The sequence below is a fragment of the Larimichthys crocea genome, chromosome X (assembly GCF_000972845.2).
Source record: "Larimichthys crocea isolate SSNF chromosome X, L_crocea_2.0, whole genome shotgun sequence".
Taxonomy (NCBI): Eukaryota; Metazoa; Chordata; class Actinopteri; family Sciaenidae; genus Larimichthys; species Larimichthys crocea.
Window position 1 is genome coordinate 37,081,521 of NC_040020.1, and position 64,923 is coordinate 37,146,443.

General features: G+C 40.8%; 3 protein-coding genes across 5 annotated transcripts; all 3 read left to right on the plus strand.

The window, feature by feature from the left end:
• The first annotated feature begins 18,747 nt into the window (after window positions 1–18,747).
• LOC113744038 (multidrug and toxin extrusion protein 1-like) lies at window positions 18,748–23,375 on the plus strand. Its single transcript, XM_027283001.1, has 11 exons — window positions 18,748–18,801; window positions 20,169–20,213; window positions 20,307–20,404; window positions 20,535–20,632; window positions 20,872–21,053; window positions 21,414–21,534; window positions 21,886–22,199; window positions 22,288–22,420; window positions 22,521–22,615; window positions 22,697–22,760; window positions 22,867–23,375. Exons 1-11 carry the CDS (start codon window positions 18,748–18,750, stop codon window positions 23,112–23,114), a joined length of 1,452 nt encoding a protein of 483 aa, XP_027138802.1. The 3' UTR covers window positions 23,115–23,375.
• Window positions 23,376–27,409: 4,034 nt separating this feature from the next.
• LOC104939424 (multidrug and toxin extrusion protein 1) lies at window positions 27,410–36,124 on the plus strand. The gene is given in 18 exon segments (XM_027282464.1): window positions 27,410–27,428; window positions 27,528–27,764; window positions 28,497–28,598; window positions 28,700–28,768; window positions 28,983–29,131; window positions 30,000–30,042; window positions 30,205–30,249; window positions 30,339–30,436; window positions 30,853–30,950; window positions 31,421–31,602; window positions 31,707–31,815; window positions 32,821–32,840; window positions 32,842–32,894; window positions 34,056–34,125; window positions 34,220–34,352; window positions 34,474–34,568; window positions 34,680–34,743; window positions 34,825–36,124. Coding segments are annotated over 17 exon segments (1,755 nt in total). The 5' UTR covers window positions 27,410–27,428; window positions 27,528–27,581; the 3' UTR covers window positions 35,067–36,124.
• Window positions 36,125–37,673: 1,549 nt separating this feature from the next.
• Window positions 37,674–44,888, plus strand: LOC104922795 (high-affinity choline transporter 1). Of its 3 annotated transcripts, none has more exons than XM_027282327.1 (9): window positions 37,674–37,800; window positions 38,593–38,844; window positions 39,886–39,999; window positions 40,233–40,388; window positions 40,480–40,628; window positions 40,798–40,941; window positions 42,398–42,551; window positions 43,856–44,073; window positions 44,212–44,888. In XM_027282327.1, the coding sequence occupies exons 2-9, from the start codon at window positions 38,661–38,663 to the stop codon at window positions 44,770–44,772; spliced, it is 1,680 nt and encodes a 559-aa protein (XP_027138128.1). In that variant the 5' UTR covers window positions 37,674–37,800; window positions 38,593–38,660; the 3' UTR covers window positions 44,773–44,888. The 3 variants fall into 3 exon arrangements, with proteins under 3 accessions (XP_027138128.1, XP_027138127.1, XP_027138126.1); XM_027282326.1 differs by having other exon boundaries at window positions 37,680–37,800; window positions 38,543–38,844; XM_027282325.1 differs by lacking the exon at window positions 37,674–37,800 and having other exon boundaries at window positions 38,381–38,844.
• The last annotated feature ends 20,035 nt before the right edge of the window (window positions 44,889–64,923 follow it).

Here is a 64,923-nt window from a genome sequence, read left to right on the forward strand (position 1 = left end):
GAGGAAGTCAGCTATTATTGTACGTTGATGATATTTTGCTAGCCTTAGAAAATGAACAGGACTGCAAAACTGACACTGTTGCTCTATTAAAATACTTAGCAGAACAGGGCCATAAAGTAAGCAAAAATAAATTGCAATTATGGAAAGAAGTGGTGAAATATCTAGGTTTCAATATCTCTCTTGAAGGTAAACACCTAGATGAAACTAGAAAAACTGCAATATTACATGCACCCAAACCACAGACAAAAAAACAAATGATGTCTTTTTTGGGAATGACTAACTTCTGTAGAGCATGGATTGCAAATTATGCTGAAGTAACACATCCACTTCAAATGCTTATCTATGATCAACCTATGGCAGCTAATGATGTGATCACATGGACTCCAGAGGGATAACATGCGTTTGTACAAGTAAAACAATTACTAGTGAGTTCAGGAGTTTTAGCACTCCCAGATTATAAAAAACCATTTATACAAATGTGTGATGCTAGAAGTGGATTTATGACCAGTGTGCTAACCCAACCTTTTGGAGGGTTAGCACACTATTCGTCTAAATTAGACCCAATAGCCAGAGCAATGCCGCAGTGTTTGCAAGCTGTACAGGCCACAGCCTTAGCAGTACAGAGTTCAGCTACAGTTGTCCTGTTTCATCCATTAACACTGAAGGTGTCACATGCTGTAGACTCTCTACTGACACAGTCAAAAATAGTCTTCATGTCTCCAGCTAGACATCTTAATTGTATGACTATCCTACTCTCTCAGCCTCATCTAACTATTGAAAGGTGTACAATTTTAAATCCAGCAACGATACTACCAAATGAAGCAGAAGGCGTTAAACATGATTGTGTAGCTGAAACCACAGAAAAAGTGTTGCCAAGAGCAGATTTAACTGACGTGGCATTACAAAATCCGGATGTAGTGATGTTTGTAGACGGATCGTGTAAAAAGAACCCAGATGGGACTAACAGTAGTGGATATGCAGTGGTAACTATAAACAAAGTGTTAAAATCTAGAGCACTCGCACCCCACCTCTCAGCCCAAGCAGCAGAACTGATTGCACTAACTGAAGCATGCAAATTAGGAGCAGGAAAGAGAATAACTGTCTATACTGATAGTGCATATGCTTTTAATACCTTACATGTTTTTGCACAACAGTGGAAAAATAGAGGTATGATCACATCCACAGGTAAACCGATTTTGCATACAAATCTGATTTTGGCCTTATTAAAAGCCGTGCAACTACCACTTCAGATAGCAGTTTGTAAGTGTGCAGCCCATACAACAGGGACAGACTCAGTTTCACAAGGAAATCGTAAAGCAGATGAGGAAGCCAAGAAAGCTGCTGCTAGACAAGAATACCAAGACATATACACGGCTGAAGAGATCACACACATTGACCATGACATCTTAAAAGATATGCAACAGAGCTCACCTGAATCAGAAAAACAATCTTGGGCGAACAGGGGGGCGACATTATCTGATAATGAGTTATGGAAATGACCAGAGGGCAAGTACATACTTCCAAAAAATTTATTTCGATTTGCAGCAGTATTGACGCATGGATTAACACATGCGTCAACAGGGGGGATGCATGAGCTAATAAATAAAATATATACAGCATATGGATTCCAAAATTATGCAAAAAATGTTGTGCATCATGTCTAGTGTGTGGAAAACAGAATGCCCAAGGCAGATTCAGACCAAGACCAGGTAAAATGCCTAATGCTCGTATCCATTTCATATGATATGCATGGATTTCATTGAATTAAATAAATGTGAAAACAAAAAGTATTGTCTAGTGATCATAGACTTATACTCAAAATGGATTTAAGTTATTCCAACCACACGAAATGATGCAATAACAGTAGCTAAAGCTTTAGCAACACATATTGCACCAAGATTTGGATTTCCAGAAATCATATATAGTGATAATGGACCACATTTCAGAAATGATGTAATTGATAAATTGAGTGAACTGTTTTCCATTAAAATGAAATATCATTGTTCTTATCATCCACAATCAGCAGGACTAGTGGAAAGAGCGAATGGTACAATCAAGGCTAAACTTAGGAAAGCCATGGACGAGACAGGAAAAGGATGGGTAACCTGTTTGCCAGCAGTAATGCTGAGTCTTCACATACAACCTAATAATACAGGACTGTCACCTTTTGAAATTTTGTATGGAAGACCTTACAGAGTACCTTTGATTAACTTCAAAGGAGATGACACAGAATGGACAGAAACAATTGTAGATTACATGAGCAAAATGTTGAAAAACAAAGAAACTATGTCTACAGTTCTCTCACCCACAGAGCCGGTCCTCGACCAAGAGACACCTGTGAAACCTGGAGATTGGGTATTTACCAAAACACTTAAACGGAAGAACTGGAGTTCTCCGAGGTGGGAGGGTCCATTCCAAGTGCTGCTCTCAACACCCACAGCAGTGCGCATAGCTGAGAGAACAACGTGGATACACCTGACACATTGCAAACGGGCACCGATACCTACAGATAAGTAATAACATTTTAGGTACGATGGCAGAGCGCCCATGGCACCCATTCAGAAGAATGGGATGCGGAATGAGGGGGTCCATAAGCATTTTTATAATACTCTCGACAGTTATATCAATACCAATCATCCGACTCTCTGAGCAGAATAACTATAAAGAAACGACTAATGTGACTCAGACCGAAAAAGACGACTCATCCCCACTCTTCAGAGCAAAACGAGGTATTGTAACCCCCAAGGTGACTATCTACTGCAAGCACGGAGAATCTCCCTGTGTGGCTAAAATTGACTTTTGTGATGTAGCACCCTGCGGACGGACAAACCAGAAAGCCTTAGCTGGAGCAGACAAGTACCTATGTGTAACTAGACACCTGAATGCAAAAGGGGGGTTTGGAGCATGGTGTGAAGAATGGGGTTTGGTGGGGTGGAACACAGGGAAGCAGAAGTGGGGGTACAAGCCATGGATAGCAAAGACAGAGACTTGTGGAGGGAGTCGCCCATCACTGTTAGAAAGACTCTCCATATTTAAACCTACACACCAACCAGATTGTGGAGTGGGGGAGTGTAATCCCCTGATAATAACAATAAAAGATCCTTGTCCTGATGACTCTATGACTTTTGTGCTTGCAGCATACGTTAAAGGCACGGACCCAAAGGGGCACATACGGTTAGAGGTTTCTGACTCAACTCCTCCCCCACCATCTACAAGACCAGACGACCGTTCCCATGCTATGACTCCATCATCACCTACTCCAGCCGATGGAAGCAACCCAGTGCACTATATAAAGCTTGACAGCTTACAGGAGGTACTCGAACTAGAGACAGGGTATAAAGACAATAATTTATGGTTACAGTGGATTTCTTTCACTACTAAGAGTTCTGGGCTGGCGACTGATTGCATAGCTTGTGCAGCAGCAAGACCATCACTAGGAACGGTTCCTTTTCCACTTAATCCTTACAATGATCTTAAAGGATTTAAATGTTTACTTGAGCTGTACAAAACTGATTCTCCAAAGAATAACTGCATCACTCTCAAGTATCTCTTTCCAGCTGTTTCCACTAAGATTGTTCCGCCAAGGTACACACCATACAAGGGGAATTACACCTGCCTGTCTAGGAAACAGGGTACAGCCGGCGGACAAGATACAGGAGTCCTGACAGAATGTGGCACCATCATTACGGTTGGAAGAAATCCCTATGGAATCACAGATGAGCTGATGATCGCCCACGACTACGCACGATCAGATATATGGTGGTATTGTGGAGGACAGAAGTTAAGACCTAAGCTGCCTAAACTCTGGTATGGTACCTGTGCTCTGATTCACTTAATGATGCCTACATACCTGCTTCCCATGAGTCCACAGTTTCCCACACTGACTACAGAAGAAGTGCACAGAGTTAAACGTGATAAGATAATACCCACTTCATTTGATTCTAGAGTCTATTTGGATTCAATTGGCGTTCCCAGAGGGGTCCCAGATTAGTTTAAAGCTAGAAACCAGGTTGCAGCAGGTTTTGAATCATTCTTTACCTGGTGGGTTGCAATAAATAAAAATGTGGATTGGATAAATTACATCTATTACAACCAACAACGCTTCATTAATTACACTCGTGATGGATTCAGAGGCATCCACGAACAATTGGATAAAACTAGTCTGATGGCCTGGCAGAACAGATTAGCCTTAGACATGCTGCTAGCTGAAAAAGGAGGTGTGTGTAAGCTTTTTGGAAATCTATGTTGTACCTTTATCCCAAATAACACAGCACCTGATGGCAGCATCACAAAGGCACTGGAAGGACTGACCTCACTGTCAGAGGAGCTGGCAGGTATAACAGATCCAATCACAGAATGGATGGAAGATATGTTTGGGAGATGGGGAAATATCCTGAAGGTACTGATAATGTCTGTAGGAATTGCAATTGCTGTCTTAGTCACCTGTGGATGCTGTTGTATTCCATGTATGAGAGAATTGATACAAAGATTGATTACCACTGCTCTAACTAAACAACAATTGTTCTATCAACCTGCCTCCACAGCTGATGAGGTCGAGAGGCGTGAGATGACTGACGGACGGGGTGTGGCTAGAGTCGGGAGTGACGACACATATGAAGAATGTATCCGGCTCGAGCAAGTAGGAGAGCCAATCTACATGAACGACATGCTTGTCTAGACTCTATTCCACAGCATAATGAAGAACCTATAGAAAATCTGAAAGGAAGTTATAGTGTTCTGATGTAATGTATGCTTAAGAGAAAGAGAATGATGGCAATTGTATATACATTTAAAGGTTTTTTTTCTTTTCCTCGCTTTAGGGACAGCACCCGTAGGCAGGGAAAGGGTCCGATGAGTCGATCAGCCAGTTTATTTTTCTTTATTAGATTCATAAATGTATCTATACATTTGCTGTTATCAGAATTAATATTCCTTACATTTATACTTTTACCTTTTATAAGTAATTAAGCATACTTATTGATTGATTGTAACCATTACTAACACAATGTATTGGCCGCCGGGGCAGCGGGGCCGTGTGGAGAATTTTCCTGTCTAGAAAGTAACAGTATGAAACAATAAGAATGTTAAAGAACTGCCAGACAGGTTTTTCGCTCCCACATCATTCATGATTATTTGAATCAACTACTAACACTGATTAATTTTTATTCTTGTAAATTAACAGTCGTAATTATCCGCAGCAAAGGAGCAAATTTGAGACGTGAGAGTAATAATCAACTATAAAATGACAAAAATATATCAATATGTGTTAAAGACATTAGGTTATAGATGTGAATGTAGAATATATATATAATATATATAATATATATATATATAGATTATATATATATGTAGGGTGGCATGGTGGTACAGTGGCACTATTCAAATGTGGACCAATGCATCATCATCAACATCAGTGTAAATGAACAGATCAGTTTTTTTTTTATGATTTATTTTTTTTTAAAGATCTGCAGGTATTTCAGATGATTTGTAAAAAGCAGAATGGTGGTCAATCCAGTTTGGGCTAAAAATGTACAAAGGTAAGAAGAATGTTTCATTTAATTACCTTCATGTCTCCAAGTGACCTCTGTGTCACTTATGCTGTTACACAATACCATCGGCTCAGGGGAAGTGAAGGAGGGAAAGTGGGCTAATGTAACGCATCCCATGTCATCTGCTGCTAACTTCTTCCAGGCCATGTACTTTCAATAATCCCCAGACCAACAATCCTTGAGCTGTACACCAAACTCGCTGACTTCTTCTCCTTTCTCACTCCTATTTCCAGCCACTCCTTACTGCCTTCTCACCTGACACCCCCTCTTCCACCCACCTACGCATGCCTCTTCTGACTTTTCTCATCAGCCCTGCAGCACTTGGTACAAATCTGAGGCACCATGCCGACTTTGAGTGTCATTTCATTGTACTTATTCTACTAGAAGGTAATTATGACTGCAGTCCTATAGAGTCATTGTGTAACTGTCTAGAGCAAGTCAAAAATTGGATGAACCAAAATTTTCTTCAGTAAATCAAGAAAAATTGAGGTCATTGTTTTTGGTAATAAGAGAAGAGGTGCTGTCAGTAAACCCTTGAGTTAACTGTCTCTAGAAACTAAGACCAAGTCCGAAAACCTTGGCGTGTTGATAGACTCAGATCTGACCTTCAACAGTCACATAAAATCAGTCACCAAAACACTTCCTACCAACTTAAGAAACATATCCAGTTAAGGCTTTATGTCCCAAACAGATCAGGAGAAGCTGATCCATGCTTTCATCTCCAGTAGACTTGACTACTGTAATGGTCTTTTGACTGACTCCCCAAAAAGTATCAAACAGCTGCAGCCATCCAGAACGCAGCAGCTCAAGTTTGACCAGAACAAAGAGATCAGAACACGTCACCCCGTTCTTAAGTCTTTACACGGGCTCCCAGTTAGCCACAGATAAGATTTTAAAGTCTGCTACTAGTTTACAATACTGAATGGTTTAGGCCCACAATACATAAACGAAATGTTAGTAGAATATAGACCCAGTAGGGCTCTGAGATCTACTGACTCAGGTCAGATAGTGGAACACAGAGTTCAAACACAGACACGGTAAAGCAGCATTAGCAGTTATGCTGCTCACAACTGGAACAAACTACCAGCAGGACTGAAATCAGCCCAACTCTTAGCACTTTTAAATCCAGGTTTAAAAACGTTTCTATATATAATTACCATCTCTCTCTCGATGATCTCGCTATATTTCTCTTATCTCACTCTCTCTATATAGTATATCTATACTCTATATCTCCTCCATCTCTCCAATCTCTCCATCTGTGCATGTCTCATTAATGCTGTTAGCAACCAAACTTCCCGGAGTTTCTGTGCTCTGTCGTCCAGCAGGTTCTGCGGATCGTGGCGCGCTGCTGTGATCCTGCATTACGCCCCTACATATATTATTACTGTCATTATTACTACCATATCATTATGTAATCATTTTATCATTCATTATAATTCATTGTCATTTTATCAGTCATTGTAACAAATGTTTGTGTGTGATTTGTTCCGGTACACGTGACATCCATTGCACGTCTGTCCGTCCTGGGAGAGGGATCCCTCCTCTGTGGCGCTTCACTGAGGTTCTTCCACATTTTTTCCCTGTTAAAAGGGTTTTTGTGGGGCAAGTTTTTCCTCACTCGAACCGAGGGTCTAAGCACAGAGGGTGTCATCCCGGTACAGATTGTAAAGCCCTCTGAGGCAAATGTACTTTGTGACTTTGGGCTATACAAAAAAATTGATTTGATTATTGATATTTTCCACGTGCTTATGGCTGAGCTCTTTAAAGAACTTTTAAAGAATTTGTAATCATAACCAGTGATCGTTTAATGTTTTATACTTTCATTTTTCGTTTTAATGATTTTAAATGACATTCTGATATTTTTAATTGATTTTCTTCTCTTTTTCATTTTTTATTTCTATTGCTTGCTTGTCTTAATGTCAAATGTTTTTCCTGCCTCTGTAAAGCACTGTGAATTGCCTTGTGTATGAATGGTGCTAACAAATAAACTTGCCTTGCCCTGCCTTGCCTAGGAGGTTGGAATTTTTTAGTTCAGACTTTACTGAACTTGCTTTAGTAGTTTCTTTCTTTATGGGCTTTTGATTTTTGTATCTGTCTGCTGCGTAAGATTTGTCTGTTCACCATTGCAATGACCCCTGAACTGCTGATGTTGTGCATTGTCCGCAATTGGTGTCTTCCCTGCGGCCTCACACCACCTGGACATTTACATACTCCATTTATTAATATCAACGCAAAATTAACTGAAAGATGTTTTAGGACCTTTCAACCGAAAGTCCAAACCAAGGCTTGTTGTTTTGTTGCAACGATATAATTGATCTACATAGAGTTTTATATTGCAGTTCTACAAACAACAAAAGAACTCATGTCCTGTCGTCATAACATGTGAACTATACTTCCTTTTCCTGTTTCTGGCGATAGCCTGCCACAAGTACCAAATGATCGAAGCATCCAAAAACACACAGGGAAAAACCCAAAACTATTATGCAACTTGATCAGGGTCGAGACCACATCTTTTCCTCCTGTTTTGGTATGGACCATGGTCTGGGAAGGTTTCAACACTGTGATTTTGGTTCAGATCAAACTGAAAAGTCTGAGAGTCGGTAGGTCGAGGTAGTGTAAAGAGACTGGTCGTGAGGAAAAAGGGCACCAAACTACTGGCAGAGCAGGCATGAAGATTTCACATACAGCTGGGTGAGCTTATGCAGAAGAACAACAAAACAACGTGTATGTGAAAAACATGTCAAATTGAATACTGTATATTGTGTATATGTAATGTATGAAGCTATTGGTTCAGTATCACTACAAGTGTGCAACATTGACAACCACAAAATTTGTGTGTGCGCTGTTTCTGATCTACTTCTAACAACCACCTTTACACAAACATACTTCACCATTGGTCTAACCTGGCGACCTCTGCGCTCTGTCTGAGAGCGAGTAAGAGAGGTTCAGTGTTAATGAGGACGGCCCAGCAGGGGAAACAGGCCAACAGCAGAATCAGAATCCCCCTTTGGAGAATGACGCCCCACAGCTTCAAGTTACCGCTCCCATAGGTCTGCATGAAACAGGCAGATAAATAAGTGGAGTTAGAACACAACGATAGCATTACTAAGCAAAGGTGTTGATAGGTCATGATAACAAACTTGACACCAGAGCTCATGTTTATCTGTTTATAAGGGGAAAGAACAACCTCTGGTGAGGACACTACCTGAGATATGAGGGTATCACAAGTTGCTGAATTGATAAACCAATGCCAATGGAAATCCAGTAATGGTAACCACCTGCGATTGACAAAACATTACCAAACAATACAAATCTAAAAGCAAGCTTAGAGAAGCAATGGCAGCAAACAGGCAGTATAAACTAAACAAAGATATGCCTCACCGCAGCTGCTAAGGATACTCCTGCTAGTTCTGTTTTCCCCTGGTGACCACAGAACATCATGCTGACCAATGCTGATAATTAAACACCATCAACTGGGAGATGACCTGGAAAATATTATATTAAAAAAATGCATGTTTTGCTGAAAGAAATGAAGAACACAAGTCATAAATCACACTGTGGTTTGTGTTTACGATTAATCATAATATGGAAGTTTCCACGCTACTTCATCAGAAAGATGAATGAAACAAAAAGGCAAATACTGGCTCCCTGACCACAATGCTACAGCCAATATGTTCTGTCCAAAACATCTTTGTGGTTTTTCCTGTGTGATCCCGCTACCCACCCATGAAGACATTCCAGGTTGTCAGATATGAAAGATTTGGCACAAACGCAGCGTGCACCGCAAGTGAAGATGATCAAAAGTGAATGTTAGATTCGCCCAACCATGACCGTATATGATGACAACTATTAACTATAGCCGAAAAACTGAGTTGAGTCTCACACAGGTGCGCCTAGTTAAGAAGTTGTAACTATCTCATTCCAGTGGTCTAACGGCACACAGCCTCGGATACGCTGCAGGCAAGAGCCGAGTCGGAGCTCTGAACAAGGCAGCCGCTTCAGCTCCTGTCAAGCTCCGTTCACTCCCTCTGTGTACCTAGCAACGTCCATACCTGCGGCTTTAACAACAGCTATCCTCTCTCTCTCTATATATTATAGTATATATATCTATATATATCTCATTATATCGGTTTCAACGAGGTGAAGTTGGTTCGTTGTTCGATATTCGCTTGACATTCGGCTGGGACCGTCTGCAAATTAACATGTTGTGTGAATTAGTCATGAAAAAGTTCACTTAAAATCAAAAAATGAACTTTTTATCTTTTCTTTTGCTGTAGTAGATCACACTTGTAATGCCCTAACTACTACAGGTGAGATTATTGTGAAAAAACACTTTATATGGACATAGTGTCATAGTGAGGTCAAGCTGGGTTTTTGTTATGTCTTGTCATTTCCTGTTTTATTTTGAAAGATAACTCTCCTCTCGTTTCAGGTCCACTTGCCCTTCCTGTGTCTCACCGGTCTGATTGTCTTCCTGACCTGATTGTTTCCACCTGTTCCCCATTACCTTGTGTATATATTGTTCTGCGTCTCCCTTGTTCCCGTGCCGAAGTGTTTCGTCTTTCGTAGCGTGCACCAAAGCCCTTTTTCCATAGCCCACGTCACAGCACTTAGCGCTAGTGTTCTTTTGTTTTTCTACCTTGTATGAGTGATTTTTTTGTTGTACTTCCTAGTCTAGCCTTTTTGTTTCTTTGTATTTAGCCTAGTGTGTTTTCAGCCTCGTTTGAGCGCCTTTAGTTAATGTTTCATAGCCTTTTTGTTTTTCCTCGTTGAGAGTGATTTTGATTTTGTTAATCTTTAATAAGAGAAGTTTAGAGTTTTTCCTCCATTGGAGTGATTTTTTTGTTTTCTTTAGTTTAGGCCTTTTTTCATAGCCTCACTCAAACGAGGATATTGTTGTCCTGAATAAAACAGCTCTCTGCCTCACTCTGCTGCTGAGTCCTCATTGAGTCCCGGCCTGACAGTACACTTCGGCCAGTATGGACTCAGCAGAGGCTGGCCAGTGGGCGGCTACGCTACGGGCTCAGGAAGCCCGCATCGGCGGCGCATTTTGGGGAGCTCTCATCCCAGGTGAGAGAGCTGGTGCACCACCTTCGGCAGACCACCAGCCACCTGCGGCGCCGGAGTCTCCCAGCAGCTTGCAGCATGCCCTCTGCTCTGGGGAGCCAGGACAATGCAAGGCCTTCCTCATTGATTGCTCCATCCACTTTGAGCAGCTCCCTCATGCTTTTGTCACGGACGGACAGATCCAAGATAGCGTTCATGGTTTCTCACCTGACAGGTAGAGCCAGAGCTTGGGCCACCGGAGGCATCGGGAGTTAAGTGTCCTTAGGGACTTTTTAGACATTCCGTGTATTTTCCTGTACGTACATCCTATGCTACTCTCCTGGACCTAGACTGCCAATGGCCCACGTGGCAAAAGTTCTCAGGAGACTCTTAGACCACAAGCTGGTTTGTCAGGAGGAAGAGTGAGTTTTCATTGCAGCCCCTGGACAGGGTGCAGATGATCCGGCTAAAGTTGAGTGGCTTTGGGCAAATGGCCACAACCTGATAGCCGCAAAAAAGTCCAGTGTTCCTTGGTTTTGTTAACTTTTATAGGCGGTTTACAGAAACTTCTGCCACACAGCAAGCTCGGCGCTCATGCACTCACCTCCACCAAGGTGCAATCGTCCACTGGACTAACAGAGGCAGAAGTCCGCCTTCCAGAACCTCAAGCCGCCGCTTCACGCCACGGCTCCCCCATCTCACCTGCCCGATTCTCAGCGCGCATGTTGTGGTGGAGGTGGAGGCTCCATGAGGAATCGGAGGAGCTGTGCTGTCCAGAGATCCGAGGGGGATGTAAGAATGCATCCCGTGCCTTCTGTCTCGACGGTTGTCCAGGCAGAGAGGAACTTGATGTGTCAGCGGACCGAGAGCTGGCGTGGATGCGGTGAAGGGGCTCGGAGGAGTGGCGGCCACGGTTTGGAGGGGCCCGATCAGACGTTTATTGTCCTGGACCGAACCACAGAACTGAGAGTATATGAAAAAAAGGACTAAATTCTCGCCAGGCAGTGGGCACTTTTTCTTTACTAGATTCCTCTTTTCCCTCTGCCTACAGCCAGGTTTTTCCCAGGTAATGTCAGGCCTGACGCCCTGTCTCTGACTCTTCGACCCCGAGCCTGTGCCAAGGAGCCTGACCATTCTTCACTGTCCTGTGTGGTTGGAGCGGTTTCCTGCAAAATAGAAAAGGAGGTTTAAGCAGGCTTAATGGTGAGTCTCGGCCACCTGAGTGGGTGCCCAGGAAAATTGGGTTGTTTTTGTCCCATTGAGTGTGCGGCCCACCGGTGATCCACTGGTCCCACACTCCGCTTGCTTCCTGGCCATCCGGAGTTCGCGGGCCATGTTCGACATCCCTCCGGAGGTTGCTGTGGCCGGTCCATGGAAGAGGTCAGGAGTACGTGGAGGCTTGCTCGGCGCGCCCGCCAATAAGACTCCATCGGTTACAGCATGCCTCCAGCAACCCCCCGCCCCCCCCCCCCCCCCCCCCCCGTGGGCAGAAATCTCTTTTGGACCTTCGTCACGGGGCTTCCCGACATCACAAGGTAAACACTACTGTCCTCACGTGGTGGACAGATTCACAGATGCGAGTGTTATTGCTCTTGCTAAACTGACCCTCGGCGCAAGGAAACTAACAGAGATCATGACTACCACGTCTCAGAATACGGGCTTTCCAAAGAAATTGTATCGGACCGGGGGCCCCTTGTGTCCCGGTTTGGGAGGGGAATTCTGCCCAGCTCATGCGGGGCCAAAGCCACCTGACTCAGGATATCAACCCTGGACGGCAACAAGGCCAGACCGAGCGCCTCAACCAGCAAAGCTGGAACCGGCCACGGTTGTCGAGTGTCACAGAACCCAGCCAATGGAGCAAGCACCTGGCGGGGTAGAGTAGCGCACACTCCTGCCCACCTCAGCACCCTCAGGGGGGGGGTCCAGTCATAAGTCAAAAGTTACTGGCTGTGCGCAGCCGGGCATTCCTGGTGACTGGGGAGGGGTACGGCCCGAGGGAGCGACAATGGGTTCCTTCGCTCACATCATCGCCACCACAAGCCTGATAGATGACTGTTTATAGAGATCACCCTGACCAGCCTGGGCCGTCAGGAAGTCGGCGCTAGAGGGAGGGGTACTGTCTGACCGCGGTGAGGTCAAGCTGGGGGTTTTGTTAATGTGCTTTGTCATTTCCTGTTTTATTTTGAAAGAGGACTCGCTCGTTTTCAGGTCACTTGCCTTCTCGTGTCACCGGTCCTGATTCGTTCCCTGGCCTGATTGGTTTCCCTGTTCCCCATACCTTGTGTGTATATATTGTCCTGCGTCTCCCTTTGTCCCGTGCCGAAGTTGTTCGTCCTTTCGTAGCGTGCACCAAAGCCCTTTTTTTCCATAGCCACAGCCACAGCATCTTGGCTCTGTGTTTGTTTTTCTACCTTGTATGAGTGATTTTTTTTTGTTTTTTTCTTCCTAATCTAGCCTTTTTGTTCTTTGTATTAAGCCTAGTGTGTTTTCAGCCTCGTTTTTGAGCCCTTAGTATATGTTCTCAAGCCTTTTGGTTTTTCCGGTTGAGAGTGATTTTTGATCTGTTATTCTTTAATAAGAAGATTTAGAGTTTTTCCTCCATTGGAGTGATTTTATTTTTGTTCTTTTAGTTTTTAGGCTTTTTTTCAATAGCCTCACTCAACGAGGCCTATTGTTTCTGAATTAAAACAGCTCTCTGCCTCACTCTGTACTGAGTCCTCATTGAGTCCCGGCTGACACATTGTATGTATTTTATAAGTACACAATGTCATCCAACAATAAATGACTTTTTCCCTTCTGTTTGTGTAGTAGATCATACTGTAGATGCCCTTAATACTACAGGTGAGACTTTATCGCAGAAAACAAACATCTATCATGGTATCAGGACGCATTATATTCACACGCAGCAGCACATGTCACACCACCAATTCTTCATTTTCAGCTGAAATTCCTGTCGGAGGTCAACCCAAGCAAGGTGCATTGAAACATCTCTGGCACTTATCACATTGCAATCTGTAACAATAGACAATATTCACAAGAGATACACCACTTAGTTTGAAGTTTAATGAATTACTAACTTCTCCACATTTATGACACTTACCCAGTATTTTCTTGTGTAGTGGTGGTGTTTTTTTTTGCAGTGACAGAAGGCACTTTACTTAGGCACACATACGAGCAAAATCCTCCTTTGAATGGAAATGACACAACAAAAGGAACTACCAACTGATTGTGCAGAAAAGAATTTGAAAATCACTTGTTAATGTGAATGTGGTGAAAATCCTAACACTGGCTCTCCTTCAAATGCCTTGGAAACACGTAATGACTACAAGTTTACAATAAAATACGCTTATAACAGGGGGGGGGGGGGAACACTGTAAACTCTCTAGACACAATTTGTCGATTGCCTGTATAACAGAAATGTTATCTTAAAGAAATGTTTTAGAAATATTTATTTAGTGATCCATACTATCCTAAACGTAACCTGAGTGCAAGAAGGATGTCCTCATCCATCTGTCTTCTCTGCTGTGCAATGTCTTTGCGAGATGGATATTTAATGTGAATTCCTCCGGGATTGCGGGAATGTCCTCAATAGTTTGTTCTCGCCATCTGAGTGGAAAAAAAAGCACAACTTCAGAACTTAGTTTTTTTTCTCATACTCTTACAATTGATTTTAAAACTGACAGGCGTTGATAACGCTCCGTCATGGTTCGTACGAGATTTGTAAGACATATCATCCCAAGGCCACAATGGTTAGGACATATCAAGCTTTATAAAACAAATGTGTTCTCACCTGCCTGACAAACACGCCACAGCTGGTCCATCCCTTTGTTGTTGCACAATCGATCGGGCAGGCCATTCCAGGTATGTTTGTTTTTAACCAATCCCTTCTTCCCATTTTCTGATTGAATCGTTGGTTGAACCTATTTTTTACTGTCACCAAAATATGTGCACTGTTATTGTTCGTTAATAATGTCAATATTTATTCCTCAAGGTTATTATTATAAATAATTATTCGTTTTTAAAGTGTTTGTCAGAGTCTGCATCAGGGGGGCACTGCTAGAAGAACTTTGGCTCCTGTGAAAAAAAATCATTTAATATTAAATATGTCTCGCTGGAAACACTTGGCTGCCTCTCTTGAGTCCTCAAGGTTCATGTCTTGCATTAGCTGGATCAACCACAAATATCTGGCTGGATGGTGCATTTGCAATAGTCTGTTCCATTAGGAAAGTGGTTAGGCACACCATCAAAATATAAATATTAATTTCTTTCCAATATCTTAGTGTTCTAGGTGTATTACTCCCGAAAACGTCCAGTGCTGCGGGCACATTTCACACATCCGGCAATTGCCATCATATGGTCAAAAGTTCACCTAAAATATTTAGATATAAAGGCATTAAGTTTTGCAGTTTACATTATCGGTTCCGTTTTTCATACAAATTTACCAGTGGGGCTGATACAGCCATTATTTTATGAGTTTTAATGCTAATTACATTCTAAAACTTGCTGTGTTTCTTCCAACAACGAAAACACCCCTAACAAGTTTCGGTCTAGTAGGTGTTACAGTCGTTTTGAACCCATCTTTCTTCAGAATGGTGTGATGAAGAAAAATATGACTGAAAGAGAAAGAAAACCCCAATTGCAAAAAAAAAAACAAAAAAAATTGGTTATATTGTGAGAAGTTTCACTTTAATATGTAATGGGACATGTAATGAATTAATATTCTTTTACCTCGCCATCAAGGAGATTGGAGGCTCTAGTGACAGGAATCTTTGTGTCTAGACCGATGGACAAATTTGTCAGATGATTAAATTGGCTGCAACGAACAATCTTGTTTCTCTCCTTTTTCCACAGTGGTTGTTTTACCTTACCGTCGTTTATAAAAGAAAATCATCTTACATCTATTTTTTTATATGCACCAAATAACCTTAGGGTGGAGCAGAGATCAAAACAATACATTGGCCCATTAGCTGTCTACTTCGCTCGGAATGTTTTGAATGTAAGTCATAGTGATTTTCCATACCTAGAAACATGGGTTATTCGCACTTGTCTGAAGTGTGGTGGCATCTCCTTCTGCAGCCTTTTCCAGGGTTTCCATCAGGAATGAGAGAGATGACTTCAAGGGACATTGCTCAGCAGGCCCGATTTCACTTTGTGAAACATTTCCTTGTATGAGACCTTCTTTTTCTTCGATTTTATCTTCTCAGTGTTTAGCCTTAGCCGCTGGCTTTCTGTTGCCTTTTCTTGCGTCCTGTCAGGGATGGAGGAAGGGTCTCTAAGGCCCTCATCACTTTGACATTGCCTTTCCTTTCTTCTTTGTAACCTCTTCTGTTTAGGTACTGACATTTTGTTCTGGAGCAGTGTGTAGTTATTTGGACTGCCCAACTTTCTCTTCGGTGATCCTTTTTGGCCCATGTTCTCCTCTGATCAAACTTTATATCCATGAATGTTGAGGCTTTGTAATGTAATGAGATGATCTGGCAAGTTGTGGTTCATTATAGGCTCAATATCTCTATCCTGTAGGGATCGTACATGGTTCGGCTATGAAGGTTCCCCAGGTCGCAATTGTTTTTTTTTCCTTAAGATTTGATGGTTTTACTATTCCAAAACCATTGTTCGACATGACAATTTTGTCTCCTTGTTTTTCAGTCCTGTCTTCTCAGCACCTCTTATCTTCCTCTTCGATTTCACTACACTACCACCTCATCACTGCATGTCCTTGTGTTGGTCTTGTCTCCTGGTCTGTCTTACAGTCCACTCCAAAGCAGGTTGCGTCAGATTCTCCCAGCATGATTCCACTCCACAATGGGTAGGCACTCTGTTGGTCCATTTGACACCATCTCTGCCACTGGTAGTGGTGGTGTTCCTCTGCCCTGTCCAGCCAATTACAAGGGGCCATATTAAAGATTCCTTATTATTTTAGGGATCTTGGACACAATGCTTCCAGTTGCATCCTAGATAAAAGATGAAACTTTTTTCTTTTGTCAAAGATGTGCCAACAAATGCCAATTCCTTTTTATGTGTACATATGTACACAGAAAGGGTTTCCAACTGAAGAACTCGGGATTGTAACCGGGCAGGTGGGATGCAACATGTGTGTGCATTCTTTTATGATTTTGCTGGGTCATGTGAAACCTCCAATTAAACATTATGATGGAATGTGTTGCCTTCCTGACCTCATATCCACAATTGTTTTGAGAAATAATCTCTGTTTAGGGCCTGGGTTAGATTTCCAGCAGCACTTGCTTCTTTTTGTGTTTATCCTATTTAAGTCATTAATATGTTTGAACTTACTCCTTGGGATATCTTTTTGCAATTTTCCCCCTTTTATGTTGGATGCTGGCCTCATTCCTTTGTATGCCTTCTTAAGATGATACGCTTGTCTCATGTCTACAACACTTTCAGTGAAATTTTTTTCTGACCCTTTGGGGCTTTTTCGCTAACCAAAAATGTGTAATAGGCCTTTCCATGTTGGTACAAAGTACAGCCAGCTTTCGGTGGCATATATGGACAGAGTTCTTTCCTGCTGTCAGCTGACTTCACATTTTGATATTTGAAGGGCCCAAACCACAGTCAGGATTCTTCTTGCTGAATTCATTATTAAATTTTGTGAGTCCAAGACGGCTTTTTAATTTCTTGGTTCCTCAAACTGGCCTGATTGATTGCCATGGTTTTTTTTTTTATCAATTGTATTTTAAAGGTTTTTTGGAAAGGTGTGCCTAATTTCCTTCTTTATTTATTTTTTCTTGATTTCTTATTGCTGTTGGTTTGCCTGTCTGTTGGGTATGTTGTGTTTCAGCTTGTATCATCTTCTACTGCATACTCTGCAATCAACAAATTGGCTCCATCATTGTTTGCATCTATACTGGGATGATGGCTTTTGATGCTAACAAGGGTTTTTGCCTTCATCCTCTTCGCTATAGTGAGCCAACAGCCGGATCAGAATCCCCCTTTGGAGAATGACACCCACACGCTTCAAGTTACCGCTCCCATAGGTCTGCATGAAACAGGCCCACAGATAAAGAAGCAGGAGAAAACATTTATCACACCACTAACCAAGCCATGACTGGTAAAAGAAAACTAACTTGATACAAAAAGCTCATTGTTTAGTTGCTCTAAGACCCCAGGACAACCTGAGAACACAGCAGCAATGACTGTGTTTCTCTTGGTTAAATAATAACGTGAAAAACCTCTGGTGAGGACGCTACCTGAGATATGAGGGTATCCACAAGTTAACGGACAACCAGTGCCAATGGAAATACCGGTCACATTAACCACCTGCAATAAAAGAAAAAATATATATATATTAAAAGAAAATTCAAACACCCGGTACCAACAGGCTGGGATACCAGTCCAAGCACAGAGAGCAGTCTACTCACTGCAATTGATAATGACACTCCAGCAAGTTCAGTTTTTCCCAGGTGTCCACAGAAACAGTGCTGATGAAACTGATCATGAAGATCATCAACTGAGAAATGACCTGGAGTGTAAAAAAAACAAACACAATACCATTATTACTCATTTTTTGTTTACCAAATGCCAGAAAAATACATACAAAATAAATATAAACATGAGGGAAGTTTTCAAAAAACACTGAGTAAACACACATGATTAGTTTACTGTATAAAAATATAACAAATATACAAGGCAACGTGTGTTGTGCTTCTCTGTGTCTTTATTTTTATCTTTATTTTAATGAGATGTGCAGCAATTTAATACATATTCCAAATAGCCTGCTACATATCAATGGAAAATGTGGAAATGCAGATGCAATATATATCAATATATATATATATATATATATATAGACACAACAAGTCCAGCACATTCTTGCCTCAGTAATTCAATAAGTAAACATACAGTACAAGTTATATGTAAGTGCAGGATGATCAAAGGTTATGAGGTTTATGTGTTGACTGTGGTGACCGCAGACCCTGAAGGGGTCCTATTTATTAGCACTAAAACCAAGTGAAATGAAACGGACCTAAGGTGAAGCTTTCCTTATCACGGAGTGGGAGAAAGATGCATAATTCAAACAATTCAACATTCAAGTCAGAAATGACATACAGTGTGCAGGAGACAGGAGGGGGCTGCTGTCTTCACTGGTCCAGCTAGTTTGAAAACTTGTACGAGCTCTCTCCGGTACTCCAGCGGGATGAAGCCCACCATCCTCTTCAGACAAGAGCCGCAGCCTCCACCGGAGCTCCGAGTAGAAGAAGCCGCTTCACCTGCTTTTACATCTTTCACTCCCTCCGTGTATTTAGCCTTACCAGGACCGTCCATGACTTAAACATAGGGGCTCAACAGACAGGACGGACTTGTGCCACTGCTTCCACCTGACAGTGAAGAGGTGAGAGAAGAGGTGAGTCCAATATGTAAAGCACGCGGGAATTTCGAGGAGGAGTTAGACACGTGCTGCTTCGCAGGCGCCCACCTCGCGCGCAGTTTTTGGGGCGTCTCTGTCATTGAATAGATTAATGATGCACTCAAGCGCAAGATGCAACACATCCAGCTATATGTCATAACCCCTCTGTGTCGTCACTCGTGTGTAAGACGTACAGCCAGTGGTGGAATGTAACTAAGTACATTTACTCAAGTATTTCCATTTGATTCTACTCTTATACTTCTACTCTACTAGTCATTTAGTTAGCTCCATCTCTACCAGCTGTACCATTAAAGTGATGTACACATACTGTATCCTAATTATAGAATAATTACTATAGTAAACTAATAATGGTAGTGTAAATATATTATAATATATAGTAATACATATAATTCTGAAATGAGCCATTCTGAATGTTATCTATTTAATATTTTGGTGTGAATACTAGTGAGTATTCACAGTTAAATCTGCTGAAGGAAAAGGATTCAGGAACTGAGTATTTTCACAAAGTAGTATTTTTACTTTTAATAAAGTAACAGAGCTGAACACTTTCATTCTATATAAGTCTATTCAAATATGCCTGTGTGTCTGCCTGTCATGTACTATTAGATATGAACAGTATTAAACATGAATGACATTTGGAAATTGTTTTTTTTTTTCAGTGAAGTGTGTCATGAGAATTTTTTAAGAAGAACCTTTGAATAAGGAGGACTGGATTCAAAGTATCAAAGTTTAAGTTGAATTTAATATTCTTGTACAAGAAGGAGCATTTAACAGTGCAACACACAAGAGGGTTACAGAGAAAAAGGCTCCCTGTGGAGCTCTGTCAGTAGTTTTTATACAATGCATTCAAAAATGGGCTGTCTTCGAACATCTCCCACTAACGATTTCCTTTTTTGGTTTTCCCCTTAGTAATGAACATTATGTTTCTTGTCCAAAATGACACTTCCTTTAGTCTGTTTCTCATGTCCTTGAACATTTTTAATTTCCTTTCCCAGGCAGCTTCAACATACACCTGCTAGATAGGGGAATACACAAATAAACAAAAAGACAAAACCACATACACTCCCTCTAAGAGTTAAAACATCTGCAGCCCAGTACATCCTAATTTTTATAAACATTTCCCCTGTTTGTGCTATTTAAAAAAAGGGTACAAAATATAATGATGACCTGTGTCTGTCTTCCTTCTACAGGCAGCTTTTATGTACATGTTACAAGGGAAGTATCTTCAAAATCAGGTACACTGCTGCTGATGCGAAATGAAGACTGGCTATAGCACAGTTATTATAATCAACATTAAGAGTAACATTAGGTTGTGCTGTGGTTTTCAGGGAATTATGTGGCCTCAGGCCATAACAGGAGGGGTCGGAAATGCCCTCAATGCAGTCATCAACTACATCTTTCTTTATCCTCTGAAGCTGGGGGTCGCGTGAGTTTTTTTCAGCATCTTGATTATGTGTTAGAAATGAATTGTTGATCATTTCTCAACATGTTACTTATTTGTACTTGTTTTTTGCTCTTTCTCTATAACCTGCTGGTTCTCCATGATACTTCTCAAGTGGATCTGCTGCAGCCAATGCTATCTCACAGTATTTCCTGGCTTTGTTCCTCTACTTTTACATCCGCTGGAGGGGTCTGCACAAAGCCACCTGGGGAGGTCAGTTTGGAGAGATGTGTAGAGATGAGACCACCACATCATGAGTGTAATGTTAAAAATGCTTTCTGTTGTCTTCACTCTACACTCTGTTGCAATGACTCTTATTCTGTCTAATACTTTCATCTTGTTTCATCATTCATGTCTCTTGCAGCGTCTGTGGTTTTGATGTACGATTATGATTATGTTTTATGAACATTCCAGTGTGTTCTTCTCTATAACTGCACACCTCTGACCTGCAGGTTGGTCACTCGACTGTCTGCAGGAGTGGGGTCCTTTCATCAAACTGGCCATTCCCAGTATGCTCATGATTTGTCTGCCATGGTGGATATTAGAAATAGGAGTGTTCCTGGCCGGAGCGATAAGTGAGGTTGAGCTGGATGCTCAGTCCATAGTATACCAGCTGTGTGTTGTGGCTTTCATGGTAATTCCCTTCTCACATGAAATAACCAAAACTGTTATTTTTATCTGTTATTAAAAATGAGATACAGCATGTTAGCTAACATACCCGACTAGCTGTTTCCCTGTGTTTCCAGTCTTTATGCTAAGCTAAGGCTTAGGCTGTATATTATTTCCCAAAATATTCCTTCAAGGTAGGTATTTGTGAGGGGGGGCTCTGGTGAATCAACTGGTAGAGTGTGCACCCCATGTACTAAGACCAACCTTGGTCTTTCTCTCGCTTAATTTCCTGTAAAAAAAAATTCCTGAACGTAGGGATTTAAATAAATTATTATAAATGCATTTCTAGTAATAATCTATGTCATTAAGTAATTTTCTTTCACAGTTCGCACAAGGATTCTCTGCTGCTGCCTGTGTTCGGGTTGGGAGTGCTCTCGGTGCAGGAAACATAGAGCAAGCCAAGCTGTCTTCCAAAGTCTCCATCATTTGTACATGTAAGGACCAATGCATACAGTACATGTTGCTGCATTAGAGCTAGAGAAAGTCATTAAAGTAATGACAACACATATTTCACTTTGGTATATAGATATATATATATATATATATTATATATATTATATATATATATATATATATAATATATATATATATTATATATATATAGTGTGTGTGTGTGTGTGTGTGTGTGTGTGTGTGTGTATGTGTTGTCTTTTGTTCTGACACAGTCACTTGCCTGTTTTGTTGGAGGCAGTCTGACCATCGCCAGGAATGTCATTGGATACATTTTACCCTCAGAGCAGTGAGTAAAGTTCTGAGTCAGTTCATGTTGTCTTTCAAGTTCTTATTGTGATGCTAAGCGATCAACAAGTTGTGTCTTTTTGACCAATGCGGATCAAACAAAAAGATAATGGGGATGACGTCTAATGGAGATATAATTTTACAAGTTTCTGCAATCTCTTGCATTCTCTGCATCATATTCATCGGTTGGCTAGGGGTCATTTTTATTACAAAATCCTCTCCTGTCTTTTACTCTCACATTTCAGCTGTAATTGTCAGTATATATTTTTTCTATCTAACACTAATCTCTTTATTTTTTTTTAGTGACATTATTCAAAGATTTTTCAAAGTTATGGTCATATTCGTTTTTTTCATTGTTGCTGATGCCACTGCGGTGAGAAACACTGTCCAGTTAACCATTTCATACATGTAAATCGTAAAGCATTTTATACATATTGACCTACGATGTGATTTATCGTTAGGGCGTGGCTGCGAGTGTTCTCAGAGGAGCAGGGAAACAGTTGATTGGTGCTCTGTGGAATCTGGTGGCCGTCTACTTCATTGGCTTTCCCATCGGTGTGTCTCTCATGTTTGCAGCAAACATGGGGATTGTAGGTAAGACCAAACTGCTATTATGAAATTACCATGTCTTGCATGTCATAGATGTGAACTAACACTCATGCAAGCCATTAAAACACTCTGTGTTTCTGTGCAGGACTGTGGACAGGACTGACCATCTGTGGGACACTACAGGCAATTGTTTTTATCACAGTTTTGTGGAAACTTGATTGGATAAAGGCTGCTGAGGAGGTAGGTAGCTACATAACTTTGTCTTAATGTTTTCAAAGTTAAGGAACACTGCCAGCAACTGTTCTTAATGTTCCTGAACAGGCTTTTGTGAGAGCAGGAGTCCGGATCACAGTAGAAAAAGAGATGGATGAGGTTGAGCACTCAGGTGAGTTTAGGCACAGTCTTCACCTCCTTCTTTCTCTGATGTAAAACATTGCTGCTTTGAGTCTTGTGTGACCGTTTTAAGACCAAACTCTCCCTCAAACCTGTAGACTCAAATCACAGCCAGGCCAAGGTCAGTGCTACTCTACCCAAGACTGTGAGTGCTGAGGAGGATGACGCTGATCTGGAAGCTCATGATCCAAGCCACAGTCTACAACAGTTCAGCACAACTACAGTGGGAGATGTTCTGTCAGTAAAGCAGCTGATTTTACGGCGTGGCCTGACATTGCTAGTCATGATTTTCATTCTCATTGCTGGAATTGTAGCCAGGTTAAACTGTTCAAATGACTCATCCTAAAAGCTCAGAAATATTTGTTGTTGAGGTGTCAACATCAACATCACATTGATTGCATTGAGAATCACTCTGTGCCGTTTCCAGTAACAGGTCTATCCTCGATGTTCCTGCTTTCTGCTACAGTGCAAACAGTGTTGCAGTGGATGATAGAAGTTATGATAAGTTTGTGTAGTGCAGTCACTGCTTGTTACTAATACTGTTCAATGCTATTTTATTTTTCAGGTATTGTCCTGTTTGCATTAAAAATGTCCATTGATTTACACTCTGATAACATTGTCTGACTGTCTGTCTGATGGTGACTTTAGAAATTAAAATTGATGCAGCTTTTTAATTCCACACATTCTTATTTCTTGTCAAATCCAGGGTGGTGACTACATTATCAACAATTTAAGTCAACTACTAACATTTTGTTCAGAGGTTCAGGTGTGCTACGCTAGTATCAGCTACTGTTGAGGTCTGGTAAATATGGTCAGCTCATTTATTTCTAACTCAGCACCATGCCTTTTTTCATTTCATTCAAATGTGTAGTCTTCACACAACCAATAAGGTCTCGGTCACTTAAGGGAGTTTTCACACAGCTCCGTCTGGCGCCACATAAGGTTTTATAGACCTACACATAGTGTATGCAGTAGTTCTCCTCAGAGAATTTGATGTATGAAGTTCCACTATTAAATATTACAACACTATACTTTATGTTTCAAGCATTCATAATAAGTTGCTGTAGATTTGTATGCATTGGTTGAACCTACCAGAGATGAGAATCACAGGTATTAGACATAAAGAAAACAATGTTATAATGTCAGTTCAAAGATGTTTAAATTTTAGGATTCATATTTTTTAGATGTTTTCGATGTTAAGCTGCTCAGTGAACATGGTGTGAAGATTCACCTTGTAATTCAAGTCAGCACAAATTAGACTGAAATGTGAGGAGTTCCCCAGGGTTTAATCCTTGAACCACTTTTATTCACTCTGTACATGTTCCTCTTTACTCTTTATGTCTAATTTCTATGCATGCATGAAGCAAAGAATCAATTGATTCTGAAATGGCTCATTTGTGGTTATACTTGTGTGAACAAGCCATTTCAACTGGGACACCTTCAACTCAACACCTTCTTTGCCAAAACAGGTTTGGCTAAAATAGTAGTAATAAATAGTTAAACGGTGTTTAAGAAAGCAGCTTAAGGTTAGAAGCAGGTTAAGCAGGTTTAAATAGTTATTCATCTGAAGTAAATTAAAGTGATCAAACATTGAATGCAGATCTTATAAATTCACAATAATGTGAAGTGAACACAGCAACATTCCAAAGACAAAACCACTGCAACAAAGCCAAAACTTTGACAGATTGTTGACTGTTCAGATGATGACACAAAGTTAACAATTTAACTCTCCTCTTTCTCTGCCTTTGTTGTGCGTCACGTTTCAAGTGACTGTTGATAATTAATCTACATGTACAAGATGCACATGACCCTGACACATCTGAGGTGTCACGTATGAACGGCCCAAAAGGTTATGTATTCTAATTTGCATTTTCACGCAATAAAGGCCTGTCATGTTGGATTTTGCTCCTTGGTCTGTACATGTGACATAACAATCTATACTGTGGATATTGTTTAAATACACTCAAATTGTTGAGTGTGCACTCTACATTTTCATTAGGACATAGCTGTGTGTGTGTGTGTGTGTGTGTGTGTGTGTGTGTGTGTATTCAGATCGTTTACTACATTAAAAATAACAAAAGTACTGCTGGGTAGCTTAATCAGTCATAATATGTCAGAATTTAATTATTGATATATATTTTGTTCTAATGATTTAAACCTGAAAAGACACTAGAGCTACAGCTATAAGGCACAGTTACAGTCACAATAACTTTATATATTAGAAAAACTGGAAATCCTCTATTTATACATTAACCTAAACTTTATCTTACCCTGCCAGTCTCAGCCAAACATTAATAAAGGGAAATGTCCTCAAGACATGTAATAAATGGGAACACACACACACACACACACACACACACATAATTTGGTTTAGAACATCTGAATAGCAGTGTAACCCTAATTTTTATAACACATACAGTTTGTTTTAGTCTTGATATCTGGTGAAAAGCACTTTGAATTATCCAGTTACAAGTTCTTTATATTTTTTTTTACATTACAAAAAGTCAGCAATCACATACAAATGTATACATAATACCTCTACTCTACTGTCTGCTGTCTAATCAAGACATTATGTAAATCCTATTCTCTCCTATAAACCCACTCTCCAGCTCATCAGCTATCCCTCAAAAGTCTTATGGGGGTTCAATGTAATACAGCAGATATCATTTCAAGTTTGTCACCCTGATACCAAATGGTAATATCATACATAGAAAACACAAACTGTACCTAACAACTGCTTTAATGATCAAGTGTGTGGCTCTGTCAGTGGAAAGGAGATCGTATTCACGTTTGCAACCTGAGTCTCGGGGATGGGAAGATGGAGTATTTATGATCTATCATTCAGCTTAGAATTTTCTTGTTTCATTAGCACCTGAGGAGTAGCCAATTATTCGCCCACAGAGGTAAACTTTAAGGGTTTGAGTTCAGTTACAAACCTCTGGGTATTCTTGGTGGACTTTGAAAGAGATTGTGTCTTTAGAGGATGGACTTAAGGACACAGTTAAAGTTGCCTATCATGTCTAATTATTATGTGTGCATGAAGACAGAGGTCCTTTGTGGAATCAATTGATTCTAAAATGGCTCATTTGTGGTTATAGTTGGCAGCTTTTCTGCATGCATGTGTAACTGTGTGCATGTGAACAAGCCATTTTAGCTGGGACACCTTCGACTCTGAACTTGAAAGGTGTTATGGGAATTTTAAAGAAAAACCCTTAAATAAGGAGGATCGGATTCAAAGCATCAAAGTTTAAGTTGAATTTATTGTTCTTGTACAAGAGGAGCATTTCACAGTGCAACACACTAAAGGGGTTACAGATCTAATGTCACCTCTCTGACCTGTCCCTGGGCCTCATTCTGTTCTGAAATCCCTCTATTTATACATCAACCTGAACTTTACCTTACCCTACCAGTCTCAGTAAAACAGCAATAAAGGGAAGTGCCCTCAAGACATGTGTAGGAGCCAGATTGGTCATTTTCTGTGTTCATGAGTGTACATATTTGTGCGAGTAGGTGGCAGTATCTATTTAGGCCACCCATTGTTTGAATCTATAAAGGTAGGTGGGTTAATCAGCGCAGGGGGTGCACGCTGGGGAATCCATACGTTTTTTGACCATGCCATGGTGTGTAATGCCGCAGTTCAGAATTGTGTGTTATTGTGACAGTGAGTACACAGCAACATTCATATGCCAAAGAGTAGCACGCAAAAGATAAAATATTGTACAAATCTAGATAAAACTACTGCAACAAAGCCAAAACTTTGGCAGCATGTTGACCCCTGGAGATCAGCTCAGACAATGACACAAAGTTAACAATTAAACTTTCCTGCTGTCACAGTTTGTTTCTCTGCCTTCGTTGTGCGTCATGTTTCATTGTTCATTCAAGTTAAAGCTTGTGGGATTGTGATTGTTTTACTCTCCATCATACTTTTGTACATTATGTATTCTAATTAGCATTTTCTAGCAATTAAAGGTTAAAGATTAAACCTGAAGCAAAGTTATAATTGTGATTAACATGAAAATAAACTAGCTAAACTAAACTTCACTTCACTGAAAAAAAAAAACAATTTCCAAATGTCATTCATGTTTAATACTGTTCATATCTAATAGTACATGACAGGCAGACACACAGGCATATTTGAATAGACTTATATAGAATGGTGTTCAGCTCTGTTACTTTATTAAAAGTAAAAATACTACTTTGTGAAAATACTCAGTTCCTGAATCCTTTTCCTTCAGCAGATTTACTGTGAATACTCACTAGTATTCACACCAAAATATTAAATAGATAACATTCAGAATGGCTCATTTCAGAATTATATGTATTACTATATTATTATAATATATATTACACTACCATTATTAGTTTACTATAGTAATTATTCTATAATTAGTGATACAGTCATGTGTACATCACTTTAATGGTACAGCTGGTAGAGATGGAGCTAACTTAAATGACTAGTAGAGTAGAAGTATAAAGTAGAATCAAATGGAAATACTTGAGTAAATGTACTTAGTTACATTCCACCACTGGCTGTACGTCATTACACACGAGTGACGACACAGAGGGGTTATGACATATAGCTGGATGTGTTGCATCTTGCGCACTTGAGTGCATCATTAATCTATTCAATGACAGAGACGCCCCAAAACCTGCGCGCGAGGTGGGCGCCTGCGAAGCAGCACGTGTCTAACTCCTCCTCGAAATTCCCGCTGTGCTTTACATATTGGACTCACCTCTTCTCTCACCTCTTCACTGTCAGGTGGAAGCAGTGGCACAAGTCCGTCCTGTCTGTTGAGCCCTCTATAGTTCAGTCATGGACGGTCCTGGTAAGGCTAAATACACGGAGGGAGTGAAAGATGTAAAAGCAGGTGAAGCGGCTTCTTCTACTCGGAGCTCCGGTGGAGGCTGCGGCTCTTGTCTGAAGAGGATGGTGGGCTTCATCCCGCTGGAGTACCGGAGAGAGCTCGTACAAGTTTTCAAACTAGCTGGACCAGTGGTAAGACAGCAGCCCCTCCTGTCTCCTGCACACTGTATGTCGATTCTGACTTGAATTTGAATTGTTTGAATTATGCATCTTTCTCCCACTCCGTGATAAGGAAAGCTTCACCTTAGGTCCGTTTCATTTCACTTGGTTTTAGTGCTAATAAATAGGACCCCTTCAGGGTCTGCGGTCACCACAGTCAACACATAAACCTCATAACCTTTGATCATCACTGCACTTACATATAACTTGTACTGTATGTTTACTTATTGAATTACTGAGGCAAGAATGTGCTGGACTTGTTGTTTCTCTATATATATATATATATATATATATATATATATATATATATATATTATATCTATATCTATATTATATACTATTCTATATTTATTAACAACAAAATATTTTTAAGTTAAATTATAAATGATTACAGTGTTATACAGCAGCAATTGAATGCCTCATTTCCACATTTTCCATTGATATGTAGCAGGCTATTTGGAATATGTATTAAATTGCTGCACATCTCATTTAAAATAAAGATAAAAATAAAGACACAGAGAAGCACAACACACGTTGCCTTGTATATTTGTTATATTTTTATACAGTAAATCTAATCATGTGTGTTTACTCAGTGTTTTTGAAAACTTCCCTCATGTTTATATTTATTTTTGTATGTATTTTTCTGGCATTTGTGTAAACAAGAAAATGAGTAATAATGGTATTGTGTTTGTTTTTACACTCCAGGTCATTTCTCAGTTGATGATCTTCATGATCAGTTTCATCAGCACTGTGTTCTGTGGACACCTGGGAAAAACTGAACTTGCTGGAGTGTCATTATCAATTGCAGTGAGTAGACTTGCTCTCTGTGCTTGGACTGGTATCCCAGCCTGTTGGTACCGGTGTTTGAATTTTCTTTTAATATATATGTATTTTTCTTTTTATTGCAGGTGGTTAATGTGACCGGTATTTCCATTGGCACTGGTTTGTCGTTAACTTGTGATACCCTCATATCTCAGGTAGCGTCCTCACCAGAGGTTCTTTCACATTATTTATTTAACCAAGAGAAACACAGTCATTGCTGCTGTGTTCTCAGGTTGTCCTGGGGTCTTTAGAGCAACTAAACAATGAGCTTTTGTATCAAGTTAGTTTTCTTTTACCAGTCATGGCTTGGTTAGGGGTGTGATAAATGTTTTCTCACTGCTTCTTTATCTGTGTGCCTGTTTCATGCAGACCTATGGGAGCGGTAACTTGAAGCGTGTGGGCGTCATTCTCCAAAGGGGGATTCTGATTCTGCTGTTGGCCTGTTTCCCCTGCTGGGCCATCCTCATTAACACTGAACCTCTCTTACTCGCTGTCAGACAGAGCACAGAGGTCGCCCGGTACGCCCAGCATCTCACCTAGCAACATTGTTGGATATGTGGCCTTACTGTGACTGACAAACATTCTACTCTGCTTTTAGTTCTAGTTTGGTCTCCTTTAGCTCCGCAGGGAAATAGCTGGTTCTTTAGTCGTTAAATTCTTCATTATGTTTAAACTTTGTCACTACCTTTGTGTGCCTTTGGTGCTGGGCAGGTATCATACAGTGTACAGGTCATAAAAATCAAAACAACACACTAAAAGATACTAAAACTTAAGCTAAGCTTAAGGTGATTTTTCTCTGTAGGTTATTACTGCAAATTACATTTTTAAAGTTAAATCAATGTTAGAATTTACTGAGAGGACTAAACCAACAACCTGTAACTTTAAAATAAAATCATTTCAAAGAATGAATTAAATAAGTTTATAGTATTATTACTTTATGGGAACAAACGACTAAATTGTACACTTACTATATTTATCTGTGCAGCTTTTGATGACAACAAAATACTTTGTACAGTACATTACTTGTAGGAATTAGCCACTGTTAAGTGATAATGGCAACAATTTGCAAACCTAATTGGCTCACATTAGCAGCTGAAGGCACCACAGCATATTGTGTTTATTATGAGATTGAGTTAGTAGTTTTTTTCTTCTCTATGAACAATGTCACCAGAGAATGATTCATAATATCACAAACTAAAAGCCACTGGGTTTTAAGTCGAGCCAGTGTGGGGTTGATATAGCACTGATGCAATATTGGGTTAACTTGACTAAATGCCAGTGGGGTGTTTTGACTCAGTGTTGGAGTAATTTGTATATACTGTAAAATTAATCCAATATTGTGCACAACCTCACATGCATATTTGTTTGTTGTGTTTCTGCATGAAGACTCACCCAGCTGTATGTGAAGATCTTCATGCCTGCTCTGCCGGTAAGTTTGGTGGTTTATACACCCTTTGTATGAAGATAACGTAATGATGCAATAGATGCAGATTTTAAACAGGTGTTTGAAATGTTGCTCGATTGTCAATATTGAGATCTTGAGTACAGTCAACGAAGTGACACTGATTTAATTTTCTCTTTCCTTCTTTAGGCTGCTTTTATGTACCAGCTGGAAGGAAGGTATCTTCAAAATCAGGTACAACAAATCAAACACATTAATGAAGTTAATGGCTAAATGAAGTTATTAAAATTCATATTAATACCAGGTTGTGCTGTTGTTTTCAGGGAATTATATGGCCTCAGGTTGTAACCGGAGCGATTGGAAATATCTGCAATGCAGTCATCAACTACATCTTCCTGTTTCGTCTGGATATGGGTGTTGCGTGAGTTTTGAAAATCATGATTTTGTAGTAGAGCTTTATAATATTATATTAATATATTAACACTCAGATATATCAGGAGAAACAATGAGATTTGTTTCTGATTATAATGATTGACATGCCTAATAATAAGACTACATCAACAATACACTACACTACCACAAGTGTTGTGATTTTACTACATTGATGTATTCAATGACATTGTACAGAGGTCCCTGTTTATCTTCTGTGTTTTTATTCAATAACATGTTTTATGATGATCTAAATCACTATTTGGACCCAAAAATATAAGTGAAGCCTAATTTATCAATAAACAATTGACACAAAATGTGAATATCTGTCACCAACAAGTGCTTTCTACTCTTTCTTCTTTACCTCTTTGCTCTAAAATCTGTATTTTGCCTGCATTTTTCTTAAAGTGGATCTGCAGCTGCCAACGCTATCTCACAGTATTTTCTGGCTGTGATCTTATACGTTTACATCTGCTGGAGGGGTCTGCATAAGGCCACATGGGGAGGTCAGTTTTAACCTCATTTAGGCATTTTACTCAATCTTTAATTCTGTACAGTCATTTTATCCTTTGTCATCATTCAAGTTTATGCTCTTTCACAACTTTGTCTGAAAGTTCACAGTGTCTAAGTGTAATGTTTGACAAAGTTAGTTACTGTCTATAACTCTGTAATTCAGTGTAGAGAAAAGGTTGCAGCTATGACGCAGCTGATCTGAGTTAGGATTTACATTTCAAGTTATCTCATTTGTCAGTAGAATATGCCAGTAGCTCAGTAATTCTGACCTTTCTGTGAAGGTTTGCGCTGAGTGAACCGTTTCAACCCAGGCTTTGTTAAACTTTAAGCTTTAAAATACAGTTGCAGTGTTTGAATACTTTCAAATCATAAACTCATGCATAGGTGTTTTCATGCTTGAATCTCATATCAGCATATGTCCTCTCACTTACAGGAGTTTAACGTACAGACTTCTGACACACAGGTTGGACCATGGAATGTTTGCAGGAGTGGGGTCCCTTCGTCAAACTGGCCATCCCCAGTATGCTTATGCTCTGTCTGGAATGGTGGACTTTTGAGATGGGAGGATTTCTCGCTGGAATGATTAGTGAGGCTGAGCTGGGAGCTCAATCTATAGCATATGAGCTTACAGTTGTCGCATACATGGTAATTCCTTTAAATGTTTTCCTCCCATTAATTATATCTTGATTGTAAATCCATTAACATGTTTAATATATTTTTTGGTAATTACTTGTATATTTCTTTTCTAGTTTCCACTAGGATTCTCTGCTGCTGCCAGTGTTCGGGTTGGGAATGCTCTTGGTGCAGGAAACATAGAGCAGGCCAAGCTGTCTTCCAAAGTCCCCATCATTTGTACATGTAAGGACCAATGCATACAGTACATGTTTCCTGAAACACCTTTTTTTTTTTTACTTTGGCTGAGTAATGGTAATAGCCATTTGTGATGAGAATATATCAGAAGTGTCATATCAACATAAAAACGCTCTTAGTGTCTCAGGAAATGTGGCTTGAACTAGTAAAAATACAAAATAGACATCAAAACTGTGCATCTCATTAAGTACCCACAGTAATCTGAGTGAAAATAGACATTCCTAAGTGTGAGAAAAAAAATTGTACAAAACAGCTTATTTGCCAGAATTATCTCACATTTCACGTGGTGAAATTAGGATTCATATTGACCAAAACAGAGGATCATGGATTTTTTATTTATTAATTGTGTAATAAATGTCCAAGCCGAACCACATCCAATTCAAAGTGATCAGGAAAGTTTACAGAAATTTAAACAATATTTCAAATCTGAATAGAAACTAACTCCTAATACTTTTAGATGAATGTGTACATAAGGTTTAGAATTACATGGTTAGAAGGCTGTACATTAACACAGACAGCATGATGTACATGAAAACAGAAAATTACATATTAACTGAGAACTGTATGCCACTTATCTAAAGATAAAAGGTTCTAGTGATATGGAGGTCAACCTGAAATCCACCGTTAATCAGAAAACATTTTGGCTGGCAGGTTGAAAAGTGACAAAGCGTGTTTGAGTAGGTCATTAATAACTTATAGAGACATTCTGATACATTCTTCTCTTCCCTTCTCTGTGTCTCTGTCTCTCTCTGAAACACACACAGACAGCTCATTAGCTGCTACTAGCAGCTCAGTCCTGACAGTTGTGCAAATGTATGCATGTTTGCAGGTTCAGGTGGTTGAGGAATGCAAAAGTTTTGGGGGGTTGTTCCGGGGTTATAATGGGTTGGGTGGGTGACCTGTGCATTACTACAGTGTTCATACATCATAAGAGTAATAGTGATACTGACTTATTAATGGAGTCATGTTTTTTGTTTCTTCTTCTTGTCGCAGTCATAATTGCATGTCTTGTTGAGGCAGCTTGCGCATCGCCAGATATTTCATGGGATACATTTCACCAACGATCAGTGAGTAAAGTTTCTGACGCAAAATGTCCTCAGTTTTCAGCACTTACAGAATCACTCAGTTATTTGGTGCTACTTTAGTTGCAGTCAAAACAGTCTTAGATTCACATTGCTGTCCAGACTGCTGACACATAACTACTGTAAGGTCATCTAGGTGAGCACGCTTTTGACTTTACGTCGCTCTCTCGCCGCTCTCTCTCTCTCTCTCCTCTCCTTCTCTTCTCTCTCCTCTCTCTCTTTCTCTCCTCTCTCTCTCTCTCTCGCTCTCTCTCTCTCTCGCTCTCTCTCCTCTCTCTCTCAACACATCCACCGTCTCCCGCCCCCCAACCCTCCCTTCCCCCTCCTTCCTGTTCCCACTCCCCCCCCCCCGCACACAGTTTCCCCCAAGCCGCACCAAGTTCCTCAGCCTCCGGCCCCCGTCGACAAATCGAGTCTCATCTCTCACCCCGCTCTAATTCCTCTCCCTCCATCACCCTCTCCTCTTCAGCAACGCTCTTGCTTCCTTCTCCTGGTTCGACACGCACCTTCTCTCTCTCTCTCCACCCCCACTACACACACACCACCACCACACACACACTATTACAGTTTATAGTTTAGTTATGATTTTGCTGCTGCTGTGCATCTTGTCTCTCTATCTCGTCACAGGTTCCACTGTATGGTAATCATTTATCATTAATTGTAATTGTACATATGTTTGTGTTGATTTGTTTTGTACACGTGACATCTATTGCACGTCTGTTTGTCCTGGGAAAGGGATCCCTCCTCTGTGGCCCCTCCATGAGGTTTCTTCTACCTTTTTTCCCTGTTAAAGGGTTTTTTGTGGGTTTTCCTTACTCAAACCGAGGGTCTAAGGACAGAGGGTGTCACTCCCTGTACAGATTGTGAAGCCCAAAGTATTTTGTGACTCTGGGCTATACAAATAAAATTTGATTTGATTTGATAAGTGACATCATTCCTCTTCCAAGATGGTGGTTTACAAAACTTGCACAAGGGTTGTCATGGTATCGTTTCTTATTTCATTATAAGTGGAATGCAGTGTCCTTACCTGTTCACTGTATTTATCTGTAGTCAGCTGTAGGGATGCAACAATTGATTCTGAACTATTCACTATTGATTATGCTGTCTCTGTCCCTCATCATGAATATCTGTCTTCATATTTTATAGAGACATTTTACAGAAGGTTGCTGACATCATGATCATATTTTTCTTCATGCATCTTTGCGACGCCACTGCGGTAAGAAACAATTTCATGCAAGTAATCAGGATTTCAGGACAATGCTGACAGATACTGATTGTAATGTGACCAGATCTCTGTTTGATATCATCAGGGTGTGGTTGGAGGTGTTCTGAGAGGAGCAGGAAAACAGATGATTGGTGCTGCGTGTAACCTGGTGGGACACTACATCATCGGCTTTCCTATTAGTGTGGCCTTGATGTTTGCAGCACATATGGGCGTTGTAGGTAAGAATAGACCATTAAGGTGCAGTCCTGCTATTTCTATTGTATGTGGTTTTATCTCCTACTTGCAAACTAACTCACATTTAGGTAAGCTATTAAAACTCATCTGTCATCTCTGTAAAAGGACTCTGGATAGGACTTACCATCTCTGTGTTCATGCAGTCCATTTTCTTCGTCATATATGTGTGCAGACTCAATTGGAAGAAGGTTACTGAGGAGGTGTGTACCTACATCCCTTTAAAACAAAATGTTACCATTTGTCTTGAGACAGAGTATATTTAAAGTTAAAATCTGCTATTAATATCTATTCTCACTCATCACACTGATCAGGCTCAGGTGAGAGCAGGAGTTAAAGTCAAAGATGAAAAGGAGACGGTCAGGATGGAAAATATAGGTAAGCTCCTGACGCACAGACTGAAACATGGTTGCGTGATAGTATGTTGTTAATACTGAAGGTTCTCCCTCAAACTTCCAGATTCGAATCAGAACCAGGCTCAGATCAGTACTATTTCATCCAGTTGTGTGACTGCTGACGAGGAGAGTGCATACCAGGAGGTACAGATTTCAGACCAGAACGTGCCCACTACCACTACAGTGGGAGATGTCCTGTCAGTAAAACAGTTGGTTGTACGACGCGGCCTCGCATTGCTCATCATGATCCTCATCCTCGTCGTTGGAATCTTTGCCAACCACTTCCTTGTCAGGCTGTTTGACTAAGTCCTGATGTAAAGATGTAAAGCTAGCATTCAAACTAATGGTTGTCAGGATTGATAACATAAAGTTTTATTAAATAATCTTTTCATATTAACAATAAATCACCTTGTAGTGTGACAGGGTTATTCGAACTGTCAGTCCTACTGAGGATCAACACTTGAGTTTGTGCAGCTTTAAGCAACCTTGTCATATATATACATGGACAGCCACTCTATTACAGAGAGCTGAAGGAGACTCAATATTTAAAGAGTTAGTGCACAGAGCTAGGCCTGAAATGCAAGTATTTGGGCTTGTAAAAAAAAAAAAAAAAAAAAAAAAAGATAGCATGAGAGGTCCAGTGTGGGAGATTTAGTGACATCTAGTGGTGCAATTGTGAATTGCAAATCCACACCACTCATGTTGATGTTCTGTTTCTGTTAAATGTTCAAGTATCAGGCAGAGTGCAAACACTGTTGAATGCAACTTAAATGAAGAATTTTGTTTGTTCATGTTTGTCTCAGTGTTAAATATGATTCAGTAGCTCAGGTAGAGTTAATAAAGAAAATTCCAAGATGTTTTGATTTTATTTTTGATGTTTACACACTATGTCTTGGGTTCAAATGTGTATGTAAATATAAAGTGCAGACACATAAAGGTAAATGTATTTTTAGGTGTTGATATCGGGATGGTTTGTTGTTGCAAGACTGAAGACCAAAATATGAGAACTCTGATATTTTTATTCAGGTTCCCTTTAAATGCTAGCTCTTAGCCAATTTATGTGGATTTTGTCACTTTATACATGTAATATAGATGTAGATGTTCCTGATTCAGTTTGCCGTAGCTGTAGTTTACACATGAACTTCATTTAGAGCTCTCATAATGTGTTTATCTCAGCAAGACATCCACCACTCTTTATTTTTTATTTTGTCAACATTGGTGTTCTGCTGGCTTATACCAAAGGCCATAAGGAAAGGGAACATCAGTAATTACAATGTTATATAAGCAATACAATGTATTCTGTATAATGAGTAGTATTCTTATCATTGTCACCTCTAAATATAAATAAACAATTAAATTACTGATGTAAACGTCTTGTGTATGTGTATTCAGTAGTACCTCACACTATTCTGTTCATAGCTGTTATACAGCCCACAAGATCATGATTGTTACGGGAATTTTTAAAGAAAAACTCTTGAATAAGGAATGTTATGGGAATTTTAAAGAAAAACCCTTAAATAAGGAGGATCGGATTCAAAGCATCAAAGTTTAAGTTGAATTTATTGTTCTTGTACAAGAGGAGCGTTTCACAGGGCAACACACTAAAGAGGTTACAGAGAAAAAGGCTCCCTGAGGAGCTCTGACAGTTGGTTCTTTTACATTTTCCTAAAAATGGGCTGTGTCAACCCCTGTAAATTGTTAACAGACAATTTGCATATTTAGCATCTAAACAGTTTTCTTCAACATATCCCTAATCAGTAGCCAGTATGTCCCCAATCTAGATGCCACCTCTCTGACCTGTCCCTGACCATTGTTCTGTTCTGGAATCCCTCAAAACATCTAAATAGCAGTGTAATCCTAATTTTTATAACAAGGAAGACTGGATTCAAAGTATCAAAGTTTAAGTTGAATTTATTATTCTTGTACAAGAAGGAGCATTTAACAGTGTAACACACAAAAGGGGTTACAGAGATAAGGCTCCCTGAGGAGCTCTAACAGTTTGTTCTTATACATTTTTTAAAATGGGCTGTCTCAGACACCTCCCTCGCAACATTATGTATCAAAATGATACTTCTCAGGCCTGTTTCTCACGTCCTTGTCTCTCCTGGCCTTGAACTACTGATATCTCTCCCTGCCATCCTCAGCAAAACACAATCCAAATAAGGGAAGTGCACAAGACGTGCAAAAGACAGGAAACACACATTATATGATCAAAACATCTGAACCCCAGTATAAAACTTAATTATTATAACAATGATACCATGGCTTCTCTTTACTACAATCCCTGAATGGAAGGAGTCTTCGAATGTCACACCAAAACGTATTGCTTGACTTCAGTAGAGCTCAAGAAGAAGTAAAGTTATTTGTGCTGCCATTTGTATGAAATACTGGATACTTGGATACATGGAGACCACTATTTTGTGATGATGATGTGGATTGTTAAGGGGAAAAAGTATTTGAAAGCAAATTTAAATGATACAACTTACCATTGGTTTATTCATCAGAGTACTATAAACAGTTACATAAAGTGTTCTGTGGGTTCAGAGGGAGCTTTTAAAAGTTTAATTAAAACAAATCTGGTTTATTTCATCATCTCACAGGGCATTTTTTTTAATAGTAGAAAGACTGTGTTACAAACTGGGCGTTGGAAGAATAACATGTAATTAAAGAAAGCATGCAAGCTTGAACGTGAGTGGAGAGGATATTTGTGTTAAAACTGTTTGTTCGAAATAAACTCTACAGCTTGTAACTGTAAAACCATTAATGTGCACTCACTAACCACTGTGTACATGTGAGTGAGGTGAGTTTAGGTTTGGGTTTGTGAAAAAAGGGTAATTGGTGACTCTAAATTACTAGTAGGTGTGAATGTGAGTGTGTACCCCGCCTCTCATCTGGGGATAGGCTCCAGCCCCACCGTGACCCTGATGAGGATAAGCGGCTACAAACAATGGATAGATGGATGCCGATTATAAATATTGGTGATCGTGGTCCTTGTATCTGAGGTGGCACGCATGCGCAGATGGGCCTGGTCCTTTCAAAGGTGAGTTATTAATAAAACCGTGATTTCTGTTTGGAAATGACGGTTTTCATTGTTAAATGTGTCCTGCTGTAAAAACTCTGTTAGCTACTAGAACAACTGCGATGAAAGTTAGTAATGTACTGTATGCTAAACCTGAATTTATTAGAGCACCATTTGTTACTGGGCTAATGGCATATGGCCCTGTGTCTTTGTTAATGCCCTTCCGGCGATGAATGGATTTATTTAATAAATTAACTGTCCAAGTCATAAAGTCATATTTACAGTGGTGTGTACACGGTGCTATTTAGCTAACTAGCTAGTTGTGGCCCAAACCTCGCTCATGTTCAGATGCCTGTTTCAAGCTGTTTTCTAGTCACGGAGGTTTCAGTTTGTTTGATAATGGCAGTAACTCAGTAATTAATGTGTTAAAAAGTAAACTTTTAATTGCCCTTATTTATTACCGTCTTTAATTAAAACTTAATAATGGACCTTTTTCACAGCAGCCATTTCGACATGAAATATTAGGCTCAACACAGGTGTTTCCAATGATACTAATTAAGGCTCAGTTCAGTTTAGTGCAGCAGAGACTTTCCTGTTAACCAACATGCACCACAGCAGCACCCTGACCCTGTTTGACCTGAATGGAACGGGACCTTAATTATTATCATGTTTATACTACTATTCAAGTCAATGCAGTGATGCTAGCAAGCTTTTGTGTACTTTGGACAACTTTATCTCTTCCAGACTTTGCTTGTGTACTCAGGTGTTTGTGACCATGACCATTGCTTCTGCAAACACTCTGTCCATGCCCAGTATCTGTGTTTGATATCCATCCAAGTCCCCTGCCTGCCAGTGTGCTCTTTGGCTGATGGTTGACCACCATGGTTCTGAACATCCCCGGTGTGGTTGCAGTGGTCTTGTTCTATATCCTGATTTTGGGGACAGGGGTGTGGGCCGCCCGAAAGTCCAGGAAGGCTGAGAGGAAGAGCCATGGAGACAGGACTGAAGTGGTGCTCCTTGGAGACAGAAATATCAACCTGGTGGTTGGCATTTTCACCATGACTGGTATGTTAGTCTCTTCTGTTGCTCTTGTTTTATTTTGTTGTTAATTTGCCTGCAGGTGTTTGAAAATGCTGAGAGTTATTTGTTAACCCTGGTGTCTTGACATCAAGTACTTTGTCTCATTAGTTTGGGATAAAAAAAACTGTTTCCACAAGCTAACAGGTTCATCATCTTGTTAAACTTAAGAAAATATTGAGTTGCCTGTATGTTTTGACGGTACTGTTGTTTGAACACGGTGCTGCATGTGATCGTGGACATACCTCCAACACAGCTGTGACCTATCATGCACTTAAGCTCTTCATGTTTGATATCTTGAGGAAGATCCTTATGACCGAAACATCCATTTTTAGGATCAATGCAAAAGTGTGTGTGTGTGTGTGTGTGTGTGTGCAGGCTGACTCAGGCAGACGTTGTATATTTATATTAGATAACATTCAAAACAAAATAGTATTCAACATTTAAGGAGAAGACTAACTACGATTGCAGTTCAGTTATCCTGTGGGTATCATTATATTGAGGGGCAGCTTAGTTGGATTACATGTTACTCAACATTCGGCGGTCTGATTCAAGGCAATGGAAACATTTCTGTTATCTGTTTGTTTTGTTTATCTAAAACCTGAACCTGCCTCTTCTAGAGTACATCTTCTGTTAGACTTAAATATTTGCCTGCTCCCTTTTGGAGAGGTTTGCCTACTTCGGACTCAGTTGCCCAGTTTCCTGTGTACATTCACAAATTTTAGAACGCATTCAGAGATTTTTTTTATATGTTTATAAATCTGTTTACATAAATGCAGATACAGTTATACACATGTTATAGAGCAATAATGTGATACATTGCAGATGTGGTTACTGTGTGGATCATTGTTTTTTCACAGACTGTTGCCCTCCCACAAGTATTCACGTGCTAATGCTGTACCGTCTTCCACAGGAGACATCAACTGTCCAGTTACCAAATTTCTTACTGCTATATACTCACTTGCAACGCAAAAAGACAGTATATTATATTTAAAGTGTGTGTGCGTGTGTTTGTGTGTCATTCTGCAGCTACATGGGTCGGAGGTGGTTTTATCCTGGGTGTGGCTGAGGCGGTGTATAATCCTAAAATGGGCTTAATATGGGCTCTGATGCCTTTACACTACTCTGTGTCCTTCATATTTGGTAAGACGAGTCATACACATGCTATAGAGGCAGAATGCTGTGCTCATCTTAATAATGTCTGACATAAATGTATCATTTCTATGCAGCACATTGGGTGCGTTAGTAAATTATACAATGCTTTATATAGGCAGCGCAATACACAGTGTATGTTACGTACGCTAAGTAAAAATTTGTATTCATTTATTCACAGAGTAAATACAATGTAATGCTTAATATCTCATATATTGCACAAGGTGGTATTTTCTTTGCCAAGCCAATGAGGGACAAGAAGTATATCACCATGATGGACCCATTCCAGATTAGGTATGGCAAAGTACTGAGTGGTGCTCTAGTGCTGCCCGTTCTGCTGGTGGATCTGCTGTGGGTGTCCTGTACTCTGCTTGGCTTAGGTAAACATACTTCATCTACTTAATTAAAACCACAAATGTTTTAATTAATGGACGCAATTAAAGCATTTAAATTTGTGGTTCTGTCTTACAGGAGCAACTATGAGTGTGATTCTGGACTTGCCCTTTGTCTATTCTGTCTGGATTTCATCAGCTGTGGCCATTATCTACACTTTGTTAGGAGGCCTTTATTCAGTGGCCTACACTGACATCATCCAGCTCTCTCTAGTTTTCATCAGTTTGGTGAGTTACAGTATCTTGTACAGCAGCACATGTTCATTTTAAAGATGTAAACCTTTTGAACTTTTAAACCTCCAACAGACAGGAAACTGTTCATAAATCATCTATGACAGACAGTTGTCTGGTCTTATGCTAAAGTCTTCAGTTTGATGATCTCAATATTTGTTTGCAGTGGTTGTGTATCCCTTTCCTGCTCCTCAACCCTACTTCTACAAACATTGCCCAGACTGCGTTCAACCACACCTTCCAAGAACCCTGGATCGGCACTCTGGACCACGACAGCATCTGGAAGTGGATTGATGACTTTTTAATGCTTGTGAGCTTCAGTATTTTACTTATACTCAGTCAGAAAACAGACTTGAAGAATGATCACATTCATTTATTTGACATATGGTCGTAATAAAAATAAATTCAAGAGTGGGATGTGAGGAGTCATTGTCGATTAGACAACATCTTGACATCGTCATCCCCACCACAAAAGAAAAATATTAACCTGTACAACACAGCTAGACTGACACACACCATCATCAGACGGGGGGTGCTCGGGATATTCAGCCTAACCCATAAATCAGGTGATCTTTGAGTTGAGGGTGAGTTTTGCACTGGGGCAGGCTGTTAATGATCAGAGATGAGGCCAGAGGATTGAGACTGAAACTGTACTGTAGGGAAAGAGGGGAGCCGTGTACCATGTTCCCGCAGGTAGTCCTGGAAATAGCTTGGGTAGATCCAAGGAGCATGACCAGCATTTCATTTCAAAATGTTTGATCAGGAACATTTGCTGGAGAATGTTTCCTTGAGGCAGAATGGATGTGAAGCTCTGGTTGAAGGTGGAGGCAGGTTGTGACATGGAGCCCTAACAGCAATGAGGCATGCTGATGATGAGGCAGAGGCTGAAGGTGTACATGGATTGCTTGCTGGAATTAGCCAGAGGCTGTATGGTAGCAATCATGGTGTTGTTGGTAGCCGTTGAGTCCTGGACTAGCAGATGAGATTAGGGGAGCAGAGAACTGGTTAGGAGAAGAGACGATTCTTCTCTTGGCTGAGGAATCAGACATCAGCTTTCTATGACAAGCCTTAAACAAAAAAAAAAAAGAAGAAATGTGACATTCAGATTCATTTGATCGAAATGACAACCGACAACAGCAGAGAGACGAATAGTCTTAAACTTTGACAGCAGCAAGATAATTGGCTCATGGTGGTCGAGGAAAAATGTGGGAAGAGAGGGAGAGAGAGAATGTAAAGAATAATAAAATATTCACTGTCAATTTCAGCATGTTGTCTGTAATATTTTTAATAGAAAACCTGTCTGTGGCTGACATTACAACAGCCCATTTGTTGAGCTACAGGCTTCTTTTACTCACATCACTCACATCCAGTATGTACTCACAGCGGGATTAAAATCACTGACCAATGCAGGTAATGTTGAAATCACCTCCCAGAGCAAAATAATTCCAGGGCAAGTATTGAAGTAAAAAACACTTTTTTAGTGAGTCCCACTGGTAGGAGCACAAGATATTCCTAGTGTGTGGAGGTAAAGTTCAGCTAACAGGTTGAAAAGTTAGAACTGTTACTTTACACTGTGTGGACACAAAGACAAGAAAGGCAAGTAAGATGAAATAGAGAATTTAAGTGTAGTGAGAATAAGAGAAGTGTAGTGAGAATAAGAGAAGTGTAGTGAGAATAAGAATAAGTGAGTGGTGATATCTGTACATCAGTATATTTCCTTCTTCACTCATCTTCCTCATGCCTCTCTCCCTGTCATTTTATTCCAGGGTCTTGGAAGTGTTTCATTTCAGAGCTTCCACCAGAGGACGCTGTCCGCCTCCTCACCACTAACAGCCCAGCTCACCTGCTATGCTGCTGCCCTTGTCATCGCCATACTGGGTATCCCCCCTGCCTTGGTTGGGGCTGTTGCTGCCTCCACAGGTTAGAGATGACATACCTTATATACAGACATTTACATTGTGATCAGGAGGCCCTTTCAATTGTAATATATTGAGAGATAGCTGCCATCATATGGCCTCTGTACATTACCACATTAATATGAGAGCGTAGCTCATGTTTAGCACATTTTCATGACACATAGATGCTGTGTCTGCTGTGCAGATTTAGGTAAGGCCGCCTCAGCTTTGTTTTTTAGCTGGGTCACTATTTTCCATATTAGTGACAGTAAAATTATATCTACACTACAAACTCCCATGTACAATGTATTTCTATTTATTTTGTGTTGTCTTCTTTTTCCTTTACCTATTTTATGTATGCTTTGTGACACATTATTCCATGTGAAATGGCCTCAGGGTTTTCCATTAATTTGATGCATTCTTGGTTGTTGGTCATTGCCGCTTTTTGGTTGTAGTATTAAGATGTATTTAATTGTATCATTAATCACAGATTATTGCTAACAGGTGAACATGTTTCAACATATCTTTCCCTTTCATGTCTTTCTCATTTGCCTCCAGACTGTTGAGTCCCGGGGCTGATCTACTGTAGCTGGTAAATTGGCTGGTGTCCATTGGTTACCCCTGGCTAGCTAACCTTAGCTTGCTAAGTTTATTGTTAGCAATCTGAGTAGATATCTTACAGCTTGCCAAATGACTTCTCTACCATCATGTCCATGATACTAACCTATGCACTAAGACAAACAATGTTAATTTAAGCCAACAACAAATTATACAGTATGAAGAAAGGGTTTATAAATAATTATTGATTTCTATGAGCCAAGACCAATGAAAGGCAGGAGTAAGCTGGTTATTATCTTGGTCCAAATAAAATATAGGAACATTTTAGATGGTTACGATATGCTGAGTGTGATTGTAATTTATTTCCAAGCTGTCGGTGTTCATTTGAGTGTTCAGTGTCATGTAAGTCACTTTTAGCCGATGCCCAGGATGATGCTCGCTCACGCCTTTCAAGTACAGGTTTTCTAAAGATTACATAGAGAGCATTTTAACTCAAAGCCGACGTGCAAAAAGCTGGTGACTTGTCCAAGGTGTACCTTACCTCCACCTGGCTCCAGCCCCACGTTGTATTACCCCTCTTTTGGACATGATTCACTCTCACCAATCTCATTAACCCCATTTCTCATTACAGTACAAGTCCTGATAAACCTCTATGAACTCTACCTGCCCCGCACTTAACGTCAGACAGACAAAGTTAGCAACTAGCCAGTGAACATTTAGCATTGGATGTTGTGACGGGGAAAGTATTTAACTTGTTTTTCTCATGTCCAGACTGGAACCTGACGCTGTACGGATCTCCAGCTCCATATGTACGTGGGGAGCATAGTTTGATCCTGCCTCTGACCTTACAGTACCTCACTCCGTCTTACGTCTCAATCATTGGAATTGGAGCCGTGGCCGCTGCTGTCATGTCATCCACAGACTCGGGCCTGTTGTCTGCAACGTCTGTTTTCACCTCAAACATCTACAAGAACATCCTACGTGAACAGGTAGAGTACAAAATGTTGATGGCGGCAGCTCAGTCGCACAGTGTGTCACAAACTAAGAAAGCTTGACCAAATCAAAACAATCCCTTCAGGAACACATAAGTATATAAGAATCTCTTTTGTATGACTCCATGTCCCTAGGCATCTGACAATGAAATGCAATGGGTGATTCGTGTCACAGTGGTGGTGGTGGGTCTGGTTGGAACATCTATAACGTTCTACACCAAGAGCACCCTGATCCTCTGGCTTCTTGGTGCTGACGTCTCCTACACCCTTATGTTCCCCCATCTGGTCTCCGTGCTCTTCTTCAAAGTGACAAACGGTTATGGTGCCATGGTGGGTTACATCATAGGGCTGACTGTAAGGATTCTGTTGGGCGAGAACACTGTAGGTCTTCCTGTTGTTCTTCATCTTCCTGGTTGCACATTGGAAGAAGGCATTTACGTCCAAAAGGCCCCTGTCAGGACAGTCGCCATGCTCTGCACTTTTGTAACCACCTTACTTTTTTCCTTGCTGGCTTTGTTCATGTTCAACCACGGCCTGTTGCCTCAAAGGTGGGACATTTTCAAAGTAAAACATAGTGTTACTGCATCACCAGCAGATGCTGTCACACAGGAGCTCAGAGAAAATGGAGGTGATGCTGAGTGTGACGAGAACAGACGTGGAGTTGCCTTACAGCCGATATTACAGACTGGATCATAACTTTCTTTTTGTAAAGTTTCCAGCCTGAATTTTATTATGGTCTTGAACTTTTATTATGAAGTGTGTATATTTTGAGGAAGCACAAAGTTTAATAAATTTATTTTGAACTGTTAATAGTTGCCATTGAGGTATTTTTGTACTGTCAGAAAAAAACACACAGACACAATGGAGATTTGTGCCCTTTAATGACCTGAGAATCTTTAAAAACTAAACAGTTTCATGGAAACCAAGAAATAAACATTGCTTTTGTTTTTCAAATGTAAATTTCAATTGGTTTTGTTGCAACTCAGGAAGGGCGTACAGGCAGACACAGGTCCAGGTAACAGAAAGCCAAAATCAACAAATAGGAACATAGCTAGGACAAACTGACGAAGCAACTAGGGTGCTGGGGTTGGTACATGTAGTGAGAAGCTGCTCTGGGAATGTGGGTGCAGGTGGGGACATGGGCGAAGAAGCTCAAGTGAGGGGAAAGAGGCAATCTTAGGGCGGATGGGAGTGGCAGGATCTGGAATCGAAGAAGAAAAAGGGGCATCTGGTGGATAGGTATTAATGAAGGGTCCGTGGTAAGTGTAGATGTTGAACAGAGAAGCGGCTTTGAGCTGTACAAACAAAACTGTATTCACCGCCTGTGTTTTGGGGTAACGGTAGAAGTTGCAGATATATAAAAATCAAATCAATCTACATGGTTAGTATCAGAGCTAAGTGAGAAAATGTTTGTTTGTGACTCATATGAAGTGATCATTTAACTTTTGTTTAGCTTGCCAATCTGCGCTTTTCATCTTAACGGTCTTTATTAAAACGTGTTGTTACTTGAAAGGTTGTGTCAGGCTATAATTAAAGGACTATTCAGGGTAATTCACTTTTAGATGTGTGTAAAAAATGTGGTTTGAGCTTTAAATCAAGATGACCACATGATCTGTTGGAAACATATCTCACATGTTATTCATTGGCTCCCTCTCTCCCCATGCTCTCCACGCCTTAAGGGCACGGTGTGCTTGAAACGAGCTACTGGCATACAGAGTTTCATCGGACTGTCAAAACCCTGAAATAACAATACACAGATTTACAGTTCTGCCTCACAGGTATTACTGGTGTTTCAGTGCCAAGAAGTTAAATAGATAGTTCCAAAAGGTGTCCAACACTATTAAACTAACTGTCAAGCAGTTCAGTTGAAGCATAGTGGTGTCAACTAAGCTCCAATTGATAGACTAGTCCACGTATGTCCCTGCCTCGCCTCAAGGAACGATCCCAGTAATTATTATCGATCATTTTGGTGACTTTAGTTCAGTCTAATCTCCAAATTAAGTTGCAGCTTCTCAGAATCTGTTCTTGTGTTTGTTTTTATAGTTTCTGTGTGTGTGTGTGTGTGTGTGTGTGTGTGTGTGTTTTTAGTATTGTAAAAAAAATGTGCATGTTGTAAAACTGAGGTAGATCAGTGTGTTTGTTTGTGTTACTCTGCTCCACATTAATAATATAATTTTAGTATTATTATTACTATTATTATTATTATTGTTATTATATAATATAATATATTGATGTTAATTCTATTTGGTAAGCTGTCTAAAGACTATTAATATTGCCATACTGTAATAATAATAGAGACATATATCCCCTCTGTGCCACACAGACACTGATACACTTCTTGGTGTTATGTAATCATTTTTGTCCTCTCTACAAATCATGCCAGTGAGATAAATTTGCTCTTACATTCATGAAACATGAGCCTTGAAGGGCAGATAATCTTCAGCAGCTGGCCTTGTGTGCTACTGTCGGCTCTCTCATCATGGCTGTGATCCTGCAGTACTTGGTCCCCTGGCTTAGCTGAATACACTGAATATGTTATATAAGTTGCAAAGAGAAAGCAACTTATTTAATGACATGTCTCAAGTTAACCTTTTGCCAGCATGACATTGTCACCTTATGCTTCTGACAGAGATGGATGGGGTTGTATGGGGCCTAAAAAGGTCGCTGACTTAAGATATGGGTCAATCTATTTTGGAACAGGAAGACTTTGGCCTCCATCATAAATTTAGACAAGAATCCCTGACACACGTTTCTTTGTGATGAGACTGGTGTCATAAAAAGATCCCAACACCAACCATGTTCCTAAAGCTGCGGAAACAGAAATAGTGTTAATGGGGGCATACTGTATTGTAAATAATACTAATAATAATCATATTTTAAAAAACTCAACTCAAAAGGATGTAGCTGTGAACAAGAATACAATTCATGATCTTAGATTTTGTTTTCACATCAGAAAATTGCCAAAATGTGGTGCAGATTGAGCTGGTAATCACAGGAATGTCTGTTTGATATGTCGGTTTACTCAAGTATCATCTCACATGGCCAGACCTGTCTAACACTTGATTTTAGTGTTGTGGCAGCGTTGCAGAAGGGTCTGTCTGAACCAATCATCATTCTATTTGCATCTCTTTAAACCAGTCACAGTGGTCTCGTGCACAGTAAGCATGTGGCAGTGCTCTTGCAAAATAGCGTTGAGGGGTGGGGATGGAGGGGAAGAAGAATTCAGACTGAAATAAGTGTATTTATTGCTGTACTGTGGTCACGTTGCACTAACATGTTAAGACACAGAGGTTACACAATAACACAAACAAACTGTTTGGTTACCTACACTTCAGTATCACATTTCATATTATCTGTCTCAATTCTATAGTCTACAGCTTAGGAACAATATAATTGAAGTTGTGGACTGTTAATGATAGGAATAATCAATTAGTCAGATCATTTAATCAGGTCTTAATAAATATAAATGGCACTTCTGGCCACCAAGCAACTAAAACTGATCTGAACTGATCCTCAGCCTGACTCAGCACCTCTCGTCTCCCCACCCCTCTCTTTGCTCCACTCAGTGTGTCTTTATTCTCGGCCCGACCCCTGGCTCTCTAACACACTAGGCGTTGCCAACATTCTGCCTGTTTCCAGTGAGTGTGTGTGTTTGCCTAATCGCTGTTTTGTTGATCTTGTCTTTGTAAACTGCATTTTAACTCTATCTGCTATGCACTTGCCGTCCAGCTTCTGGTTCGTGACAAGTTTAATTAGTTGTAGTAAACTGTATCCCACCTTGGACTGGAGCCAATCCTTTGACTTGAATAATTGAATAGGTACTTAGTGTCTCATTACAGGTTTAGTGTACTATAAGCTGGTTCTCTTATTAAGACAAATTTATAAGATTAAAGTTATGAGTTACGTTATGTCAAATCCATTTGACAATTGTGGATGAATATGACAAACCAAAAAACAAACAAACCACACCTCTTAACTTCTTAAGAAGAGCGATCAAGAGCAGATTAGACTAAACTAACCCTAACATGTCAACCCTCACAGAAAAAATCTCTTGAATTCGTGATGTTACTAACAACTAACAAATTTAGTAAATTAGCCTCTGTCACTTGTAAAGCTCCTAAACACAGTAACCAATACTCTATATTGCTTTGTTTCACATCCTTTTTATCTGCTCATCTAGGTATTAAAAAGGTTTCTCAATCATATCACAAGTTAGTTATGGTGTTATGTAACCCGTCATACAGTGGTGTTATACATAAGTACATACAGTAAGTGTTACTAAGTGTCACTGTGTTGCAGATCTGGTATGGCCAGCTCTCTGATTTCTGCAAGTGAAAATACAAGTTCCTATAGGCTTCCATTTTCTGCACAATAGTAAGAGGAAATACACTACACACACAAACACACACACACACACACTAGAGACGTCATGGAAAAATACTGAGTGAGCTCTCTCGTGGCATGGCAGTGTGAGCCTGCTGGGTCTGTGTGTTCACTACTGACAGATATACAGCTGCAATTATATTGCAGCTGTATATCTGTGTATATTTATTAAGGTATGTTAAATGTTACATACTCAAATCTAATATGGTAAAAGTATTCTGTTATCATAAATGTCATGCTATGCACATATGCACACTGCTTGGCTTGCAGCTTATATTCAGTAATAACCTGACAAGCACTAATAAACATTTTACTCACTATCACTGAAATGTATAAGGAAGGGAGGTACTTGGATGTGTCATATCAAGTCAAGGTTAGTTTTTCACGTTTTCAACCCACCGTTAAACGATTAGGATGCAGACAAACGTATATTATATATTATTTGTAGGTCACACTGAACTGAAACACTGCAGACTGTCCTCCTAAACAAACAGCAGGGTGCTGGTCACACAAACTACAAAGCACTGGAGTCTCTGTGAGTTCGGAGAAAAACACTCACAGCCACAGTTCAACTTCACCTTTATAGACATACTTTAAAAGTAGCATGCACATTAAAATGGCTATATAAATGAAAAAATATATACAAACAAAAGCAATAAACAAAACACCCCACAAAATAGTAAATCACTGAGTTATATAAGGGGTCTGCTGTTCATTATTCTGACTGCCTGGTGGTAAAAACTGTCTTGAAGGCAGAGCTCTGATGGTCTTTACATGTTTTTAAGGGAAGGAGTGAAAACACAGTGTGCTAGGTGGCTGATGATACTTTACCATCTGCAGCTGGTGGTGTAAATGTCCTGGAGCTGTGGCACTTCCTGTTGTTTGTGGTCTCAGCTATTTTGGATGCAAAATCACCACTTACATCCTTCATTTTTTTTTTCAACCTTTAGGGAGAGATTGTTGACACTACTATATGGATAAATCCCTCGCCGCATTGTTATCATTTATCGATCCAGTCACTATGGCGTCTTCCGTGAATTTCATAATATGTGATTTGGCAACAGAGTCATGTGTGAAAAGCATTCCTGTGTTCAGAACTATCTGAACTATGGCTGATGAGTGATGGAGTTTCTGTTTTCACTGTCTTTCTGTCAAAGCCATATAAACACATGTCTCCGAGCGTTAAGTCCATTTAGATGGTAAATGCAGAGCTGTAGTCATATATAACATTCAGGCAAATTTCCTTCAGGGTGTTTTAACACAGTGTGGACAGCCAATGACTGATAAGCAAACTGTATTATGAATGTTAACCCCATCAACAGGGTGAGGCTCTTTAAGGTAAACTCTAAGCCCAGTTCGGAGAATGAGGTGTTTACCTACCTGTTGGCCTAAAAGCTGTTCATCATGTCCGCTGAACATTATATAACACGTTATGTGGGCTAGAGTTTGTAATGTTGCAATACACAAACATACAAATCATGTTTATCAGTTTACATAATCTAGCAAAGCTCAACATGTTCAATTTATTTTTTATTAGCAGACATGTGGCACAGAGAGAAAATATATCGGGGTGTGATAGTAGCAATCTCATACTAATAAATTCATAATATGTGTGCACAAAATCACTGGTAGAATTGCTTTGCACCAGGTTGAGACAGTGCCACCATGGGTGTTTCACACAGCTTGGATTTTACACCCTGCTGCTGTTTTCTGCATCCAAACTTGAACTTGAACTTTAACATTGTTCGCTGCTGACTTTTTCAAAGCACATCCGAGCAGACTGCAGCTGAACGAGAAGCTGCAACATAATGAAAGGATCAGGTGACAGATGAGTTCTAAATGTAAATCAAAGTGTGTTTTGGCTTCTTGCCTTATTTCTTACATTCAGAGAATGTGCGATGACATGTTCGTACTATTCTCTCGCTCTGACTGCAATCCAGAGAAGCAGCACAGATGACTCATCTGGATACAGGCCAATAATTTATAAGGTATAATAAGGTGTTGTTTCAGTACACCTCACTTTATTTGTATATTCACCTCGCCCCTCTCTTTTTATCTTTAAGTTTGAACAGCAGACTTCTTAGAAATAGGTCAACTGGTTTCTTGTTTGTTTCTTGACTATACTACCTTTTTGTTCAAACAGTCTCATTATAAATCCTCTTGATGTCTGGCCTACATAGCCCAGTTGTCTGGCTACCATTAGCTACTATGCCAGCCTTGTGTAGCAAATTACATATAATTACATTTCCTGCCAGTAGTGGATTGTCCTCTTGGTACTGGATGTTCCTTTTTGTTTATCTTTGAGGAAAATTTCAACTCCACCCACCAGTCCATGCACTGGCTTTAGCAGAAGGATCCAACAAAACAAAATAAAAACTACCACTCTGTGGTGAATTGTTTGGCAACCTGCCGCCAATAGCACCAATCAGCTCTGCCTTTCAGGTCCCAGTGAGAGACAAGAGGTGGACAGAAAGATGGAAAAGTGGGCATGATGTGAACTTTTTAAAAAGGAGAAGTAATCCATAATATCCTCCTGTGTGTAAATGAGAAGTTTGTTTTGCTTTTCAGAAATTCACTTCTCAGAACTGTTGTGAGGCCCCCGGGCAAAGAGAGGAGGGAAATCAGCCAAATCCTCCCTGTAGTTCTTCCACTCTTCATAATGACTGGGGCTGTTTACATCAGTTCCCTGAAAGTGATACAAATACCAAAGGAGTACTCTATTCGATACCTTTTGTCAAAGAAGCCATGGTAATATAATAACATTATTAATAAATAATCCTTCCATTTGGCGTGCCGACAATGTTTTGGTAACATCTCGTCAGGCCATACTGCCAACTCTGTCAAATACACCGAGCACAACTTGTTCCCTTACTCTAGCTGTGGTAGTGGCCTGGCCAATCACACATCACATCAAGCTGAATTGTAATTGTATTGTTGGGACTGAGTGCAGATAATGTTTGACTGGAGACTTGGTTTTAGGGGAGTTTCAGTCGACACTAATAATGACTTTATACAGTAATACATAAATTGATCTACACTGCTACAGCTGACTGCAGCAAGTATTAGGTAAGTATAAGGTTAAAATGTGCTTCCTCTGTCCCGAACACATAGAGGGAGAAATAGATGCCTTGTACCTTAAGGTAGTCCAGGGCTGAGTGACCCAGATAGTGTGACATGTAATGATTTCATATGAATGCTATGATACTGCGGCCAGTTGTTTAGTTTCAGTGTGTTGGCTGTGACTGCTCAAGGTCAGTGACAATGCTGATGGCTGATGTGTGTCACCGTATCACTGCAGGGTCATTCAGATATCACTTTCAACAAAAAGAAAGTCTGGAAAGTTTTCGCGTTTTACATTTGGTCACTAATTATGTGAAAATACAGGCTAGCGTAAATCACTATGCAACATGGTAAACTGGTGTCCCCTGCTAATAGAGTCTGTCTTACAGTACATCTCTCCCCGTTAGCTTTCAGGTTTGCGTGACTGTGAAGTAAGGTGAGGAGGTGGGCCAGGAAGGCGAGGCAACTGCAGAGCCAATCAGGAGAGTGACAACAGGTGTGAAGCTGGGTGGGGCTGTCAAATGTTTGGGAAAGGAGGGAAGGTTCGAGGGCACCTGGTGGATGGAAGGAAGAATGCAATGAAGGAAACAGAAATGTGGCTGCAGGGGAGGGACAGGGAGACACAGTCTAACAGTTCTAGGACAAAGATCAGGAAGGCAGTGTCCTGGAGCCTGGAGGAGGCTATGACGCAGGCTTTTCACCCCACCTTTGAGTGAACCAGGGTTAAACACTTTTGCCTGTAGATGTTCTCAAAGTTGGTGCTGCAGCACCCTGTGGTGTCTTGAAGATGTGCACAAGATTTATATATCTAATTTATATAACATATTTCTAGCATCTTATGAGTGATCTGGCTCAGTCATCCCTGTTATACCTGGAAACGAGGTGGTAATAATATATTTGATATAAATGAAATGGAATTCATTTTAATTCATACACAAAAAGAAGCAAGGACAGGGGCGGTCGGTAGCGTAGTGGGTTGTGCGGCCGCCCCTTGTGCGGTTCGAATCCCGCATCGGATGGCCCTTTGCTGCATGTCATTCCCCCTCTCTCTGCCCCCTGCTTCCTGTCTGTCTTCAGCTGTCCTATCATTAAAAAGGCATAAAGGCCAAAAAAAAACGAAGCAAGGACAGAGAAAGCTGACGCAGGCCGATAAACAGTCTGTCTATGCTGACATGACATCAGTTCATTTTTCATAACAGGTTTTGTTAGGACAAAATGTCCCTGAGTTGTTTTTTTCTTTCCTGGAAACTCTTTGAGCTTATGAGCTCCCAATCTTCAAGCAGCAATCTTGTCTGTACTCAGCCCCTCCTTTCCTCTAACACACGTACAGTGTAATTATATACACATACTTGTCCCCTATGTCACTTGTATATTTCCGCAGTTGCCACATGTTGATCTGATAACATGGTTATCCTACCACCAACTCTTTTTTCTCATTGCATTTAACTACACATTCATACAACTGAGCTTCTCCGCTTAAGACAATGGTACATCCCAAGTCTCTTAAACTGCATCCACGTTTCTCTAACTTGTATCTTAGTCCCTCACACCAAGGATGCATGTAGAGACGCAACGAAATGTTGCAAAGAGACAGGAAACCTTTTAAAAGTAATGAGGTGTCCTTTCCTTGGAAGCAACATGTAAAGCAACGTCCGTTTCTGATGATGTAGGCACAGCTGGAATTGCTGCATAAAGCAACCTGCATCAGCAATTCATCTATCTAATTATGTGTGTTCATGCCACCTAAGTTCTAAGTTAAAAATGTCAGGTACCAGGCTTATATAAACATCAGATTATGTTTGAAGTTGTATTTTCGACAAGGATCAGAAGGATTAAGATATATATTAACACAACAGCTTCTGGGCAAACCACATGGGACAAGCTGCAGCAAGAACAGGAGAGCACAACTGCAGCTTGTTATCCTAGAGGTAACATTACTAGATGTGGTGATTACACAAATCTAATGCTTTAATAGTATTTTAACTAACACATCATAAATACAGCAAACTGTTTTAGAGCTGTGGGAACATCTCAGCCAGGTAGATGAAAGAAATCAGACATCATAGCCTCAAAATATGTTGTCTATTTTAGTCACATTTCATGGTGCACGTGTTATTCCATGAAGAAAGTTGAACGCATGGTGAGAAGGCTGTCCAATGAGGTCTTAAGGATTCTCTCATCAAAGTACACACAAAGCTTGTCACGTGAGGTGTATATATTGATTACCGTTTACTGGTTGGGCTTATCATGACTTTCATGTTACTAAGTTCAAGTCTGAAATTGGCCGATGGAGCACTGGGAGTGATTGGTCAATCATTTAACCTCCAGCAATGGCTGCAATGTCCACAACAAGACCCCACCAGGACCCAGTCTCCAGGATTACCACAAAAGAAAGGTCTTCACATCCATACAACGACAGGTATTATTTGATGGGAAGGGCGTCTTCGTCAGCACCTTCCTGACTCTATAATACTTCATATGTTTTTTTTCAGTAGCCTGCTTAGTGAAATTGTTTTCTTGTGTGTCTAGTTTTACAATCAGGAGTCTAGAGGGAGTTTTGATGGACTGGATTGTCTCTCATTTCCTTGTCTGACTTCCCCTGTGTATTTTGACACAGCTTTTGGCAGATTCTGTTAAAAATAGACCAACCGGGTATCCACTTGGATTGGAATGGTGTGTCTCTTCTTCTGAAAAGCACTGCAGCACTTCTGGTGGAATATCAAGCACTTTCGAGGACAGCTGCAATCAGATCCAGCAGCTGTACCCGGGGGAATTGAGCAGTCCAGATACTCGTGTCTGGGACTTCCAGGCCTTGGCATATATGAATGTTCATAAATGAGTGTTCGACTGCCAGGCTAAAGGTGTAAAGGTTTACCTGTTGACGTATGCCCCTGGCACTAATCCAATGCCTGTCACCCAGTCGGTTCACAAATTGTCCGAACTCCAGTCCAACACCTGCTCTGAATCGTCTCTCTTAATCAGTCTGACATGTGATTTAGGTAATCCCACCCTCCCTAGTAGGGGGATGCATGCAGGAGAGCCAATAGGGAGCAAGTGTGTTGTGACAATGTCTTCCTGACCTGTTATGGACATTGGATTCTGTGCATTGTCTAAGGCACCATTCTGTCATGATTACTTATATAACTACAACTACAATTTAGAGTTAAATACTTGTTCACAACCAACTAGTGAGAGCTGATACAACATGGTCATGCCTAGATAACAATGTCACTGCAAAACAGACTTTCCCAATTATTCTCCAGTATATGACTAACACTGGTCGACATTACAGTATGTTGTCTCTTGGTGTGTGAGGGGCTGGCAGAGGTAGATGGTTGCATTAAATATCATTGCCCTTTGAAATGATTAATGTAGGCATGTCTGAATTACAGTGGGTCATTGCAAAGAATCGTTGTGCACACTTGTGCTGTTTCTTGCTGGAAACAGCACAAGTGTTAAGTTGGGTGGGAGAGTCAGATCACGGGGAAAGTCCAACTGGTAGGACTGACGGAAGGGAAGGGAAGAGGGAATGAAGGGGTCGGTCTAGGGATGGGACAAGGGAGACATATTGTAGCTCTTGGAAAGAGATCACAGAGGCAGTGCAATGCAGCCAGGAGGAGGCTTTGATGCAGGCTTTTCACCCTGCCTTTAACTGAAATGAGATTAAACAATTTAAACTTTGTAATGTTGGTGGAACAACATAAGTCAAGGCAGATTTTATTTATTATTACCAAAATTAAAATCACAATTGACCTCAGGGAGCTTTACAATCTGTACAACATTGAAAAAGAAGAAAAGTCACACATTCTGATGACAAAGCATAAATATATTATAGATTGTGAAACACAAGTGAAAAATATGGATCCAGAGCGCGTTGAGCAACCTCACAAAATTGGTTGAACCTGAGCCACAGGACCTCCTCTCAAGCATGGACTTTTGAGAAGATAGACCATGTAAACAGCACACATGAGGAGAGAAGAAGAGAAACTTGACTCTCCAGGGGGATGATGATCCAGATCCCAAAAAAAAATCCTGGGGACGATCCAGAAAGCCTGAATGAAAGTAAACAAATGAGTTCTAAGTTTGGATTTAAAGTCGTCAACAGAGTCACATTGTCTGATGCAGGAAGGTTATTCCAGAAAACGAGTGCACGTTAGGAAAAGAGCTGGTGATTCTTTTTTAACTGTGGGGACACTCGAAACTCAAAAAAAGTTAAATGATTGGATCTACCAGATCAAACACACACATTAGTGGTGGGCAGGGGCCGGAAAAAAATAAGGCACCCACTCTACGGCGAGACACCAGAAAATCAGATGCAGGTATGATAAAGCACTTCCAATCCCTAGTTTAGAATAAATTTGTTTTATTTTGCAACTTAAAATGCAACTACTACCCCTCTGTATTAAATACACAGTAATAACACACTCATTTCTAGTATAGGACAGCCAATATGGCACTGCATCATGTTTTCTCCACTGTAACAGAACCCTAGAGGGCACTTTATCAAATTTTATCTACCACAGGGGATTCTCAAGGGGCAGTTTTTTCTTTTTTATAAAATTTAATCTTGATTTAATCAAGCAGTCCCATTGAAGTTCCCTCAAGATCTCTTTGCTAAAAGAGAGACTTGATAACAACTTTTGCTTTGTTTTGCAGAGAAGTCTTTCTTTCTATCCTAGTTATAACAGCTCACTAGTTGTGAGTACAAGATTTGTTTTGAGAAAATGTTCCTGGGTTGTTTTATTCTTCTTGTAAACAGTTTATGAGTTTATGTATGATTGAGCAGTATACCTTCTGTATAGTCTCTCACCCCTTAACACACACATATAATAGTATACACACACTCATCCCATATGTCTCTTGTATATTTTAAGCAGTTTGACTCATTGGTCTGGTTTCACTCTTATCATTCCACCCCCACTCCTCTTGAGTTTCTCCCCCATAAAGACTTGGACCGAAAGGAAAGTGTGAAGGCCCAAAGAATGAGTAGACCTATTTACAGACATTCTCTTTGTATTAGCAGAGCACTACTCGTGGATGTTACAATAAAGCACAGGTTACAGCAGCTTGGTGTTTCTTTTTTGTACAAAAAGATGGAACACATTACATGTAGACATTATTTTACTAAAAACTCAATGAATTTGGAGTATTAGCACATTCAATGTGTGAAAGTAGCTGGGTACACTGCAACATTGCTGCTTACAATTGAAACAAGCTCCCTCCTCAAGTGAAAGCCAGCCCCAGATTATGGAAATGTACAGCGATCTGCCTTCCTTGCAGAGCTAAGGCATACGATTTCCTCTATCTACATATTATTTGTCCTTCCACGACACTTTCTTCACAGCCAGTACAACTCAAGGTCCCAGAGCTCCAAGCACAGAGGCATAGCCTACAGTATGAATACACCATATCTATTTCTGAAGCATTTCAACTGCCACAAGACTGGCAGTGCTAGCGGTCTGTTGGTCAGTCCGTCTGATGATTGATCCAGTGTTAAATATCTCAAAAACTATTTGTTGGATTAATCGCGATTAATTTATCAATAAATGTATCAATAAATTAATTGCATTTTTCTGAGACTGAAGCTTATAATGAATATGCATTTATGTAAAATGATCAAATTAATGTAGAATAAACACAGAGAAAGTATATTTAAGTTAATTCATTTTATTGGCTTAAGGTGCACATATGCACAGTGCAAATAGAGAAAAGCTAGAATGAGGAAATATACTGACGAGTGCCACACTCCTGTAGTGTAGACTGGCGAGGTCCCGTGGAGGTAATTTCAGCAGGGTGTTTTGCTTTGAGGTGATATGTTAAAGTTGTGTTACTTATGTGGAATTTAAATTCGGCTTTGCAAACTGTGCAAATTGTCTTGTTTTAGACTCTCCTTTAGTTAGGATAGATCATAGACATATATACATAGACGCCGCATTGAGCAGGTTGGTCCATTGCTGCGATACGTTAACGCGTCCGCCATATTGGATGTGGCAGATCTGCCCGTAAACTAATACAAGCAGGGCCGGTTTTAGCTATGGGCAATGTAGGCGACCGCCCAGGGCGCAGTCTCCGTGAGGGCTTTAAGTTACTGCCTCTTATACACCCATTAACACACACACTAATATATCTGGGAAACAAAGCTCTACTTTGCCACATCCAAAATGGCGGCGGTGTCGACGTACGATTTAGCGCTCAAAAAGGTTATTGGTCAGCCGCCACCGGAAGTAAACAAAACCGTGTTAATTGCGTTCACTTTTTTTTACGCGTTAATTCTTTCAAATTAATCGACAAAATTAACGCGTTAATTTTGACAGCACTAAAATATTTGTATATATGTTCTATGAATGTGTAGCATGAAGGGGCTAACTTACATTTCATCGTATAACCCTGTGTGGTAAAATGACAATAAATGAACAGTGACATGTTGATATATGAGACCAGATGTAATAAATCTCTCCGTTTGGTTGGTAGGACGGTATTCACAAGGGCAGTCATTGTGTTTTTGTTGTGGTTTCAAGTTCTACCGTCATGGAGATGAAATGTTGAACTACCAAGTAGATGATACCATGTTATTAGGAAAACACTTGCGATGACCACAGGCAAATGTGTTTTTGTTTTAATAAAAGACAAAAGGTATCCACAGGAACTCAAACTTAACTGTAATTATATTATCATTTCCATGTAGATCAGACTTCATCAGTGCAGCTCTTATAAGTTTATCATTGATTAGCTATAAACTACTGTGTCACTGTGAGAACTGTCTCTTGTCCATGTTCATAATGTAAACATTGTGCCTAAAAAAGTACCCAACCACCAGGTTTTATAAAAAAAGAAAAAGAAAAGTCATAACAAATATAAAATACAATACATGCTCTGTGAAGTTGCATTGAGATTGTCAGTGAACAACGTTCAAGTCAAGCCCCAAATCCTTCACTTACATGGAGATTTGGGGTTAATGCTCTAGCTCATTGTGTTACTGGAAAACAAATCATCTCCCAGGTTACAGGTTTCTGCCAGACTGCATCAGGATTTCTTCCAGGATTTCCCTTTTACATTTTACCCACTACCCTTCTCAGCCTACCAAGGCCTTCTACAGAGGAGCATACCCACAGCATGAAGTTGCTACCACCACTGCAAATCCTATCCTTATGATGACGGCTGTGTAGAATGGCATTAAGTCTAAGAATACAGAATAAATTTTTCTAGCTGTCTTCAATCTCCTCCTTTGCCTCCTTACGTAATGTAGCTAATGCATGAGTTGTTTCAAGTTGTCCCCTCTACAACCTCCAAGTGTTATTACCTGGTTATGTAATGCAGTGACAGTAAAGAAAGCGTACCAGATCTATCAGTTTCACAAGGACTTGCACACTACAGAATGCTCCTCTGGTGAGTACAGACAAACTTCCATGTTCAGAAGCACAGAGCAGTCATTTCACTCTCACAGGACTGATTCAACACAGTCCCAAACAAATACAATAAAAGAAACACATGCTGTACTCTTTACTGACCTTTGATGCTGAGGCAGTGATTGACCACATCTTGTCATGCCCTAGAATTTTGTATTATTCTCTAGGGAATCTGAATCTGACTGCTGAGAAAGATCAGCTGACAACAGGGGAAAGTCCTTGCAACGGCATGGAGAGACAGCTGACAGGAGGGAATAGACCCCAACGGGACAGTCGTGGGTTAGCTGCCTGCGATTGTAGTCTCTCACGCCTTGCAGCATGTAGAGTCACCCTCAGTAGCTACGAAGAAACAAACAAAGAAAATACCCCCAGAGTCTGCGAGAGCGGGGGCGAAAGAAGACTCACCTGCTGACAAAATGGTAATGACTGGACCGGAAACGACTACGAGTAAAGTTAGCACAGTGCAAGAAAATACCACAGCAACCAGCTTAAGCCTTGCCACAGCAGTGAACCACAAGCTGCAGATCTGTAGCTGCGGATGGAGGAAAATAACATCTTTTCGGGGGTTGAGGATTCACCAGGGAAAGAAAAAGGGCTTGAGCGAAAAACCATAGAGGGGAAAACCATAGTTTGGAGAGCATCAGCACCCCTGTCATGAAAGAGGCAAACTCAGGCACTAAGTTAGCGATGGAACAAACATCAGCGGTGGAACCCACCCAAACCCCCCGACCTGTAGTTGAGCGGAGACTCCCAGGCCAAAAACCGCGTGTGAAGTGGCCAGGTGCCGCGGAAAAGAAGCTGTGGGAATCTGTGAATAGTGATCTGATCCAGTCCCTTGAACAACTTCGAGGCACAGTGGAGAAAAAGTTGGAGAAAATGGGAAACATCATCTATCAATACGGAGCAGAACGCTTTGGAGCACTACAGTCGAAAGTTGCTATACAGGCTCCCACTCCACCAGTCTCCAGGAGGCAACAAGAGATCAAGCGCCTCGTTCAAGAACGGAGACAGCTCAGGAAACTTTGGAAGAAGGCCTCAGAAGTGGAAAAGGAGGGCATAAGTACCCTCCAAGCTGACATCAAAACACGTCCGGTGTCCCTCCGCAGAGCAGAGAACTTATGGAAATGAAGGAGGAAGAAAGAACAAACGAGAACACGGTTCTACAAAGATCCCTTCAAATTCCTAAAGACTCTCTTCACCAAGGAGAAGAGTGGAGTCCTAAAAACAACACAGAACGATCTGGAGGAGTTCCTGAGAGCAACCCACTCGGATCCAAAGCGGCATGAACACCTGGCCATTCCCCCAGACATTCCACCAATTGACCCCCCAGAGCATCAATTTGAGAGGTTGTGCGAGGAGAGCGTCAGCTCCTGGGCCGAATTGAGTTCCATACAAGGTGTACAAGAACGCACCAGATGTCTGTAGGTTTCTCTGGAGCCTCATGAGGATGGTATGGCAGAAGAGGTCCATTCCCAAAGCGTAACGTAGGGCTGGTGGGATCCTTATCCCAAAGGAGAAAGACGCAACGAACATCAGTCAGTTCCACCCAATTGCCTTGCTTAACGTGAAGGGTAAGATCTTTTTTGGAGTCATCGCACAAAGGATGACCAAGTACCTGCACAGAAATGAATATGTGGACACATCTGTTCAGAAGGCAGGAATATCGGGCTTCTCTGGGTGCCTAGAACATGCCAGCATGATCTGGCACCAGATCCAAATGGCAAAACTAGAGAAAAGGGACCTCCATGCGATCTTTTTGGATCTTGCCAACACTTTTGGCTCTGTGCCCCATGAGCTCCTCTGGACTGCCTTCAAGTTCTTCAACGTCCCGGACACCATCACAACCCTGGTCAAGGACTACTTTCAGGATCTGCAGTTCTGCTTCTCTATGCCCGAATTTACCACCTCATGGCAGCACCTGGAAGTAGGCATCATGGCCGGATGTACTGTATCTCCCCTGGCTTTCACCATGGCGATGGAGGTCATCATCCGAGCCTCAAAATGGGTCGTAGGTGGACAAAGACTTGGCTCTTGCCGGCGCCTCCCTCCCCTCAGAGCCTACATGGATGACATCACCATCCTGACTACCACCGTCCCATGCACCAGGAGGTTACTCAGAAAAGTCGAGGAGAACATCGGTTGGGCCGAAAATTAAACCATCCAAGTCACGCAGCATCTCAGTGGTGAAGGGAGTGCTTGCTGACCTGCAGTTCTTCATCGGAGACGATCCAATCCCCACGATATCTGAGCAGCCAGTCAAAAGCCTTGGAAGGCACTATGACGCAAGCCTTAAAGATTAAGACCAGGTGAGGCAACTGTGCAAAGACATCAACGCAGGACTGCTGGCGATTGACAATACCCAACTACCTGGGAAGCTAAAATCCTGGTGCTTCCAGTTTGGTCTTCTACCCCGGGTGTTGTGGCCCTTGGCAGTCTACAAGGTGCCCATCTCAACAGTAGAGAGGCTAGAAAGAAGGGTTTTAGCCCACATCAAGAAGTGGCTGGGACTTCCGCGCTGCCTCACCACCATAGGCCTCTACGGAGACAGTGTCCTCAAGTTGCCCCTTACCAGCCTTACGGAGGAGTTCAAGTGTGCCAAAACATGACTGCAGATGACTCTGAACGGATCCAAAGACCTGGTGATAAGGGAAAATGCACCAATCTTGGCTACTGGGCGCAAGTGGATACCAGCAAGAGCAGTGGAAGAGGCAACGGCAGCTCTCAGACATGCTGACATTGTGGGGAATGTTCAGCAAGGAAGAGGCGGCCTGGGATTACCAACTAGCCGTCCAGTCTGGAGAAGTGCCACTGTGCCAGCACGGAGGAAGATGGTAGTGGAGGAGGTGCGGCGTCAGGAGGAGGCGGCAAGATGGGCCAAGGCAGTCGCCCTTGGCAAACAGGGTTGGTGGACACGGTGGGAATGTGTCGAAAGGAGGAGGTTGAGCTGGAGAGATGTATGGGCCATGGACGCGAGGAGCTTGAGCTTCGTCATCAGAGCCATTTACAATGTCCTCCCGACACCAGCTTACCTCCACCAGTGGTTTGGAGAAGATCCTGCGTGCATCCTGTACGCCAAGCCAGCCCCCCTCCGTCACATACTCACAGGGTGCAAAACCAGGGACGGTACACTTGGCAACCAAGTTTTTAAGGGCCTTGCTTCCACGCTGGAGGAAAAACAATCCAGCATCAACACCCTACAACTGCCAACATCTAATATTTCATGGGAAACTGCCTTTGTCCGTGAAGGGACCACAGCCGCCAGGAGAAACTCCATACTATCTGAGAGAAGCCAGCTGTGCCCAGCACGTGACTGGAAGATGCTGGCAGATGTTGGCAAACAGCTGGTGTTCCCCTCAGAGATCGCCACTACCACCTTGAGGCCTGACCTGGTGCTCTGGTCCCCTTCCTTAAAGAAGGTTTATTTAGTCGAACTCACCGTACCCTGGGAGGACTCCATGGAAGAGGCATATGAGCGGAAACACCTGCGGTATTCTGAGCTGGCTGCTGACGCTCGACACCGCGGCTGGAATGCTGAAGTCCGCCCAGTGGAAGTGGGGTTCAGAGGCTTCGTGGGAACATCTACCACAAAACTTCTGAGGGACCTGAGAGTCAGGGGCCAGAGCCAGCGCACAGCCATCAAAGCCGCATCAGAGGCAGCCGAAAGAAGCAGAGGAACGACCCCAGCTGGGCCCCCAGGTAGTGTGCGCAAAGAGGTATGCAGTCAGCCTAGGCCTGACTCAGGGAACCGGACGTCCCTGTCATGCACAGTCCCCTGAGGTGTCTGCCACTTAACAACAAGGCGACTCTCGTGGTTAATTGGGCTCAGGACTGATCATCCTGCAGCTGGCCGCCACTGGAGAGGGTGTATAGTGCGTACCCGTAAATTCATTCCTCCTTCAAGTCTACCATCCACCATTCACCGACAAGTCCACCAATTGCACATGCTCACACAAGATTTTTCAAGATCTCATTCTGTGTTTTCTGGAATCTATGATTGTCACAGGTTTCACCCGATGGTCAGGTTATTCTGGTCTAATATAGAACAGAGGTCAAGCCAGAAGTCAGACACTCACAACAACAACCACAGAATACATTTTTCTTCAGTGACAGCAAAGATGGGCACCAGATCCATCCGTTTCCTTAGAAATAAACACATGCTGTACTCTTTACTGACCTTTGACGTTGAGGCAGTATGTTTTTTTCTCTTTAATCCAAAAGAAAAGGATCACCTTTAATCACTGAAACTCAGTTCCAGTAGACTACATCTTACCTTGTCCTAGCATTATGTATTATTACACTTCATGAGTATGTTCCATTAGTGTATAATCACCTGAAAATGAGAATTGTGTTTTTGTTACCTTAGAATAAGCCCTGGTGAAACACAAGTCGAGCTTAATATTTGTAGTTCCAGCCAGAAGTCTGATATTCATACAGATTGCAAACAAGCCATTCAAGTTGATATCACAAATAATTTGGTTGGTGTGCACAACTACAAAAAGTATAGTGGGTCAAATTTGAACAAGAAAGTTTGTTTGTAATCTGTAAAATAGATTTTTACAGCAGTTGTTTACATTTTGGATATTTTTTTGTTTTGTTTTGTTTCCATCATGCCTCAACATCTGACCATCCTTGTTTGCTCCTTCATCTACTTTTTTTTTAGCAATGACGATGCATTGAGATCTCTGCAAGTACTGGTAAAATTTTGATGTTAACTAGGAGCCTAAGAACTAACAGCAGTTCACTGCCAATGAAGATTTACTTGATATGTAACCTGCACAAATTTCTACAGACGGACTACCAAAGGAACATAGTGTCAAAAACAGCAGTGACCTAACATAAAAGAGCTCCAACAGTTTGGAAAGCCTAAATCATCTTTTTTTAAAAATGCTGGGGAAAGTTCTGAGATGTAATGATGTTTGTTTCTCTTGATAGACTGAAAAAACAGTCTGGAACATCATCTGTGGTCTGCCGCAAATTGTGTAATTTTCTTTACATGTAAACAAAACTTTGGTAGATAATGATCAGCCTAAACCCCACTCTTAGTTTTTAACTGTGATCACTTTTCTCCCACACTGCTGTGTAACCACACACAGGCTCTGTCTCTGCCTTCCCTTCATACTCCGAGGCCTGAATTAAACACAGATAATCCTACACATTTATATAGGGAAGGCGGTGTATTGGTTACTGAGATTAACATATGTTTTCTAGCTGTGCTATTTATATAGAGTAGGGTCTACACAACATCATATGGATATATTTCGTGCTGTTTTCTAAGTCAGTTTTAAATGAGGAATGCTCTCAAAAGAAAACAGCTTCAGGCAACATCAAGGGAATCACTGCCCTTTACTTGACATTAAATAGGTATTTTAGGTATTTAAAAGTATTCAAGCTGGGCCAGCTCTGTAGCTTAACTCAAGTTAGTGCATGTTTCACCTAACGTATGGGAAATTGCAAATACATTCCAGCCTTCCAACTTTCTGATCTGAAGTTTATGTAGTATAAAGTAAACCTTGTACTTCCATATCTGATGATTTTGACTTTCTTTGTATACAGTCAGTATTTTATTTACTCTTACTTGTTTGTTACATCACCTATGGAGGATAAATAAAAGGAGGATACCTTTGGATAAATAACATTTTGAATATTAGGATTGACGATAAGCTCTGTGATCACTCTGAACCAAGTTAGTGACTGAACTCAAAATGCACTGTAATTATCATTATCATCCCCACGTAGATCAGACTTCATCAGGTGCAGCTCTTATAAGTTTGTTTTTATGAGTTGTTTTTCATTGATTAGCCATAAACTACTGTGTCACTGTGAGAACTGTCTCTTGTCCATGTTCATAATGTTAACCCTGTGCCTAAAAAAGTACCCAACCACCTTGGAAGTTTGAAGGTTTTATAAAAAGAAAAGTCATAACAAATATAAAATACAATACATGCTCTGTGAAGTTGCATTGAGATTGTCAGTGAACAACGTTCAAGTCAGACCCCAA

What these genes read in the sequence shown, in the direction of transcription:
- LOC113744038 (XM_027283001.1), top strand. Translation starts at nt 18,748, where the DNA reads ATGAAGCCCACCATCCTCTTCAGACAAGAGCCGCAGCCTCCACCGGAG. An exon ending in AGCCTCCACCGGAGCTCCGA is followed by an intron (nt 18,802 to 20,168) that starts GTAGAAGAAGCC and finishes TTCCTTCTACAG; the next exon opens with GCAGCTTTTATGTACATGTT. An exon ending in TTGTACATGTAAGGACCAAT is followed by an intron (nt 21,535 to 21,885) that starts GCATACAGTACA and finishes TGTGATGCTAAG; the next exon opens with CGATCAACAAGTTGTGTCTT.
- LOC104922795 (XM_027282327.1), top strand. Translation starts at nt 38,661, where the DNA reads ATGGTTCTGAACATCCCCGGTGTGGTTGCAGTGGTCTTGTTCTATATC. An exon ending in CTCTAGTTTTCATCAGTTTG is followed by an intron (nt 40,629 to 40,797) that starts GTGAGTTACAGT and finishes ATTTGTTTGCAG; the next exon opens with TGGTTGTGTATCCCTTTCCT. An exon ending in GGCTGTTGCTGCCTCCACAG is followed by an intron (nt 42,552 to 43,855) that starts GTTAGAGATGAC and finishes TCTCATGTCCAG; the next exon opens with ACTGGAACCTGACGCTGTAC.